This window comes from Oncorhynchus keta, chromosome 27 (genome assembly GCF_023373465.1).
Source record: "Oncorhynchus keta strain PuntledgeMale-10-30-2019 chromosome 27, Oket_V2, whole genome shotgun sequence".
In the NCBI taxonomy this organism is placed as follows: Eukaryota; Metazoa; Chordata; class Actinopteri; order Salmoniformes; family Salmonidae; genus Oncorhynchus; species Oncorhynchus keta.
The window spans coordinates 44,458,835-44,530,923 of NC_068447.1; the positions used below are offsets into that span (position 1 = coordinate 44,458,835).

Here is a 72,089-nt window from a genome sequence, read left to right on the forward strand (position 1 = left end):
GAACTAATGACAAAGGTTAGGATAATTTACCTAAAAGGTTATGAGAACTAAAATCACGAAGGATAGATGAATTTATGGAGCAGGTTGGGAAAATTCGGTTAATTTTAGAATAAGGGTTAGGGGGAAGGGTTAGCTAAAATGCTACAGTTGTTTTTAATGCTAAAAGTATCTTAAATAAAGTAGGCTATATTAATTTTGGCTACTCCGTTTTGTGTCAACATGCCATGCCTAAAAGATGAAATAATACAAAATAAATATCAGATTAAAATCTGATTATTTTTCAATTACACCTATTTAAAAAAAAATGAAGACAGTGTTACAATTAACCCGTGAGAAATACCAGAGGGACATTTCACTTCCACCACTTTCGGTGTCATAGAAACTTCGTCACAACGTGTAGGCCTAATGGTAGCTAAAATATGTAGCCTATGTTGTTTGTATACACATATTATGAATGTAACACAAATATTATTTACATAATAAGTAAAAGCCTAAAACTGTTACTTTGATCCCCGGTCATCCCTATGTATAATACATCTTGGAAGTGCGTAGATATACGTAATGTCGGCGTCGGTCTATGTTTCGTATGTCTCTGAGGCAAAGCTGTGGTGTCAGCAGTCACTGTTACAAAGCATTAAGGTTGGGTGTGACGTCAAGGCACAAGTGCCGCCGACCATTTTTCTGGGAATTTTAAGGTTGACAAAATTGAGGAAACAACAACTGTTGAATGATCGGAGAACTCTGATAAAACAATTCTATCATCTGGGGTTGTCAGAACATGTTTGCGATGAGACATTTCAGCGGAGCAGAAAATATTGATTTAAAAATGTCATAATTTATCGGAACACACCAACAAAGACAACCGACATTCTGTTGCACATTCCAATATTTTCGCGGCTGTTTATTTATTGTTGGATATTCATAGCCATAGGCGAATAGACTTAATTGCTAAAGAGGCTGACCTAACGGTGCCACTTCCAACTTTTTCCGCATGAAGGTCCGTTCTTTCCCTTCTTTCGCAAAGCTGTATCAGACGAGCTGCCTCGCATGAGCCACCTCGGGGCGAGTGTTCTGCTCTGCCTGCTCGGGGAATCAGGATGAGAAAACCCAAAGTTGGACGAATGTTTCTGGCGACATGCGTTGGGTCACTTTTTATGGTCATATTGTACTTTCAGAACATCACAAGGCCAGGTAAGTTTCGAGCATCACCACACATCAGGGTGCTATGAGATGGTGCCCTATGCTGTTCTTATAGGGCGACGTTTTGGTGTATTACATACACTGAGTGTAGGCTGTTTTTCATTAGGCTAGTCCCACTCACTTATTAAATATTATATTCAATAAATCGTTTATCACAAGCATCATGTCAAACTGAAATTAACTACCATGACTGTTGCTCAATTTCTCTCTAAATTAGCATGTGTTGAGTTGAGACACAATGGAGGGGTAAAGTCGCGGGGCATGAGTAAGAGCATTATGAGTGTGAACCATGGAATGTTTTGGTAGCCCCCTCTGAGAGACCCTTAAGCATTCCTGGGCCTTTTTGGACTCGTTTCCTCAGCTCTCCTGTGCTCCCCTGTGCTAGGGCAGAGGAAGAAGAAACGTATACCCTTAAGGGATTGAGTGATACTGAGGGACAGAGAAAGATAGGAGGGAAGATAACCTAAACTAGCCTCACTCCCAGGTTATGTCTGAAGTTTTAACAATGGAGAGAATTAAAAATAAACCATATATTTCAATTCCACAGTATGCTGTTGTTATACCACATATATGGGGAAAGAACTACTATGTAATAAGTCCAGGTTCCTCATGTTACAGAGCCTCCAAGAGTAAGTGAGCAACTAAGGAAGGGACACTATTACTATGCGTCTCCCCCCCCACGCTCCAAGCGAGTGCACAACATTTCTTAATGGGGTTTAGAGTAAAGATGTAATTTCATTGTAAATATGTATGACCTTTCAATGTGCTATTAAAACAGCTTAGTCATGATGTTTTCATCTGATCATCAAACAAATCACTTTGTTTGAAAAAAAAGTAGGTTACCTTTGCACGTTCATCCAAAATAATTCCGGCATCCTGACAGTGCACTGTGCACCCTCCAACTTTCCTTCACTTCACTTCACAAGTGGCTGAAACTATCTTACCAGAAAAAACATCCGAGTGAGTGAAATAGCCCCCCTCTGTCCGACAACACTGTATGTAGTCCATGTACAGTATGTGATGCTGTCTGGCCAAAAAAGAGTATGACTTGGCATACTCTTTTTGTCCAGACATCATCAGATATATGGGCTACACATCCATGTCCTCTGCCTCGACAACGATGGCAGTATTATCAGCAGCACCTGTCTTTACTAAGGAAATGCGTATTGTATACTCCTACAGTCTAAGGGCCCGGGGCTGGGTGCCCCCAAATACAATGTTTTTAGTTTTCAAACTATTTAGGACTAACGCATTTCTTGCCACAAAATCTGAAACTGACTGCACCTCTTTTTGTTAAGAGTTGCAGGGTAGTAGCTGATATGTATTGTTTGAGTCACCTGCATACATAGACACACTGGCTTAGACTAGACAGCTGCCTAGACGGCTGCCCTGGGGAATGCCTGATTCTACCTGGATTATGTCGGCGAGGCTTCAATTAAAGAACACCCTCTGTGTTCTGTTAGACAGGTAACTCTAACAGGGGTGGCAGGTAGCCTAGTGGTTAGAGCATTGGGCCAGTAACCAAAAGGTTGCTAGATTGAATCCCCGAGCTGACAAGGTAAAAATCTGTTGTTCTGCCCCTGAACAAGGCAGTTAACCAACTGTTCCTAGGCCATCATTGTAAATAGGAATTTGTTATTAACTGACTTGCCTAGTTAAATAAACACTTTGTGTAAGTGCCATGCATGTTGAATGCTCTTCCCTATAAGCTTGCTGAAATTCTGTTGTCAATTTGTTTACTGTAAAATAGCATTGTATCTGGTCAACAGTGTGTGAGGATGGTCGGAAATCACAGATTAAAACCCCATAAACATATGTTGATGTATTTTGAATATTGTCTACAAATCAAATCAAATGTTACACATATTTTACAGATGTTATCGTGGGTGTAGTGAAATACTTATGTTCCTAGCTCCAACAGTGCAGTAATACCTACTAACAATACAAAACAATTACAACAAGAAAAGGAATGTAGAAATATAGAACTTTTAGAAAGAGCAATGTCAAAGTCCAGAATATAAATAAATATGTACAGTATTCCACATTTTGTTGCGTTACAGCCTGCATTCAACATTTATTAAAGTAAAACATGTTTTTAGACATTTTAGCAAATTTATTGAAAATGAAATACAGAAATATCTCATCTACATTCTGTGAGTATTCACATCCCTGAGTCAATACTTTGTTGAAGCACCTCTGGCAGCGATTACACCCACTCAGGAACATTCACAGTTTTCTTGGACCTGAACCAGGTTTTACTCTAGGATTTTGCTTGTGCTTAGCATTCTATGTATTTATATTTTATCCCGAAAAACTCCCTAGTTTTTGCTGATTACAAGTGTACCCATAACATGATTCAGCCACCATTATGCTTAAAAATATAGAGAGTGGTACTCAGTAGTATGTTGTAATAGATTTGCCCCAAACATAACACATTGTATTCAGGACAAAAAGTGAATGTTTAAGCACATTGTTTGCAATATTACATTAGTGCCTTGTTGCAAACAGGATGCATGTTTTGGAATATTTGTATTCTGTACAGGCATCTTTCTTTTCACTCTGTCAATTAGGTTAGTATTGTAGAGTAACTACAATGTTGATCTATCCGCAGTTTTCTCCTATCACGGTCATTAAACTCTGTAACTGTTTTAAAGTCACCATTGGCCTGATTGTGAAATCCCTGATCGGTTTCCTTCCACCCCAGCATATTAGTTAGGAAGGACACCTGTATCTTTGTAGGGACTGTGTGTATTGATACAACATCCAAAGTGTAATAAATAACTTCACCATGCTCAAAGGCATGGTGTGTCGGCCAACAAAATTTGGAAAAAGTCAAGGGGTGTGAATGCTTTCTGAAGGCGTTGTGTATGATGGTGTGTAGAGACAGTATAAATAGAAAAGCTGTGTACAGCAATAGTTATATAGGATGAGCCTTGACTAGAATACAGTATATACATTTGAAGTGGGCCAAACAGTATGTAAACATTATTAAAGTGGCCAGTGTTCAATAACTATGTATGTACTGTTGAAGTCGGAAGTTTACATACACTTGGAGTCATTAAAACTCGTTTTTCAACCACTCCGCAAAGTTCTTGTTAACAAACTATAGTTTGACAAGTCGGTTAGGACATCTACTTTGTGCATGACACAAGTCATTTTTCCAACAATTGTTTACAGACAGATTATTTCACTTATAATTCACTGTATCACAATTCCAGTGGGTCAGAAGTTTACATACACATACACAAGTTGACTGTCTTTAAACAGCTTGGAAAATTCCAGAAAATTATGTCATGGACACTTCTGATAGGCTAATTTACATAATTTGAGTCAATTGGAGGTGTACCTTTGGATGTATTTCAAGGTCTACCTTCAAACTCAGTGCCTCTTTGCTTGACATCATGGGAAAATCAAAAGAAATCAGCCAAGACATCAGAAAAACTATTGTAGACCTCCACAAGTCTGGTTCATCACTTGGGAGCAATTTCCAAACTCCTGAAGGTACCACGTTCATCTGTAGAAATTATAGTACGCAAGTAAACACCATGGGACCACGCAGCCGTCATACCGCTCAGGAAGGAGACGCGTTCTGTCTCCTAGAGATAAACGTACTTTGGTGCGAAAAGTGCAAATCAACCCCAGAACAACAGCAAAGGACCTTGTGAAGATGCTGGAGGAAACAGGTACAAAAGTATCTATATCCATAGTAAAACCAGTCCTATATCGACATAACCTGAAAAGCCGCTCAGCGAGGAAGAAGCCACTGCTCCAAAACCGCCATAAAACAGCCAGACTACGGTTTGCAACTGCACATGGGGACAAAGATAGTACTTTTTGGAGAAATGTCCTCTAGTTTAATGAAACAAAAATAGAACTGTTTGGTCATAATGACCGTCTTTATGTTTGGAGGAAAAAGGGGGAGGCTTGCAAGCCGAAGACCACCATCCCAACCGTGAAGCACGGGGGTGGCAGCATCATGTTGTGGGGGTGCTTTGCTGCAGGAGGGACTGGTGCACTTCACAAAATAGATGGCATCATGAGCATCATAAGGAAAATGATGTGGATATATTGAAGCAACATCTCAAGACATCAGTCAGGTAGTTAAAGCTTGGTCGCAAATGGGTCTTCCAAATGGACAATGACCTCAATCATACTTCCAAAGTTGTGGCAAAATGGCTTAAGGACAACAAAGTCAAGGTATTGGAGTGGCCATCACAAAGCCCTGACCTCAATCTTATGGAAAATGTGTGGGCAGAACTGAAAAAGTGTGTGCGAGCAAGGAGACCTACAAACCTGACTCAGTTACATTAGCTCAGCTCTGTCAGGAGGAATGGGCCAAAATTTACCCAACTTATTGCGGGAAGCTTGTGGAAGGCTACCCTAAACGTTTGACCCAAGATAAACAATTTAAAGGAGATGCTACCAAATACTAATTGAGTGTATGCAAACTTCGAACCCCCTGGGAATGTGATGAAAGATATTAAAGCTTAAATATATCATTCTCTCTACTATTATTCTGACATTTAACATTCTTAAAATAAAATGGTGATCCTAACTGACCTAAGACAGGGAATTTTTACTAGGATTAAAATGTCAGGAATTGTGAAAAGCTGAGTTTAAATGTATTTGGCTAAGGTGTATGTAAACTTCCGACTTCAACTGTAAATAGGGCAGCAGTCTCTAAGGTGCAGGGTAGAGAACCAGGTGGTAACTTGCTAGTAACAGTGACTAAGTTCAGGTCAGGGTACTAGGCGGATGCCGGCTAGTGGTAATTATTTAACAGTCTGATGGCCTGGCTATAGAAGCAGTTGTTCAGTCTCTCGGTCCCAACTTGATGCACCTGTACCTTCTCCGCCTTCTAGATGATAGCTCGGTGAGCAGGCCGGGGGTTGGGTATATTTATCTGTAACCACGGTACCATCCACAGTTTTTATGCGAGTACAGTCATACTGTACCATATAAAAAAATATCACAACAGTTGTGATGGAAAAAGGAAGTTTCTGTACAATTTTATGAATGCTAACAGATAAATCTTTCGTTCAACATAATGGGATCGGTTTGTGTCGGTAAAATGTATTATGTGAGAAATGGCGGTGGTAAGGCCTTTATGCGCAAATATTAATATAGTAACCATTATATCGAAGTAAACTTGGAGTCACACGATGATATGTTGTCTGGAACTCACACTACGACTAGGGAAATGCAGTTTATTAGGCGACACATGAAATAAGTTATGATGAACTTCACAGGGTGGTGAAAGTGCACAGGGATCTTGATGCCCCTTTCCAATAAGTATTGAGGGTCGGATTCTGGGGACACGATGATCGATTATTGATGCTCCTTTCAAATAAATATTGAGGGTCTGATTCTGTTGACATGATGATTGACTGTCGTTTGACAAATACAAATATTCTTGCTCCTATCCATAATAATCACATCATGTAGACTACCAGTATCTGCGAGCTGTTTGCTTGAGTGCATGTCCCAAGACCAGAGACCATTTTCTTTTTTATTCGGTATATGAAAACTTAAGCGAAAAAAGTACAGTTTTTATCTGCAACAAGATAAACATCAGTGCTTGATGACATAGTGCACACAAAAAGGTGGAAACTAACTTGTTTCGGAATAAACATATCTGTGTATTTCCCTATAGTGAGTGTCTCTCCTCTGTGGGCAGAAGGATTCACACCTCGGACTTAGCAGTACTATGTCCAGTCTGAGAAAGAGCTGACTAAACGTGTGGGTGGGTGTACACACTTGTCAGTTACTGAAAGGTGCTAGATGCGCCAAGCCTGATTTTACAAGTCAGCTCAATGTGACATGTAAAATGTGAAAAAAAAATGCACGTGAAAATAGTTCATGTCTACTTTTCAAACAGGACCTTTGATCCTTCAGATAATATTCAGTTTGTCTATACTCTCTCCTGACATCCTTTTAGGTTGAGCATGTCGTGAGCCCTGTACCACGGACTTAAACGCACATGATGATCCAAGGTCTGCTAGAGCAGACTTTCTCAACTCTTCGACATTTAGATTTTTCTGGTCTTGTTCGAAACCTCAAATACTTCACTGTCAGATATCATTTATATTCTAAATTCTTCTTCTCCTGTGAAAAGCTGACATCAGCGTAACTGAGTTACTGAAGTTACAACAGAAAGCAATTTCAAGCAGCAATGTATTCCTTATGAGATAATGATGTTGAACATACTTTCATTACTATGCTCTTTTTACCATCACACACAAGCAACATCTTCCTACGTTGGCATCATGTGGGTCTTGTCTAGTCAACAAACAAGGCTGGCATATGTCCCAATCCTGCCACATGCCCATGGCACCATAGAAAGCTGAATCAGTCGAAAGTCACACCTGCTGGGTGTTTGTTCTTGCTGAATAAGCAATTGGAAGACGTTAAAAGTAAATTGCTCACTATTTTAACACAAGTATGGCCTGTTTATTCCATTTCTGGGGTGCTTTTGCTATGCAGCTGTGGTCTATCTGTATAGAAACAGCTATGGTCTATACAGCTATGGTCTATACAGCTAGTCTATACAGTTATGGTCTATCTGTATAGATACAGCTATTCTATGTAGCTATGGTCTATATACAGTGCCTTCGGAAAGTATTCAGACCCCTTTAAAAAAAAGATTTAAAATCAACAATCGACACACAATACCAAAAACAGGTTAATAAAACATTTTTAAAAAAAATTAAATTAGAAAAACATAACTTATTTACATAATGTTCAGACCCTTTGCTATGAGACTCTAAATTGAGCTCAAGTGCATCCTGTTTCCATTGATCATCATTGAGATGTTTATACGACCTGATTGGAGTCCACCTGTGGTAAATTCAATTGATTGGACATGATTTGGAAAGGCAAATATAAGGTCTATCTATATTAGGTCCCACAGTTGAAAAAAAACTGTGTGAAAAAACAACAACCCATGAGATCAACGGAATTGTCAGTAGAGCTCCGAGACATGATTTTTGTAGAGGCACAGATCTGGAGAAGAGTACCAAAACATTTCTGGAGCATTGAAGGTCCCAAGAACACTGTGAGGAACCACTAAGACCCTTCCTAGAGCTGGCCATCCGGCCAAACTGAGCAATCGGGAGAGAAGGGCCTTGGTCAGGGAGGTGACCAAGGACCCGATGGTCGCTCTGACAGAGCACTAGAGTTCCTCTGTGGAGATGGGAGAACCTTCCAGCAGCACTCTACCAATCAGGCCTTTATGGTAAAGTGGCCAGATGGAAGCCACTCCTCAGTAAAAGGCACATGACAGCCCGCTTGGAGTTTGCCAAAGGGCACCGAAAGACTCTCAGACCATGAGAAACAAGATTCTTTGGTTTGATGAAACCAAGATTAAACTCTTTGGCCTGAATGTCAAGCGTCACATCTGGAGGAAATCTGGCACCATCCCTACGGTGAGGCATGGTGGTGGCAGCATCATGCTGTGGGGGTGTTTTTCAGTGACAGGGACTGGGAGACTAGTCAGGATCGAGGCAAAGATTTATTTATTTTTATTTATTTTTATTTAACCAGGTAGGCCAGTTGAGAACAAGTTCTCATTTACAACTGCGACCTGGCCAAGATAAAGCAAAGCAGTGCGACAAAAACAACAACACAGAGTTACACATAAACAAACATACAGTCAATAACACAAAATAAAATAAAAATAGAAAAATCTATGTACAATGTGTGAAAATGTAGAAGAGTAGGGAGGTAGGCAATAAATAGGGCCTAGAGGTGAAAATAATTACAATTTAGCATTAATAGGGAGGGAGGTAGGCAATAAATAGGCCATAGAGGCGAAAATAATTACAATTTAGCATTAATACTGGAGTGATAGGTGTGCAGATGATAATGTGCAAGTAGAGACACTGGGGTGCAAAAGAGCAAGAGGGTAAGTAATAATATGGGGATGAGGTAGTCGGGTGTGCTATTTACAGATTGGCTGTGTACAGGTACAGTGATCGATAAGCTGCTCAGACAGCTGATGCTTAAAGTTAGAAAGGGAGATATACGACTCCAGCTTCAGAGATGTTTGCAATTCGCTCCAGTCATTTGCAGCAGAGAACTGGAATGAAAGGCGGCCAAAGGAAGTGTTGGCTTTGGGTATGACCAATGCAATGTACCTGCTGGAGCGCGTACTATGGGTGGGTGTTGCTATGGTGACCAGTGAGCTGAGATAAGGCGGGGCTTTACCTAGCAAAGAATTATAGATGACCTGGAGCCAGTGTGTTTGGCGACGGATATGTAGTGAGGGCCAGCCAACGAGAGCATACAGGTCACAGTGGTGGGTAGTATATGGGGCTTTGGTGACGAAACGGATGGCACTGTAATAGACTACGTCCAGTTTGCTGAGTAGAGTGTTGTAGGCTATTTTGTAAATGACATCGCCGAAGTCAAGGATCGGTAGGATAGTCAGTTTTGCGAGGGTATGTTGGGCGGCATGAGTGCAGGAGGCCTTGTTGCGAAATAGGAAGCCGATTCTAGATTTAATTTTGGATTGGAGATGCTTAATGTGAGTCTGGAAGGAGAGTTTACAGTCTAACCAGGCACCTAGGTATATGTAGTTGTCCACATATTCTAATTCAGAACCGTCCAGAGTAGTGATGCTAGTCGGGCGAGAGGGTGCTGGCAGCAATCGGTTGAAGAGCATGTACTTAGTTTTACTAGCATTTAAAAGCAGTTGGAGGCCACGGGAGTGTTGTATGGCGTTGAAGCTTGTTTGGAGGTTTGTTAGCACAGTGTCCAAAGAAGGGCAAGATGAAAGATGAACTAAGCAAAGTACATTGAGATCCTTGGTGAAAACCTGCTCCACAGTGCTCAGGACCTCTGACTGGGCTGAAGGTTCACCTTCCAACAGCACAACAACCCTAAGCACACAGCCAAGACAATGCAGGAGTGGATTCGGTACAATTCTCTGAATGTCCGTGAGTAGCCCAGCCAGAGCCCGGACTTGAACCCAATCGAACATCTCTGGAGAGACCTGAAAATAGCTGTGCATTGACGCTCCCCATCCAACCTGAAAGAGCTTGAGAGGATCTACAGAGAAGAATGGGAGAAACTCCCCAAATACAGGTGTGCCAAGCTTGTAGCGTCATACCCAAGAAGACTCGGGGCTGTAATCGCTGCCAAAGGTGCTTCAACAATGTACTGAGTAAAGGGTCTGAATACTTATGTAAATGTAATGTTACCGTTCATTTAATTTTTTTGCAAAATATGAAGAAAAAACGTTTTTGTCAAGGGGTGTGAATACTTTCCGAAGGCACTGTAGCTATGGTCTATCCTGTGATCTCCACATATCCATTGATAGGAGAAGCTAAAAGATGATCTTTTCAAAAATAAAAATCTTCTGATTTATCTTTGGACTAATGTATAGAGTAGTGATATACTACTGGGCACAGTTTAATTCAACATCTATTCCATGTTGGTTCAATTGTAATTTCATTGAAATGACGTGGAAACAACGTTGATTCAACCAGCGTGTACCCAGTGGGTAGGGTTTAATTTGGTATCTTGACGTTGTTTCGCAACACTGAATCTCCCACTTCTCTGAATCTCCCACGGTGCATGTGGCTTCCACAAAAGCAGAAGTCATAATCAGTGACGCAGGCTGATGTGTAGAGCAGATGAAATGACAGCGATGTAGAGGGGGAAGTGTGTTTTTATCAGATCAGGAGTCACATGCAAAGTCACATGCTTGTCACAAAAAATACTTAGTCTGTGACACCTTTCCACATTTTGTGTTTTGAGTCAAATGTTTTGAGTCAATAGGTATTCAACCTCTTTGTTATGGCAAGCATAAGTAAGTTCAGGAGTAAACATTTGTTTAACAATTCACATTAGTGTCATGGACTCTGTGTGCAATAATAGTGTTTAGCATGATTTTTGAACAACTACCTCATCTCTGTACCCCACAAATACAATTAGCTGTAAGGTCTCACAGTCAAGATGTACATTTCAAACACAGATTCAACCATAAAAACCAGGGAGGTTTTCTAATGCCTCGCAAAGAAGGGCACCTATTGGTAGATAAAAATATTTAAAACATGTACACATTGCATATATCCCTTTGAACATGGTGAAGTTATTAAGTACACTTTGGATGGTGTATCGATACATGTAGTCACTACAAAGATACAGGCGTTCTTCCTAACTCAGTTGCCGGAGAGGAAGGAAACCACTCAGGGATTTCACCACGAGGCCAATAGTGACTTTAAAACAATTACAGAGTTTTATGGCTGTGATAGGAGAAAACTGAGAATGGGTCAACAACATTGTAGTTACTCCACAATACTAACCTAATTGACAGAGTGAAAAGAAGGAAGCCTGTATAGAATACAGATATTCCAAAACATGCATCTTGTTTGCAACAAGGCACTAACGTAATACTACAAAAAATGTGGCAAAGCAATTCACTTTTTGTGCTGAATACAAAAGTGTTACTGTATGTTTGGGGCAAATCCAATACAACACATGAGTACCACTCTCCATATTTTTAAGCATAGTGGTGGCTGCATCATTGTCACGTTCTGACCTTTATTTCCTTTCTTTTGTCTTTATTTAGTATGGTCAGGGCGTGAGTTGGGGTGGGCAGTCTATGTTTGTGTTTCTATGTTTGGTTTATGTTTGGGCCTAGTATGGTTCTCAATCAGAGGCAGGTGTCGTTAGTTGTCTCTGATTGAGAATCATACTTAGGTAGCCTGGGTTTCACTGTTGGTTGGTGGGTGTTTGTTTCCTGTGTCAGTGTTTGTGCCACACGGGACTGTTTTGTTTATATTCACTTTGTTATTTTGTATTGTGGCATGTTCAGTTTATACTATTAAAACATGGACACTTACCACACTAAGTATTGGTCCGATCCTTGCTACTCCTCTTCAGACGAAGAGGACGATATCCGTTACAATCATGGTATGGGTATGCTTGTAATCATTAAGAACTGGGTAGTTTTTCAGGATAAAAAACAGAAATGGAATGGAGTTAAGCACAGGCAAAATTCTAGAGGAAAACCTGGTTCAGTCTTCTTTCCATCAGACACTGGTAGATGAATTCACATTTCAGCAGGACAATAACCTAAAACAGAAGGCCAAATCTACACTGGAGTAGCTTACCAAGAAGACAGTGAATGTTCCTGAAAATGTATGGCAATACCTGCACATCTTTGTCTAGCAATGATCAACAACCAAGTTGACAGAACTTGAATAATTGTTTTAAAGAATAATGGGTAATGGGTGTGGAAAGCTCTTAAACATTTACCCAGAAAGACACACAGATGTAAATGCAGCTGAAGGTGATTCTACAAAGTATTGACTCAACGGTGTGAATACTTATGTGAATGATCAATTGAATCCATTTTGAATTCAGGCTGTAACACAACAAAATGCGTCAAGGGGTATGAATAATTTCTGAAGGCACTGTATACCAAGTCAATGTTCAGGGGTACGAGGTAGCTTTTTATTTTATTTAGCCTTTTTTTAAAAACTAGGCAAGTCAATTAATAACAGCAGGGTCGGGGGCTGGGATACAAAACAAATGTGAAGTAGGAAAAAACACATCACGACAATAGAGACACCATAACAGTACATAAAGAGAGACCTAAGACAACAACATAGTATGGCAGCAACACATTACAACAGAGCATGGTAGCAACTCAACATGGTCCAAACATTGTTAGGCACAGACAACTGAACAAAGGGCAAAAAGGTAGAGACAACGTGAAGCAGCCACAAGTATCAGTAAGAGTGTCCGTGATTGAGTCTTTGAATGTAATTGATGGAGATAAAACTGTCCAGTTTGAGTGTTTTTAATTCTTGTTCCAGTCGCTAGCTGCGAACTGAAAAGAGGAGCGACCCAGGTTTATGTGTGCTTTGGGGACCGTTAACAGAATGTGACTGGCAGAACGGGTGTTTTATGTGGAGGATGAGGGATTCAGTAGGTTACTAAGATAAGGGGGAGTGAGGCCTAAGAAGGTTTTATAAATAAGCATCAAACAGTGGGTCTATTGTCCGGGATTAAGAAATGGACAGTTTACAGAGAAGTATAGAGTGCAATGATGTGTCCTATAGGGAGCATTGGTGAAAAGTCTGATGGCTGAATGGTAAAGAACATCTAGCCGTTCGAGAGAGCCCTTACCAGCTGACCTATCAATTATGTTTCTGTATTCTAGCATGGGTAGAATGGTCATCTGAATCAGGGTTAGTTTGTCAGCTGGGGTGAAAAAGGAATGATTACTATAGAATAAGGTTAAGGGCAGAGAGCTTGTTGGACACTAAGAAAGCTTTGTTGTAGAGCATTCAACAGAAAATCCGGGGAGCGGCCAGCTGACTGTATAATCTACATATAAATGGATGACAGAGCACTCTACTGCCTGAGCTATGTTGTTGATGTAAATTGAAGTGTGTGGGGCCTAGGATCGAGCCTTGGGGTACTTCCTTGGTGACAGGCAGTGGCTGAGACAGCAGATGTTCTGACTTTACACACTGCACTCTTTGAGAGAGGTAGTTAGCAAACGAGGCCAAATACCCCTCAGAGACACTGACACGGAACCCAAATGCGCGCGTGCGCCATCATGCATACATTTATTTTGCCCCCCCCCACACCAAACGCGATCACGACACGCAGGTTAAATTAAAATATCAAAACAAACCAATGACATTCATTTGGGGACAGGTCGAAAATCATTAAACATGTATGGCAATTTAGCTAGTTAGCGTGCACTTGCTAGCTAACGTTAATTTGTCCTATTTAGCTAGCTTGCTGTTGCTAGCTAATTTGTCCTGGGATATAAACATTGAGTTGTTATTTTACCTGAAATGCACAAGGACATCTACTTCGACAATTAATCCACACATTTAAACGGCCAACCGAATTGTTTCTCGTCATCTCTCCTCCTTCCAGGCTTTTTCATTGTTTAATTTATATGGTGATCGCATCTAAACTATCATTGTATTACCATGACTACCGGCAAAACAGTTCGTCTTTCTGTCACCCACGTGGGTATAACCAATGAGGAGATGGCACGTGGGTACCTGCTTCTATAAACCAATGAGGAGATGGGAGAGGCAGGACTTTCAGCGCGATCTGCGTCAGAAATAGGAATGACTTGTTGGTGTGCGCGAGCAGTGTGGGTGCAATAATTGAATAACATGGATTTCTACATTTATTTTGCGATGCTCGCACACGCGATGTGTCCGGTCTGGTCAGCATGTACTACTTTGGAAGATCTGTCTTGTTGAAAAAGGTTCAAACCAGAAAGGTAAACATCAGTGTTCAGAACACTCTTTCTTAACCATGTCTCAGTAATGACCAACACATCTGGATTGGAGCTGTGAACCCACACCTTCAATTGATACATTTTAGGTAATAAGCTTCTAGTGTTAATGTGCTGAAAACCCAGGCTTTTATGAGAGCAGAAATCAGAATTGCACTCACTTAGATTTTACTATGACATCAGATGGCAACAAGATCATATTGTACAGCAATTTCGTCAGTTAACATGAGATCACAGCCGGCGAGAGGGGGTTAGGTCCGTGTAACCGATAGAGAGTCAGGGTCGCGAGTGTGGAATCAAGCATTGTCTGTCCCAGGATCAGGTAAGCAAGCAAGTTCATAGTCAACAAAGCATGTTGGAGTCATGGAGCAAATAGCACAAAGCACAAGAAAAAAATTGTTCAGGAGCTTTTTGGTCCTTGTCCTGGCGCTCCGGTACCGCTTGCCATGCGGTAGCAGAGAGAACCGTCAATGACTTGGGTGGTTGGAGTCTTTGACAATCTTTAGGGCATTCCTCTGATACCACCTGGTATAGAGGTCCTGGATGCAGGGAGCTCAGCCTCAGTGGTGTACTGGGCCATACGCACTACCCTCTGTTAGCAATTTGCCAAGCAGTTGCCATATCAGGTGGTGATGCAGCCAGTCAAGATGTTCTCAATGGTGCAACTGTAGAACTTTTTGAGGATCTGAGGGCCCATGCCAAATCTTTTCAGCCTCCTGAGGGGGAGAGGCAGGAGACGTTGTCATACCCTCTTCATGACTGTGTTGGTGTGTTTGGACCATGATAGGTCCATAGTGATGTGAACACCAAGGAGCTTGAAGCTCTTGGCCCGCTCCACTACAGCCCCTTCGATGTGAATAGGGGCATGCTCGGCCCTCCGTTTCCTGTTTTCTACGATCAGCTCCTTTGTCTTGCTGATGTTGAGGGAGAGATTGTTGTCCTGGCACCACACTTCCAGGTCTCTGACCTTCTCTCTATAGGCTATCTCTTCGTTGTTGGTGATCAGGTCTACCACCGCCGTGTCATCGGCAAACTTAATGATGGTGTTGAAGTCATGCGCGGCCACGCAGTCGTGGGTGAACAGGAAGTACAGGAGGGGACTAAGCACACACCCCTGTGGGGCCCCTGTGTTGAGGTTCATCATGGCTGATGTGTTGTTGCCTACCTTCACCACCATGGGGCGGCCTGTCAGGATGTCCAGGATCCAGTCGTCAGTTACCTTGACTTTGTTGTCCTTAAGCCATTTTGCCACAACTTTGGAAGTATGCTTGGGGTGCTTGTGCATTTGGAAGGCCCATTTGCGACCAAGCTTTAACTTCCTGACGGATATCTTGAGATGTTGCTTCAATATATCCACGTAATTTTCCTTATGATGCCCATGAAGCCATCTATTTTATGAAGTGCACCAGTCCCTCCTGCAGCAAAGCACCCCCACAACATGATGCTGTCACCCCCGTGCTTCACGGTTGGGATGGTGGTCTTCGGCTTGCAAGCCTCCCCCTTTTTCCTCCAAATATAGCGATGTTCATTATGGCCAAACAGTTCTATTTTTGTTTCATCAGACTCGAGGACATTTCTCCAAAAAGTACTATCTTTGTCCCCATGTGCAGTTGCAAACCATCGTCTGGCTGTTTTACGGCGGTTTTGGAGCAGTGGCTTCTTCCTCGCTGAACGGCCTTTCAGGTTATGCCGATATAGGACTGGTTTTACTGTGGATATAGATAATTTTGTACCTGTTTCCTCCAGCATCTTCACAAGGTCCTTTGCTGTTGTTCTGAGATTGATTTGCACTTTTCGCACCAAAGTACGTTCATCTCGCATCTCCTTCTTGAGCGGTATGTCGGTTGCGTGGTCGTATGGTGTTTACACTCGCTTACACTTGTTTGTAAAAAATGTAATTCTGAGGTCTTGGCTGATTTCTTTTGATTTTCCCATGATGTCAAGCAAAAAGGCACTGAGTTTGAAGGTAGGCTTTGAAATACATCCACAGGTACACCTCCAATTGACTCAAATGATGTCAATTAGCCTATCAGAAGCTTCTAAAGCCATGACATAATTTTCTGGAATTTTCCAAGCTGTTTAAAGGCACAGTCAACTTAGTGTATGTAAACTTCTGACACACTGGAATTGTGATACAGTGAATTACAAGTTAAATAATCTGTCTGTAAACAGTTGCTGTAAAAATGACTTGTGTCATGCACAAAGTAGATGTCCTAACCGACTTGCCAAAGCTATAGTTTGTTACCAAGAAATTTGTGGAGTGGTAGAAAAACGAATTTGAATGATTCCAACCTAAGTGTATGTAAACTTCCGACTTCAACTGTAAACAGGCTACCTTGGCGTTCTTGGGCACGGGGACTGTGGAGGTCTGCTTGATACATGTACATATTACAGACTTGGTCAGGGAGAGGTTGAATATGTCAGTGAAGACATGTTATGAATACACGTCCTGGTAATCCATCTTTCCCTGCGGCCTTGTGAATGTTAAGCTGTTTAAAGGGCTGACTCATATTGGCTACGGAGAGTGTGATCACACAGTCACTTGCCAGGTTGACGAGATTTCATCAAGACACGATCCTCTCACACATAATTTTCGAGTTTTTGTTGTGTTGAATCTATGTGATAAGACCTCTTGACCCACTTTCTCATTTCCTTCTATGGTTTCTTTCTTTCTCTCTCTCTCTCTTTCTCTCTATTTCTCACTCTGTCCCTCCTTCCCTCCCTGTGAGATGTAAAGCAATCCTCTGCATTCAACTGGCACATGTGCAAATCCAATCCGTTTCCTCTCACTAGTGAGGAGGGCCCCAACACTGACATGCCTCCAGCCCTGAGGTGCTGGGGCTCATGTGAGATCACATGAGGTAAAACATATTGAAATTAGAACTCAATGGGCTACTGTACTACAGTGTGCTATAGCAGCACTGGCCACAGTCAGATTTGCTTGACAAGGTGAGGGTGATAGAGTTGGATACTGTTCAGGACAGCTCAACCAGTAAAGAATATGATGTCTTTTTGTATTCCAGAAGGATGCTCAGTGAGGCCAAAGTTCCTTGAACATCGAGTACCCGTCACTAATCACTAAAGAAAACAGACAATAATGCCCTTTTCAGATGATTCATCTGTTCTCCCTCTCTGTCTTTGTGCCTATAGCTGTGGAGCAGTCTGGGGGGAAGGGCATCGCCCCAGGGAAGACCAGGAGAAGTCCACTACAGACCCTCTACAACGGAGACCAGGTGACTAGCTTTAGAATGGCCCCATTCTATCATGCCTTGAATGCGTGTGAACACTCGCGGTTATGTACTGTTTAGTCACCTGATATTGGTCTGTAATTGTTTCCAGATTTCCAGAATTTGACAAAGCAATGATCTTGGAGAACCACTTTGACACATTTGATTTCCCAACAAATGGGTAGCCTTTGGTCTCTGAACTGAACTATTGCTGCTATACATTAAATATTGTTACATCATACTACATACCAACCACCTTTTTTCTTGAACTTTCCTCAGAGGTAATGGCTGAAGCGTTACTGCTTGACTGAGTTGAGTTCATTTGATTTGACTTAGAAGTTGTGACTCAGGTCCTTAGTGGTTACTATAAAAACAGTACCCCCTCTTCCTCCGAGAGACAAAGCTCTCTTTTTCAGCTCCAATATCCAATATCCAAAATCTCAGGAATCCAGTGGATGCTGAGTGATACTGCATCTCTCTCTCTCTCTCTCTCTCTCTCTCTCTCTCTCTCTCGCTCTCTCTCTCTCTCTCTCTCTCTCTCTCTCTCTCTCTCTCTCTCTCTCTCTCTCTCTCTCTCTCTCTCTCTCTCTCTCTCTCTCTCTCTCTCTCTCGCTTTCTCTCTCTCTCTCTCTCTCTCTCTCTCTCTCTCTCTCTCTCTCTCTCTCTCTCTCTCTCTCTCTCTCTCTCTCTCTCTCTCTCTCTCTCGCTTTCTCTCTCTCTCTCTCTCTCTCTCTCTCTCTCTCTCTCTCTCTCTCGCTTTCTCTCTCTCGCTCTCTCTCTCTCTCTCTCTCTCTCTCTCTCTCGCTCTCTCTCTCGCTCTCTCTCTCTCTATTTTGCTCTCTCTCACACAGAGAGCAGTTCATTTGGTGCTGCTGATGCAACTAATCTTATCTGTTGTGTAATTTTTCTCTTGGACTCTGTCCACCTGGCAACCCCTCTATCTTCTGTTCATTATTCACAGTGGGTCAGCAACACAAAGCAACATGCCCATCCTTGATCCTTCTATTGCTTCCTCATTGCTAAAATCAAGCCACATCGTTTTCTTCTCTTTATTATAACGTTAAACACTTTGTCTATTGCATGTGACTAGTGCCACAGGCTGTCTACTGGGAAACACAGTGGATGGCCTTGATGTTGCAATGCCAATTCCAGTTCATTTTACTAATCCGACAAGATAGATTAAAACATTGTTGTTGTTTCTCTGTTTTAGTCAGAGAATGTGACTACATGAAGATGTTATCACTTGGAGAGATCTAATATTTCATCACTTTTAAGTGTTTAATTCTAAATGTGAGTGTTGACCTTGTATGTCCCCTCCTCTTTCTGTGGCCGTAGTTGGATTTGTCTGCAGTGCAGACGTCTCTGCGTGATCGGCGGGAGCTGCTGGAGCAGGCGTGTCTCACCCACACCAAGAAGCGACGGGTGTTGACCCCAGACGACCTCCGCCACCTCATCGTGGACGATAAGCATGGCCTGCTGTACTGCTACGTCCCCAAGGTGGCCTGTACCAACTGGAAACGCGTCTTCATGGTCCTGACGGGGGACGGACGCTACCACGAGCCCCTAGCCATCCCTGCCAACGAGGCCCACGTGGCTGGCAACCTGCGCACACTGTCAGAGTACTCTACCTCTGAGATCAACCGCCGTCTGCGCAGCTACCTGAAATTCATCTTTGTGCGGGAGCCCTTCGAGAGGCTAGTGTCGGCCTACCGCAACAAGTTCACCCGCAGCTACAACACGGCCTTCCACAAGCGCTACGGCACCAAGATAATCCGCCGGCATCGGCCCCAACCCCAGCCGGATGCGCTGGAGCGGGGCAACGACGTCTCCTTCCAGGAGTTTGTGTACTACCTGGTGGATCCCCGCACACAGAGAGAGGAGCCCTTCAATGAGCACTGGGAGCGGATCCACTCACTGTGCCACCCCTGCCTCGTCCACTACGATGTGGTGGGGAAGTATGAGACTCTGGAGCAGGACTCCCGCTCTGTGCTGCGGCTGGCTGGCACTGATGGGGAGGTCCGCTTCCCTACCTCAGGCAAGAGCACCAGGACCAACGGGGACATGGCGGCTCAGTTCTTCCAAAACATCAGCCCCTTTTACCAAAAGAAGCTGTACAACCTTTACCGCATGGACTTCCTGCTCTTCAATTACTCCAACCCAGAGTACTTGAAGACTAGATGAGGGCGACTCTCTCCATGTCAGCTAGAGATTTAGTAATCAATCTGTTTGGCTCTGTAATTTGTAATTCATCTGGGTGCGTAGAGCTTGTAATTGATGTTCCAGATGTTATTTATACAGGCCTTGCCAGTAGGGTGAATCACTACATTGTCAGATGTAAGAAGTTTATGGGCATAGGTGGCTGACCTTGGAGTCGCTATATTTGCTTTAATCCTCGTCATGTGGCCTAGATAAGAGAGAAGCAGGTTCTTCTTTTACAATTGAATGTGTCGAGGGTTGTAAAGAACTTGTTGTGTGTATCACAGAATCCCTCGACTATGCCTTCTTCTTTATTTATACAATTGTAAGAGTATTTATTGAGTCATGGACAGAGCGCATTGGGTGAGGACATTCTAATTCATGCATTTCTTTCTGCTTGCCCATACAGCATGTTTCTTTGGCTCTTGGACATCTTCTGTAGCCAAAAATGTTCCTCTGGGGGACAAAGGGTGTCATAAAACTTACATAAACCACCAAACAAAAGAAAGCATAGTCCACAAATAAAAAGAACGAAAGAAAATATATATAAATAAGCAATTTACTCTCTATTGACAGAAGTATGAGGCTTGCACAGACCCAATATGAATTGAACCAGTTTAAATGGTATATCTTACATGGTAGCATCTTTAAAAAAAAAATAAACAGTGAAGTCCTCATTCATACTGTACCATGTCACAATTTTCCCACATTATAAAATGATTGCCACCTGTTCATTGATGTTACATAAGCCACGGTTGATAGTAAACGTGTTCTGATAAACAATGTATGCTGGTTATATAAAGCCTGGCAGGCAGATTGCCTGCAGATAGGGAGTTAATTACAGAAATGGCACATGCTTTGCAGAGTCACCTCTTTATTTAGCTCACGTCAGACTGAGCAAACGGTGCATAGCTGTGGTTTGGGCCAAGGCAGCCCCTCATCAGAGCACTCCTTGTTGAACTGTGGAAAGCCACCTAGGGCTAACTACCTACCTACAGGGGAACTACATGTTAAAACCAGGTAGGCCATCTGGTAAAAAGCAAATATTAAATTACATTTATAGCATGCAGTATTTTTCTTGACTATGAGAGCAGTAAATACAATTAGTTTTCATGACTGTTGATGTTATGCCACAGTGCAACCTTTTGGAACAAAGTTTGTCCATAACAACGGTATACTGTATAGTGCATTCGAAAAGTATTTAGACCACTTCACTTTTCCCACATTTTGTTACTTTACAGCGTTATTCTAAAATTGATTCAATTTTTCCTCAACAATCTACACACAATACCCCATAATGACAAAGTAAAAACAGGTTTTTAGAAAATTTAGCAAATGCATAAAAAATGATAACTGAAATATCACATTTATATAAGTATTCAGGCCCTTTACTCAGCACCTTTGGCAGTCTTGAGTCTTCTTGGGTATGAAGCCAACAAACTTAGCATACCTGTATTTGTGGAGTTTCTCCCATTAATCTCTGCAAATCCTCTTAAGCTCTGTCAGGTTGGATGGGGAGCATCGCTGTACAGATATTTTCAGGTCTCTAGAGATATTAGATCGGGCTCATGTCTGGGCTCTGGCTGGGCCACTCAAGGACATTCAGATACTTGTCCGAAGCCTCTCCTGCGTTGTCTTGATTGTGTGCTTAGGGGCATTGGCCTGTTGGAAGGTGAGGTCCTGAGTCCTCTGGAGCAGGTTTTCATCAAGGATCTCTCTGTACTTGGCTCTATTCATCTTTCCCTCGATCCTGACTAGTCTCCCAGTCCCTGCCAGTGAAAAACAGCCCCACAGCATGATGCTGCCACCACCATGCTTCACTGTAGGGATGGTGCCAGGTTTCTTCCAGACATGATGCTTGGCATTCAGGCCAAAGAGTTCAATATTGGTTTCATCAGACCAGAGAATCTTGTTTCTCATGGTCTGAGAGTCTTTAGATGCCTTTTGTCAAACTCCCAGTGGGCTGTCATGTGCCTTTTACTGAGGAATGGCTTCCGTCTGGCCACTCTACCATAAAGGCCTGATTGGTGGAGTGCTGCAGAGATGGTTGTTCTTCTGGAAGGTTCTATCAGAGTGACCATCGGGTTCTTGGTCACCTCCCTGACCAAGGCCCTTCTCCCTTGATTGCTCAGTTTGGCCGGGAGGCCAACTCTAGGAAGAGTCTTGGTTGCTCCAAACTTCTTCTGTTTAAGTATGATGGAGGTCACTGTGTCCTTGGGGACCTTCAATGCTGCAGAAATGTGTTGGTACCCATCCCCAGATCTGTGCTTCGGCACAATCCTGTACAGATAATTGCTTGGTTTTTGCTCTGACATGCATTGTCAACTGTGGGACCTTATCTAGACAGGGTGTGTGCCTTTCCAAATCATGTCCAATCAATTGAATTTACCACAGGTGGACTCCAATCAAGTTGTAGAAACTTCTCAAGGATGAACAATGCAAACAGGATGCATCTGATCTCAATTTAGAGTCTCATAGCAAAGGGTTTGAATACTTATGTAAATAAGGTATATATTTTTTGTTGTTGTTACTCCCCTTCCCCCTTTTCTTTCAATCTCCCCAACGGGAGTGGGACGTGAAGGTCGAGTCATGTGTCCCCCGAAACATGACCCGCCAAATCGTGCTTCTTAACACCTGCCCGCTAAACCCTGAAGCCAATTGCATCAATGTGTATTAGGAAACACCGTTAAACTGAAGACCGAGGTCAGCCTGTAGGCGCCTGGCCCACCACAAGGAGTCGCTAGAGAGCGATGAGCCAAGTGGGGTGTGCCCTTAGACTCTTTTTAATACAGTGGCAAAAAACAACAACTGTTTTTGCTTTGTCATTATCGGGTATGGTGTGTAGATTTGGTAACATTTAAAAAAAAATCAATGTTAGGTCTGTAACTTAATAAAATTTGGAACAAGTCAAGGGGTCTGAATACTTGCACTGCATTTATTTGCTGACTTGAAATAGAAATAGCCTCTCCTAAGAGTTTCAAGTTTTAAAGTGTATTTGTCACTTGCAATAGGAAAAGGCAGGTGTAAAACAGTACAGTTAAATGCTTACTTGTATGTAAGCTCTTTCCCAACAATGCAGTATTCAGTATGAAGGTGAGTGGAAATAATATAAAGGAATAATATACCGTATAAATATAAAGTAAGAAAACTCATGAGAAGTATGGAAAAACTACATAAAAAAAAACATGAGAATGCAAGTCATATACAGGTTCAGTGCTAGTACCGTAATGACAATGTGCAGGAGTACTAGAGTAATTGAGGTACATGTAAACAGCGGTAAAAAGGTGACTGATGGCAGGATAAATAATAATCAATATAGCAGCAGTGTAAGGGGTGATATGTGTGGCGATATGTGTGGCGTCTGTGAGCGTGTGTATGCGTCATGGAGTGCATGTCCGTGACTTATAGACAATGACACTGAAACAAAAGACTATTGGAGAAAGACTATTGTATCTTCAAGGTATAGCCAAGAACCCTGAAACAAGACTATTGTATCTTCAAGGTATAGCCAAGAACCCTGAAACAAAAGACTATTGTGTCTTCAAGGTATAGCCAAGAACCCTGAAACAAAAGACTATTGTATCTTCAAGGTATAGCCAAGAACCCTGAAACAAGACTATTGTATCTTCAAGGTATAGCCAAGAACCCTGAAACAAAATATAATATGTTGGGTAGAGTTGCGCATTCCGCAAGAGAGTTGTGCATTCCGCAAGAGATTTGTGCATTCCTCAAGAGAGTTGTGCATACCGCAAGAGAGTTGCGCATTCCGCAAGAGAGTTGCGCATTCCGCAAGAGAGTTGCGCATTCCGCAAGAGAGTTGTGCATTCCGCAAGAGAGTTGTGCATTCCGTTTGACAAAAACTTTGACATGAGGCGCTAAAGTCGAGTGTTTGTTGTGTACGCCAGTTACTAAAACAATGTAACTTGTTAGCTATGTTTCTACTGTGTATAAAGCCCCCCATTTAAACGAACATGCTCTAGCAATGTGAAATATATTTTTCGAATAGCGATCGAAGTGTTTGTTTGTTTCCTTGTTGAAGTGCTGGTGTGCATTACACATTTCTCAAATTAGTCTACTAGTCTTCTTTTTTTATTGGTTGACGGGAATAAGCAGCCATGGAACAAGTTATTGAAGTGTGTGTTTATGTAAAACTGTTGTTTACGCGTTTATGGTAGAAATGTGTTTTGGGGCTATCATGATGGAACATTCCTAGCAGGAGGGAGTTCCTGGAAGGAGTACTTAGGTGCTCAGTTGGCCTTTGCCTGGGGGAGAGCAGGCTGGGCAGGTAACAGGTTGGCTAGAGTAGATCCATACTTGAGTTTGGTTACAAGCAAAGAGTTGTTGCCAGAATAGTTTACACTGAGAATATCTTAGATTTATTCAAGTTTTTGTTAACCTCCTGTTTGTTATTTTCTGTACAAAGTTTATTGGCCAATTAGTCCTTCACCTGTTACTATTGTAAATAAAAGCCTCTAAGAGAGGGGAGCACCAGAACATCCTGTCTGTCTCCTCACTGTCTGATCTGGTTTCTGCTTCACATATGGTGGGATCCCATGTCATGGACAGTGAAGAACTGACCACAACGCTACCAAACTGGTGCGACAAGAAGGAGGCCAACTACCTGTGGGGGTGGCTACACAATCAACACTACTGGGACGACGCCACTCTTCTGGTAGAGTAACTACAAGGCTGTTTCCCTGACGACTGGCAAAGGTGGGCGAAGCTGTATCCAGCAAAGACCCTGGAAGAAGGGTTCTTCAGAGCCCAACGGTTTTTGCTGACGCTGTTGAAGTTTGACCTTCCAGTTGATGAGCCCTGCAGCTGTCATCTCCAGTGCATCACTACTGAAATTACTGCCTGCAGACTGACTACAACTGGGCCAGCTGGCCGAAGGCATGACCTTTCTACATGTGTGTTCCATCAGATGTGGGCTGAGACAGAGAGTCCATGATCCAGATGCAGGCCGAGCCCATCACAGAGCTACTGGAGACTGGGGCTGGAGCCCTGGGTGGTCCTGTTCCATCTGAGGGGATGCCGGCTACTGATATCGCTACTGCTGCCGTAGGTACAGAGGAGCTGCCCGTTGGTGAAGTGGCACTGGAGGAATCTGGCCTATCAGGATCGGAGCCTGAGTCACCAGAGCAGTTTTCCAAATCTGAGGTCACAATGTTTCCTGATGCATATCCTGTGTGTTGGACACCTCTCCAGTGTTTTCTGGCCCTGAGATATGGCCTACTACACCGCTGCCTGCTGAGAGCTGTGCTGCTGCAACACATCTGGCCGAACCTTCCATGCCCCATGCTACCCTTACCCCTGAGCCCATACAGCAGACTGGGTACATTGTCGTGTATCACCTGCCACTGTGAGTGGTGCTATTTCCCTATGAAGATGGCCAACCTTTTCCCCTGTTCTTGATGCTGGTTCCCCTAAGGTTGCTGGTCATTTAAAGGGGGTGGAACTGACTACTACTGTACTTACTGTACCTGCTTAAGACACTTGGTGATGTCCTTTCCCCGAATGACGCACCTTGTGAAGATGGAAGGTATGTCATGGAGCGCATGTCTGTGACACTGAAATAACAATGACACTGAAATGACAATGACACTGAAATAAATGATTGGTTGGTTGGAGAAAGACTCTTTGTTGTATCTCTTCAAGGTATAGCCAATAATCCTCAACATTCCTAGTGGAAGGGGGTTCCTGGAAAGAGTACTTAGGTGCTCAGTTGTGTGTATGTTTGTGTGTGTGCGCGCGGGAAAGGGAGGACAGCTGTTGTTTAGCTATTCAATCGTCTTATTGCTTGGGGAAAGAAGCTTTCTTGGACCCTGTTGGTCAGAGACCTGATGCTCCGGTACCGCCTGCCGGTGGCAGAGAGATCAGTCCATGGCTGGTGTGACTGATGTCTTTGGCAATGTTTTGTGCCTTCCTCAGTACCACCTGGTTTGAATGTCCTGAATGGCTGGAAGCTCACCCCCAGTGATGTGCTGGGCTGTCCGCACCACCCTTTGTAGGGCCTTGCGGTTGAGGGCGGTGCAGTTGCCATACCAGGCGGTGATGCAACCAGTCAAAATGCGCTCCGATGGTGCACCTGTAAAAGTTCTTCAGGATCTGAAGGGCCATGCCAAATCTCTTCAGCCCACCCCCTTTCCTGTAGTCCATGATCAGCTTCTTAGTCTTGCTGACGTTGAGGGAAGAGATTGTTGTGCTGGCACCACATTGCCAGGTCTCTGACGTCCTCTCTGTAGGCTGTCTCATCACCTTCGGGGGTCAGGCCCACCACTGTCGTGTCGTCAGCAAACTTGATGATGGCGTTGGAGTCGTGCGTGGCCATGCAGTCGTGGGTAAACGGCGTACAGGAGGGGGCTAAACACACACCCCTGACGGGGCCCGTCATGTTGAGGGTCAGCGTGGCGGAGGTGTTGTTGCCTTCCCTAACCACCTGGGGTCGGCCTGTCAAGAAGCCCAGGATCCAATTACAGAGGAAGGTGTTCAGTCCAAGGGGTCCCAATCTTAGGGACGAGTTTGGAGTGGACTATGGTATTGAACACTGAGCTGTAGGCAATGAACAGCATTCTCACATAGGTATTCATCTTGTCTAGGTGTGAGAGGGCTGTGTGGAGTGCAATTGAGTTTGTGTCATCCGTGGATCTGTCGAGGTGGTATGCACGTTTTAGTGGGTCCAAGGTGTCTGGAATGATGGGGTTGATGTGTGCCATGACCAGCCTTTCAAAGCACTTCATGATTACAGATGTGAGTGCGACAGTCATTGAGGCAGGTTACTTTAGAATGAATTTGCGAAGCTCCCTGAGTGTTAAGGAGCCACCATCAAGTTATGTACAGACAGCCTGTTTCAGACAAACACCCGTAGCCTGTGAATAATGTCTGGAGAGAACAGAGGTCGCACTCAGTAGAGTTGCATCATTCATGAACTCCTCAGCTGGGAAATGACACAGCATTTGACTGTTGTTGACAAGTGGTCTGTAAAACCTGGTATTTTCTGCTACCAATTTAGCCTACAGAGAAACGAGCAGGTAGTTACACTATTTATTATCCCAGTATTACACAGTTGTCTTGCTGTTTTACTGTACATGTTGTCTAATGTTAGAGCCCTCTATGTTCACTTTGCAAGTGGCAAATTGTATTTTATAGTAACAATATCCACCATTCAATATAAATTATACTTTCACACACTAATTTCTCAACATCCAAGCACACAGTAGTAGAAAGTGATGACATCTTATATTGTCATTACCGGTTATCAACCATCATAGGGCCATCATAGGATCAACCATCATAGGGCCATCATAGGATCAACCATCATAGGGCCATCATAGGATCAACCATCATAGGGCCATCATAGGATCAACCATCATAGGGCCATCATAGGATCAACCATCATAGGGCCATCATAGGATCAACCATCATAGGATCAACCATCATAGGATACCCTTTTCCATGTCCTTATTTTCCATTATGAAATACTGTTGTTCTGTGACAGAAATATATTTTGTGGCTATGAAACTATTGTGAAGGAATGAAAGTTTTCTCCACTTTTGAAAAGTCCAAAAACCCAATCTGCAATTTCGGCATGACTCATTCATTGGAGAATATTTTTGCACAGGCTTTAAAAACAACTTTATGTGCTCATTGTGTGTTACCAACAAACTGTGAATTTAATACCAATGTACACTAACTGATACAGACCAGTGGTCAGTTGTGTTAAACCAATGGGACTGACTGACTGGAGCACAGGGAGAGCTGAGAGAGAAAGATTACAGGTTATGCGGTCACATACTGTTCAGCGTTTTTTATTACAATGCGACTGACCAGAGCCACAGACCACAGAAAACATATTGATGCTTGTTGTACATTTATGAAGTATTTGATACCATAATTTCAAATGTCTATGAAAGGTAATTTAAATAATATGATGGTTCTGCAATTGTGCAGAAAAAGGCATGTTAAGGCCAGGCACCACACCCTATCACAATCAACTTTTTCCAGTTACGTGTAGACACAAATATAATACTTTTTTGTATTACAATATTTCTGAAATATTGTCTAAAACATGCAAATGTTGTGTTCTCATTAAATTTGCACATATTTTCATAAACCACAAAATCAAACATTTTCTGGATGAAGTCAGCCCAAATATTTTGGTTTCATTTTGTTAAGACACTCCAGGACCGGATTTACTTAGACCAGATTAAAGATAAATAATGTTTTCATCTTTCTGTCTGTAAAATATTAAAGACATGTACAGGTAACTGCCAAAATAAATTAAACATCAACATAAAATGTCTTAATAGGGCGTTGGGCCACTACGAGCCAGAACAGCTTCAATGCACCTTGATTCTACAAATGTCTGGAACATTCAAGTGAATCATGGCATAATGGGTGGACTGGCAGCCATTGCGAGTGTAGCCATAAGAGCAAAGAATGAAGTAAAAGCAGGAAGTCCAACCATCAGTCTGTGCTGTGATTTGTTGATTCAATTCAAATGACATTTAAAAAGTGAATTCCATTCCATGAGCCAGTTAGCATCATCTGAATTAACATTATACATTACCATGGAAATGACTACATCACAAATGCCAGGGTTAAGAGGTTCCAAGCCCGTTCTATTCATTCTCATTTCTATGTGGAAAACGCTGTCTCAAGAGCTGCTCCAGAATCGCCCATAAGTGTGCAAGTGGGTTGAGATCAGAGTGGTATACATTACAAAGTAAGCTAGATCTACTCAGGCATTTTTAAAGCTATCCAGCTTCAGTTAGCTTCACATTCCAGCTCAGGCTTCATCCGTACTATGACTGTGGATATTGCTCATCTGCATGCCGCTAACTCTAGCAGGCTTGTAACTATGCATGGCTAGTCAAATGCGTGACTATTCATTGAGCCAATGCTTAAACATCAATCCATGGGCGTGTCAGTGCCACATTTACATTTCTGCCGAAATCAACACGAAAGAAAAGTTATCTTGGCAATTCAGCAGGCTCTGCTGTGAAATGGGCTATTACAAGTGCCATTTTTATGTTATTACGTGCTTATCAATGCACAGGCACCTTTTCCCCCATCTATCGATAAAATAATTTTATAAAGTCCTACAAAAGTTTTACTGTGCATGAACTTTCAAATGCATCCTGTCGTTACTAAATGTGTAATGTGATGTGTATTTTAATATTACAACTTTTAAAACATTTGATTAATGAAATATTATCAGTCATCTTCCTCAAATTAAGGGGATGATGATGCAATATTTGCAACAGGGAGGGAAGCTGATTTCGTTGGTTCTCAACTCGTGGCTCAGTCACTTCATTTAGGGTAAGTATGGACCTGGGCTAAGCTAAGGACCCTGGGACTAAACACCTCTTTCTGCAACTGGATCCTGGTAGCCAACAACACATCTGCCACACTGATCCTCAACATGGGGTCCCACAGGGGTGCGTGCTTAGTCTCCTCCTGTACTCCCTGTTCACCCACGACTGCATGGCCAAGCGCGCCTCCAACACCATCATTAAGTTTGCTGACGACACAACGGTGGTAGGCCTTATCACCGACAATGATGAGACAGCCTATAGGGAGGTCAGAGACCTGGCAGTGTGGTGCCAGGACAACAACCTCTCCCTCAACGTGAGCAAGACAAAGGAGATGATCGTGGACAGGAAAAGGAGGGCCGAACATGCCCCCATTCACATCGACGTGGCTGTAGTGAAGTGGGTCAAGAGTTTCTAGTTCCTTTTGTGTCCACATCACCAACAAACTATCAAACACACCAAGAAAGTTGTGAAGAGGGCACAACTTTCTTGACAAAAGACTTTCCCCCTCAGGAGACTGAAAAGATTTGGCATGGGTCCCCAGATCCTCAAAATGTTCTACAGCTGCACTATTGAGAGCATCCTGACCGGTTGCATCAACTGCTCGGCATCCAACCGTAAGGCGCTACAGAGGGTAGTGCGTACAGCCCTGTACATCACTGGGGCAAAGCTTCCTGCCATCCAGGACCTATATACTAGGCGGTGTCAGAGGAAGGCCCAAAAAATGACTCCAGTCACCCAAGTCATAGACTGTTCTCTCTGCTACCACACAAGCGGTACCAAGTCTATGTCCGAAAGGCTCCTCAACAAGCCATAAGACTGCTGAACAATTAATCCAATGGCAACCTGGACTATTTGCTGCTACTCACTGTTTATTATCTATGCATAGTCACTTTACCCCAACCTACATGAACAAATTACCTCGACTAACCTGTACCCCGCACATTGACTCAGTACCGGTACACCCTGTATATAGCCTCATTAATGTTATTTTATTGTTACTTAATTTTTTTACTCTAGTATATTCATAAATATTGTCTTAACTTTAGTTTCTTAAAAATGCATTGTTGGTTAAGGGCTTGTAAGTAAGCATTTCACGGTGAGGTCTACCTACACCTGTTTTTTTAATTTGACCTTTATTTAACCAGGCAAGTCAGTTAAGAACAAATTCTTATTTTCAATGATGGCCTAGGAACAGTGGGTTAAATGCCTGTTCAGGGGCAGAACGACAGATTTGTACCTTGTCAGCTAGGGCGTTTGAACTTGCAACCTTCCGGTTACTAGTCCAACGCTCTAACCACTAGGCTACCCTGCCGCCCCTGTTGTATTCGGCCATGGCATATGGTTTTACAGTGTTTTCATGCTCATCAAACCATTCAGGGACCAACGTGCCCTGTGGATGGGGGCATTGTCATCCTATGGGGAATAGCCATGGTAGCCAAAATAAGGAAACTAAGCATAAGGACCCACACCTGTGTGGAAGCATCTGCTTTCCATATACTTTGTATCCCTCATTTACTCGTTTCCAATATTTTGGCAGATACTTGTACATAAAAAGCGTTTTTGGAAAATTTGTAATGTAGTCTATAATAAATATGTGACAAATCAACAATTCCCTCTGAGTAATTCCGGAGAATATATCTAAGGATAACCACACACACTTTGGTGAATTTAGATGCTTCTGAAGCTGAGAAAAATGAGTTGGACAGTGACATCTGTCCAGTCTGACATTCGGGAAATGGCAGTTAAAAGACAAGTACACTGAATTTTGCAAATGGCTATTTTGACCCAACGACCATCTCTTCAAAGTAAGTTACTAGATACAGTATAGTCCAGATTGTAATATTCTCTATGAAATGAGCTTTAAAATGTGTGATTCAATGTAGTGAAATTATGGATGCATGTACATTTTAAAGTGATTCAAATTCATAAAATGTTTATGACGGTAGGATAAACAAAATAAAGAATACATTTACATTAGTTTTTGTTTCATTTTTATGTTCAAGCCCCTTAACCATGTGTGAGGGCACTACAGTTGTAACGTACAGAAGGCATGTGAATGGGGACATTGCAATGTTTTAAATAAAGCTACCTTCTCTTTAAATAGACATTTGTGATTATACAAAACACACCCGACATGTAACATTCATGATACACGGACTTGACAGATACTGTGTACTTTAAGGTTTTGTTTTTGCATTTAAGATTGCTGCTGAACATTAAGAAGTGACAAACATTCGTAACACTTTATCAGGCACTTTGCTATGATACCGTTTCCCGTCCTGTCATATGTGATAAGACGCCTAACACCTTGAACCAGATTTGAGAACAGTTTCAATGTTTTGCCCTTACCCCATCTCACATTACTGACGACATGCCAACGGTAACTTAACTCTGGTTTAAGAAGTGCCTCCCTTAAAAGTTTAATTTGCAGATATTTAACTTAACACTGTGACAGTAAGCTGCTCATAGAAAAATCACAAAATAATACTGATTGCCTTCAAATATGTTCGATCCTTGATACATTCACAGGTCCATTCCATTCACACCCTAGTTGCAATTTCAATGGGTGCAGTAGTTTCAAGCTACGCATTGGTGGCGATGTATGAAGATGATTCTACTTCGATCTACAACAGAATGTTCCTGTAGTTACCAGTCAAGTAAGGTTTTTTGAGTTATGTCTATAATGAAAGGGATGTTGCCAAGCCCCACTCTGCATTCTACATCCAGAAATACTGTAAACAAGTTAAAATTCATTTTCATACACCAACATACAATGCACCCATTATCGATCAATAACCGTTCCCTAATTTCAGAAAAAGTTCAATTTTAGTGTGTTGATTTTTCCATTGTCTCACATTCACAAGTGACATGCGGGGTGTGTGAAATAGGACCTGGATGAGTTTGCAGTGTGTCCCATCAACCCATACTTTCTGAGGTTTGAAATGACCCACACCTCCTGATGAACTGTAAGCTGAGTGAGTGAGTGAGAGAGTGTGCGTGCAGTCAGTCAGTCACACTGCCATCCCCACGCCCAGCAGAGTAACTCCCTCCAGTGGTGAAGGCAGAGGAGAGGCAGGGCAGGGAGATGATACAGACCCCTGATCTGGGAAGGCACAGCACAGAGAGGCCTGTAAGCAGACCGATGACCTTCATCCCTTTCAGAGTCCCAGCCCCTCCATGAGTGAGACGGAGCGGAAGACCAAAGCCAGGAAGCCGGTCCCCAGCAGGTCTCCCAGGGCTGTCAGGTAGGGGATGGAAAAGTTGTCTGGGTCCAGACTCCTCCTCCACATCAGACGGACTATCAGGTCAGCCACATAGAGGAGGATACCCACCTGGAGGAACATCCCATACAGACAGACAATCCATCAAAAAGCAGATCTGAATGAGAAATCCATAAGTCCTTATACTTCAATAACTGTATAATGAAAAGTCCTTACAAGTCTGTATGAGACTTTACCAAACTCCATCAGTGTACCAGTGACTGAGGGGTAGCAGGCGAGGGGATAGGGCGTACCTGGAGAAGGGCAGCACACAGGTAGCAGACGGTGAAAGTGACAGTGAGGGCAGTGTGGCCGCCTTGGAGCAGAGAGATGGTATAGAGGAACACCAGGTGGCCCGGAACCACCAATAGGAACAACACCCTCGCTGACTTGGAGTTCACACCTGGAGAGACAAAGGCAACTAATGAATACTGTAGGTAGTTTTCTTATCTTGTTTAGTTACTGTGGCAGCACTGTCTGAAATGTAAATCTGTACAAATACTATGACAAAGAGAGGATAAATATAACAGGAATGGCAAGAGAGGGGTTCCAAATAGTAAAGTTCATATTTGCTAAATCACAAACAGAGAGGATGTAACTGGCATATATTCTCCTTATTTTCTTTTTGTTACAGACATATCTATATGCAATCTATGACCCTCTATAGAAAGACAGAGTGGAGGAGCCTTTCCTGAGGTGAAGAAGGTAGTAAAGGGGCTGGGCCAGTGCTGTCTCATCTTATAGGGCAAGACTCCAGGCATGCTCCAGAAGTGAAGGTAGGTTGAGATCCGACTGGCCTGGATGGCCACCAAGTTTCCTCCGACACCTGAGGGGAAGCACCGAGCATGGAAAGAATATCAACCACACAAGTCTCCTATTATACAGTCACCTGCTTTTCCATTGAAATATGACTCTCTATATGTAAAACACATGTTGCCCACCACATGCTTTTGACATAAAAAATTCCCGAGTATATCCTCATGATTTATTTAATTTCTTATTTGATTCATCAATTCCACATTGACAGATCCTTGCTTGTAGAGGTCTGCAAGGGACTGATGTCTTCATCCTGCAGCTTTTCATACCGCACCTGCCCGCTCCCGCTGGCTTTCTGTCGGACTCTCTTCTGCTCCCTGGTCTTGAACCCAACCGCAGTCCTGAAATGTTATTTCAGGCAGCTCGCTTGACAGCCATGGTTCCAGCAAGTGTGCGCCCTATACTATAGGTAATATCAAAACGCTCTAAAATAACCTAAGAAATAGGTTAGGTTAAATGACCAGAGATTTTCACGTAGCCCGTTATATTAGGCGATCGGTATGACTGGGCTATATCGGCCAATATGCTAGACTAGACGTAGTTTGAAGAGAGCAGAGTTGGAGAAAGAGAGCGGACACTTGCACATTCTCTTCAGCTACGTTTAGCATAGGCCTAATAGCCTACCTTTCAGGAGAGGGACACATTCCAGACGGACACAAATACGGGTGATCAATATTTATTTCTAGGCGATGTAGTAAACTATTCTGATTAGGCTATAGTTTACTACATTGCCTAGAAATAAATATTGATTGTGTCCGTCTGAAATTCGCCCCTCTCCTGAAAGGTAGGCTAAACGTAGCTGAAGAGAAAGTGCAAGTGTCCGCTCTCTCTCTCCAACTCTGCTCTCTTCAAACTACGTTATTTAGGAAGTTAATTTCCCGGGAAAGATATCTACCCGTGCTTCTGCATAGGATATAGCCTCATAATCTATTTAATTGAGACCACAAGCACGCCTGATATTGCACGCCCAACTAAGAGAGGTATCGCTACTGCACTTGAAGCTGCAAGATTAATGAGACCGGACACTTGCACTTTCTCACGAGCTATGTTTTGCATATAGGATATAGCCTACCTTTTAAGAGCAGTTCATTTGTAGACCGACTCGTTGGTTGAGGGCCCTCCACTTCTTTCCATTATCAATATTTATCTACCAACACTGTAAACTATGTAGCCTAATCATATTTAAGTTAATTTACAATACATCACCAAAAGTATGTGGACACCCCTTGAAATGAGTGGATTCGGCTATTTCAGCCACATCCGTTGTTGACAGGTGTATAAAATCGGGCATTGGCAGTAGAATGGCCTTACTGAAGATGTCAGTGACTTAAAGGATGCCACCTTTCCAACAAGTCAGTTGTCAAATTCCTGCTCTGCTAGAGCTGCCCCGGTCAACTGTAAGTGCTGTTATTTTGAAGTGGAAATGTCAGGGAGCAATAAGTGGTAGGCCACACAAGCTCACAGAACGGGACTGCAGAGTACCCAAGCGCGTAGAAATCGTCTGTCCTCGGTTGGAACACTCACTACAGAGTTCCAAACTGCCTCTGGAAGCAACATCAGCACAAGAACTGTTCGTCGGGAGCTTCATGAAATGAGTTTCCATGGCCGAGCAGCTGCACAAAAGCCTAAGATCACCGTGTGCAATGCCAAGCGTCGGCTGGAGTGGTGTAAAGCTCGCCGCCATTGGACTCTAGAGCAGTGGAAACGCGTTCTCTAGATAGACAAATCTTGGTTTCGCAGATGCCAGGATAACACTACCTGCCCCAATGCATAGTGCCAACTGTAAAGTTTGGTGGAGGAGTAATAATGGTCCGGGGCTGTTTTTCATGGTTCGGGCTAGGCCCCTTAGTTCCAGTGAAGAGAAATCTTAACGTACAACATACATTCTGTGCTTCCAACTTTGTGGCAACAGTTTGGGAAAGGCCCTTCCTTGCCTCAGTCAATGTCCCTGTGTACAGGTCCATACAGAAATGGTTTGTCGAGATCAGTGTGGAAGAACTCGACTGGCCTGCACAGAGGCCTTACCTCAACCTATGGGATGAATTGGAATGCCGACTGCAAGCCAGGCCTAATCGCCCAACATCAGTGCTGCGACCTCACTAATGCTCGTGGCTGAATGGAAGCAAGTCCCCGCAGCAATGATCGAACATCTAGTGGAAAGCCTTCCCAGAAGAGTGGAGGCTGTTATAGCAGCAAAGGTGGACCAACTTCATATTAATGCCCATGATTTTGAGATGTTCGACAAGCAGGTGTCCACGTACTTTGGTCATGCAGTGTAACTGCCACACTTTTCTCCGCCCATGCATAGGCAGTCTTCTCTATTTTATTGAGACCACACATATTGTAGCAATCTTTGATATATGATCCATGTTACAATTTCCACCAAGAGGTTTAACCCTATTGGTGCAATGTGTAGGATGTTTGCCTTTCATGCCAGAGACTGGGGTTTGCTTCCTGCCCCCTTAAGTTTGCTACACTGGTGTCAGAAGTGGGATAGTGGCTGTGAGGCCATCAGAACGCACGGGTGAAGTGTGAAGGGTCTTGAAAGAACACATAAGTGCTTGTAATATGCCTACAATAGGTAGGCACATGCATACGATGCAGAAAGACGACGGGTTGCAAATAATCTGCGGGACAAAAACCCTTTTCATCCCAAAGTTGTCTGTCTGGATCCAAAGGTGCAGCCCTCTTCCTGCTTGAGGTCTTGCCACTGTTGCCACCAAGTGGAGAAACAAATTGCTATTGATACATTTGTCTTACTTATTTTGATGTAAAAAATATTACCTTTATTTAACCAGGCAAGTCAATTAAGGACAAATAATTCATTACAATGACGGCCTGGCAATCCTGTGTGGACAGGGGCTACTGTTAACAGCACAAATGCAACAGCAAACAAACAGTAGTTGTGTGTTTGTGTGCGTACAGGCATGTGTGTGGTGTGTGACGTGATTCTATGGTAACATCTACCAAAATACTGTTTTTGTCATATACTAATCAAACACCAATACAGATCTGTATCTCAGACTTGACGAGACTTGAGGGGACATTGGTCAAACACAAAGTGCCGGGTAATAGTCATAGTACCAGAGGTCCAAAGGCTATCCAATGCTCAGCGTCAGGCAGCCAATATCAGCCTGGGACACTGCCATTTGTGGGTAAGAACATCTGACCATGTGCTCTTAAACACTCTCATTTGAAAGGATTTCCCAGCATGTGTCATTTATAGACAGTTAACTGACTGAGCCAGGCACATGAATGTCCCATGGTCATTAATAACTCAACTCTCCCCTTTCCATCCTTGTATAATGTGTTCAGAGACCACTTTCTAGTTTCATTTAACCAAGATGAGTCCACTCACCATTTATGACGGGTGTAAAGACGGCCATCCCCTCAAAGTTAGGGTCGCTAACAGTCTTGTCCAATATGAGTCCCCCAAAACTGAAAAAGGTCACAATGAAAAACATCAGTCAAACATCTACTGATCAGATACATGTTTTTAATAATATATAATACAAAGAATAATAATATATGCCATTTATCAGACACTTTTATCCAAAGCGACATACAGTCATGCGTTTTACATATGGGGGGCCCCGGGATTCGAACCCACTATCTTGGCATTGCAAGCTCTATCAACGGAGTCTTACAGGACCATATGATAAGGTTATGATAAGAATGATAAGGTGTCATGTGTGTCTTACCTGCTGATAGACATGGCTACGAGGACAGGCTGCCAGCCAGAGACGAGGACCTCCTTGATTTGAGGGCTCTTCCGGGCCACCACCACCCACAGAGGGATCAGAGCCAGGAAGAACACACACAACAGGGGAGACAGGTACCAGACGTCTACACAACAGAGAAAACACGTTAGAATAGTGTCCACAATGCACTGTTTACCACTCTCCCACACAAATAGAACACAATTCATCTGACATAAGAACACCTCCAAAATTGTTATAAATGTTCTGATATTTAAACATTAAAGCCATTTTACTTTGACATGTTTAAATTGGGCTTTGTAAAAGTAGCTAACTGTATAGTTCGTGCAGACCACAGGCAAGAGATGAGTGGGAACTTACACTGAACAAAGGAATTAATGCAACAAGGTACAATTTAAACGATTTTACTGAGTTATAGTTCATATAAGGAAATCAGTGAATTAAAAATAAATTCACTAGACCCCAATTTATGGATTTCACATGACTGTGAATACAGATATGCATCTGTTGGTCAGATACTTTTTAGAAAAAAGTAGGGTCGTGGATCAGAAAACCAGTCCGTATCTGGTGTGACCTCCATTCGCCTCATGCAGCACCACACATCTCCTTTGAATAGAGTTGATCAGCCTGTTGATTGTGGCCTGTGGAATGTTGTCCCACTCTTCTTCAATGGCTGTGCAAAGTTGCTTATTGGCTGTAACTGGAACATGCAGTCGTACACATCGATTCAGAGCATCCCAAACATGCTCAATGGGTGACATGACTGGTGACTATGCAGGCCATGGAAGAACTGGGACATTTTCAGCTTCCAGGAATTGTGTACAGATCCTTGCGACATTATAATGCTGAAACATGAGATGAAGGCAGTGGATGAATGGCACGACAATGGGCCTCAGTACCTCATCACGTTATCTCTGTGCACTCAAATTGCCATCGTAGCTTATGTCTGCCCATACCATAACCCCACCATGGGGCACTCTGTTCCCAACGTTGTCATCAGCAAATCGCTCGCCCACGCCACGCCCTACATGCCGTCTGTCATCTGCCCAGTACAGCTGAAACCGGGATTCATATGTGAAGAGCACACTTCTCCAGCGTGCCAGTGACCATCGAAGGTGAGCATTTGCCCACTGAAGTCATTTACAATGCCGAACTGCAATCAGGTCAAGACCCTGGTGAGTACGACGAGCACGCAGATGAGCTTCCCTGAGACAGTTTCTGACAGTTTGTGCAGAAATTCTTTGGTTGTGCAAACCCACCCTCATCAGCTGTTTGGGTGGCTGGTCTCATGATCCTGCAGGTGCAGCAGCCAGATGTGGAGGTCCTGGGCTGGCGTGGTTACACGTGGTCTGCGGTTTCGAGGCAGGTTGGACGTACTGCCAAATTCTCTAAAACTACGTTGAAGGCGGCTTTTGGTAGAGAACTTAACATTCAATTCTCTGGCCTTCGTCCTCTGTTCTGGCTCCATTATCGGTGGCTTCTAACTTGGTTTCAGATCTTCAGAACCCCCCCCACATAAGAGCGTGAGGGTGTCTGAGACCCCATCAGGCCCCTCCATCAGCCACTATGGATTCTACAGTTGGCTATGGTCCATCGGGCCTCTCTGCCCATCAATCCTTGGGGGGTCTGCGAGGCCACTCGAGATGAAAGAGCAGTCGCACCTCCTCAGCCTTTGCACCAGCTGTGGTCCTTGGTACCCGGGGCAAAACATATTGGTCCCCGGAGGGAAGAAAACCCTGTGCTAACGAGTACTGGACATTACAAGACAACTTCCTACCGTTCTACAACAGATGTCGGGGGCTGACACTGTCGTAGTCCATGTGCGGGTCAAACGACGTTATGAGGGCTAGCTCGGAACTGCTGAAAATTGATTTTAAAGAACTGATCCTAGCTCGGAAAGCAGACAATTATTTCAGGCCCAGTACCATCGTTGGGCCGCAGCTGTGAGCGATTCAGCAGGCTACTGGCATTACATATCTGGCTAAAATATTACTGTAGCTCTGTTGGCATAACTTTTATCGATAACTTTGACACCTTCTGGAAACAAAAGATGCTCTACAGGAATGACGTGGTCCATCCAAATCATCTTGTCCACGCATTTCAAGGCTGCGTTGAGACAATTACTTATCAATGACACAAGCCCTGCTCAGATAATCCCTACCATTGTGTCGCTGAGTTGTCATAGTGCTGCAGTAAATGTAAATTGTCCCAGGAGTGTTGAAAGTCATAATGTAAGTAACCTAATTTACAGTGTATCCTGAAAATATTCAGACCCCTTCCCCTTTTCCACATTATTACGTTACAGCCTTATTCTAAAATGGATTAAAGAAATAAAAATTCTCAAACAACACACAATACCCCGATAATGACAAAGCAAAAGACAGGTTTTCAGAAAGTTTGGTAAGATTATTAAAAATTTAAAATAGAAATATCTTATTTAGATAAGAATTCAGACCCTTTGCTATGAGACTCAAAATTTAGCTCAGCTGATTGGACATGATTTGGAAAGGTCCCACAGTTGACAGTGCATGTCAGAGCAAAGCAAAACCATGAGGTTGAAGGAATTGTCCGTAGAGCTCAGAGACAGGATTGTGTCGACGCACAGATCTGGGGAACGGTACCAAAAATGTCTGCAGCATTCAAGGTCCCCAAGAACACAGTGGCCTCCATCATTCTTAAAATGGAAGAAGTTTGGAGTCAGCAACTCTTCCTAGAGCTAGCTGCCCGGCCAAACTGAGTAATCGGGGGAGAAGGGCCTTGGTCAGGGAGGTGGCCAAGAACCCGATGAAGATGTGAGACCCTGTGAAGATGGGAGACCCTTCCAGAAGGACAACGATCTCTGCAGCACTCCACCAATCAGGCCTATGGTAGAGTGGCCAGACGGAAGCCACTCCTCAGTAAAAGCGTGGCCAGACGGAAGCCACTCCTCAGTAAAAGCGTGGCCAGACGGAAGCCACTCCTCAGTAAAAGCGTGACCAGACGGAAGCCACTCCTCAGTAAAAGGCACATGACAGCCCACTGGGAGTTTGCCAAAAGGCACCTAAAGGTCTCTGACCATGTGAAACAAGATTCTCTGGTCTGATGAAACGAAGATTGAACTCTTTGGCCTGAATGCCAAGCGTCATGTCTGGAGGAAACCTGGCACCATCCCTACGGTGAAGCATGGTGGTGGCAGAATCATGCTGTTGGGATGTTTTTCAGCAGCAGGGACTGGGAGACTAGTCAGGATCGAGGGAAAGATGATCGGAGCAAAGTACAGAGAGATCCTTGATGAAAATCTGCTCCAGAGCACTCAGGACGTCAGACTGGGACGAAGATTCACCTTCCAATAGGACCATAAGCACACTGCCAAAACAATGCAGGTGTGGCTTCGGGACAAGTCTCTGAATGTCCTTGAGTGGCCCAGCCAGAGTCTGGACTTGAACCCAATCGAAAATCTCTGGAGAGATCTGAAAATAGCTGTGCATCATTGCTCCCCATCAAACCTGACAGAGCTTGAGAGGATCTGCAGAGAAGAATGTGAGAAATTTCCAAATACAGGTGTGCCAAGTTTCTAGCATCATACCCAAGAAGACTCGAGGCTGTAATCACTGCCAAAGGTGCTTCAACAAAGTACTGAGAAAAGGGGTCTAAATACTTATGTAAATGTGATATTTCAGTTAATTATAAAATGCACAACAATTGACAAAAAACTGTTTTTGCTTTGTCATTATGGGGTGTAGATTGATGAGGGGGGAAAAAACATTTAAAATGTAGGAAGTTGCTATAGACCACCAACTGCTAAAAGTCAGAATCTGGATAATATGTGTGAAATGCTTGATAATGTGTGTGATGTCAACAGATATATATAACAGTATATTTTCTGGGTGACCTAAATATTGACTGGCTTTCATCAAGCTGCCCACTCAAGAAAAAGCTTCAAACTGTAACCAGTACCTGCAACCTGGTTCAGGTTATCAATCAAGCTAACAGGGTATTTACAAACAGCACAGGAATGAAATCCACATGTATTGATCACATAGTTACTAATGCTACAGAACTCTCCTGTAAAGCAGTAGCCACATCCATTGGATAGAGTTATCACAATTATGGTAGCCATGGAAATCCAAAGTTCCAAATTCTGGACCTAATATTGTGTATAAGAGTTCCTACAATTAGGTTTTGTAGTGATTCCTAAATTGATGATGTAAAGAATATTTGCTGGTCTGTGGTGTGTAATGAGGAGCTTTCAGACCCTTCACATGACACATTTATGAAATTGCTTACTCCAGTTACTAAATGGCATGCACCCATTAAGAAAATAACTATACAAACTGTTAAATCCCCATGGATTAATGAGGAATTTAAAAATGTTATGGTTGAGAGGGATGAGGCAAAAGGAGTGGCAAATAAGTCTGGCTGCATAACCGATTGGCAAATGTACTGCAAAACTATACTATGAAACAAAGATATATAAAGGATTATAGTAAAAAGCTTTGGAGCACCTTAATTAAATAAAATGTTGGGCAAAAAGGCAAACTCATTCACTGAATCAGATGGCTCATTCATCACAAAACCCTCTGATACTGCCAACAACTTCAAAACATTTTTCATTGGCAAGATTAGCAAATTTAGGCATGCAGCAACAAACGCCGAACCTACGCATCCAAGTATCCATCCAAAATTGACCAAATTATGAAAGACAAGCACTGTAATTTGAAATTCCATAAAGTAAGTGTGGAAGAGGTGAAAAAAATATTGTTGTCAACCAACAATGACAAGCCACTTGGGTCTGACAACTTGGATCGAAAATTACTGAGGATGATATTTCCACTCCTATTTGCCATCTCCTCAATCTAAGTTTACAAAAAAGTGTGTGCCCTCAGGCCTGGAGGAAACAAAAGTAATTCCGCTACCCAAGAATAGTAAAGCACCCTTTACTGGCTCAAATAGCCAACCAATCAGCCTGTTACCAACCCATAGTAAACTGTTAGTTTAGTAAACAGATACAATGCTATTTCACTGTAAACAAACAAAGTATAGACTTTCAGCACTCTTGTAGGGGAGGACATTCAACAAGCACAGCACTTGACAAATGACTGATGATTGGGTGAGAGAAATTGATGATAAAAATATTGTGGGAGTTGTTTTGTTAGAGTTCAGTGCGGCTTTTGACGTTATTGATCATAGTCTGCTGGTGGAAAAACATGTGTTATGGCTTTACACCCCTCGCTATAATGTGGATAAAGAGTTACCTGTCTTAAAGAACACCCTCAGTGTTCTGTTATGGTAGCCTCTCCAACATAACTGCGGTAAAATCAGGCATTCCACAGGGAAGCTGTCTAGGCCCCTTACTTTTTTCAATATTTACTAATGCCCCGCCACTGGGTCTGAGTAAAGCCTGTGTGTCTATGTATGCGGATGACTCAACACTATACACGTCAGCTACTACAGTGAGTGAAATCACTGCAACACTTCACAAAGAGTAACAGTCAGTTTCAGAATGGGTGGCAAGAAATCAGCTAGTCCTAGCATTGTATCTGGGACAAATTATTCACTAAACCCTAAACCTCAACTAAATATTGTAATGAATAATGTGGAAATTGAGCAAATTGAGGAGACTAAACTGCTTTGAGTAACGTTGGATTGTAAACTGTTATGGTCAAAACATATTGATGCAACAGTAGCTAAAAATAGGAGAGGTCTGTCCATAATAAAGTGCTGCTCTGCCTTCTTAACAACAATATCAACAAGGCAAGTTCTACAGGCCCTAGTTTTGTCACACCTGTATTTACTGCCCAGTCTTGTTGTCAGGTGCCACAAAGAGGGACTTGGGAAAATTACAACTGGCCCAAAACACTGCAGCACGGCTGATCCTTTAATGTACACGTAGAGCTAACATGAATAATATGCATGTCAATCTCTCATGGCTCAAAGTAGAGGAGAGAGTGACTTCATCACTACTTGTTTTTGTAAGAAGTATTGACATGTTGAATGCACCGAGCTGTCTGTTTAAACTACTAGCACACAGCTCGGACACCCATGCATAACGCCACAAGACATGCCACCAGAGGTCTCTTCACAGTCCCCAAGTCCAGAACAGGCGCATAGTACTACATAGAGCCATGGATACATGGAAATCTATTCTACATCAAGTAACTCAAGCAAGCGGTAAAATCTGATTTAAATAACAGATAAATGGAACAGCGAGGACTATGAAGAGTCACACACAGGTACAAACACACGCATACAAAAACACACATAACATGCACAATATACACACATGTACATCTGGATTGTGAGTTATAGTATTAACTTGTGGCCGGAGGGCACACACTTAATGTATTGTGAAATCTGTTGTAAAAATGTATTTTAATGTTTAAAAATGGTAATATAATGTATATTACTGCCTTCATTTTTGCTGGACTCCAGGAAGAGTAGCTGCTGCCTTGGCAGATCCATAATAAATACAAATACAATTACAAACTGCTCTGGTGGACATTCCCGCACTCAGCATGCCAATTGCACGCTCCCTCAAAACGTGAGACATCTGTGGCATTGTGTTGTGTGACAAAACTGTCCTTCTATTGTCCCCAGCACAAGGTGCACCTGTGTAATGATCATGCTGTGTAATCAGCTTCTTGATATGCCACACCTGTCAGGGGGATGGATTATCTAGGCAGAGGAGAAATGCTCACTAACAGGGATATAAACAAATATGCATAACATTTCAGATAAATAATATTTTTGAGCATATGAAAAAATGTCTGGGATCTTTTATTTTAGCTTATGAAACATGGAACCAACACTTAACATGTTACATTTATATGTTTGTTCAGTGTAACTTCTGACCTCTGCCGGTTCTGAATAATACTACCACAATGTGGAGGTCTTAATTTGCTTAAATAGTTATTTACCCAGATACATGCACTCTACTGACTCTATTAATTGTTTAATTACTGCCATCTTTTTTTAGTGTATTGTTTTTGTCATTTTTACCCCCATTTTGTGATTACAATCTTCTTTCATCGCTGCAACTACCCAACGGCTCAGGAGAGGCGAAGGTCGAGACATGCGCCCTCCGAAACATGACCCGCCAAACCGAGCTTCTTAACACCCACTCGCTTAACCCTGAAGCCAGCTGCACCAGTGTCGGCGGAAACACCGTTCAACTGATGACCTTAGTCAGCCTGCAGGCACCCGCCCCACCACAAGTAGTCACTAGAGTGTGACGAGCCAAGTAAAGCCCCCCCGGCCAAACCGTCCCCTAACCCTGGACGACGCTGGGCCAATTGTACCTGGGATCGATCCCCAGGCTGTAGTGACGCTGCAACACTGCGATGCAGTACCTTAGACCGCTGCACCACTCGGGAGGCCCTAATTACTGATTTCTAATTAAAAGTTGAATTAAACCCATCATCCATTATTATAAAGCCATACCTCGGTACTGGTAGAGTATAGTACTGACTCCAGCCAGCAGAGACAGTGTGATTAGATCTCCCAGACTGGCAGCGATGGGTGTGGCCACATTGTCTGGGTTGATGCCCACTTTCCTGGCGCCAATGATCACCCCAATCATTACTAGACCTATGGAGGGAGGGAGAGAGAGGGATGGAGGGAAGGAAGGAGAGAGGGAAGGGAGGTAGAGCGAGGGATGGAGAAGTGAGAGAGGGGGTGACTGTGAGCACAACCGTTAACAGATACTACGGTCAAGACATTTGGAATCTCCATCAAATAAAGACACACTGAGGGTGAACGCACCTAGAGACAGTGCTGCCACGAATGCAGTGATGATGCTGCTGGCACAGAGCACAGCAGCTTGGTCCAGCTCCACCCCACCTCTAGACATGGCCCCCAGTAATATGGCTGCCACGGCAGCCAGGAAGCCCACCACCGTGGCCTGAACCTGTGGAGAGAATAAATCTTCATATCCCCTGGGTCCATCCATCACATCTAATGTACCTTATGGGCTTAGGCTACCTTCATTATTATGCCTTGGATAATGTGTGACCAAGCGCTATCTTGACCTCTTCCTAACCTTGGACGAGTCTAACACAGCTGTTTTTATGGTGATCCTGTTGATCCTCGAGGTCAAGTTAGGCACTGTAACTGTAGCCCAAGGTTGTCTTTCAGATTTGGATATTAAAGGCCAAGTAGTGCCGTGGAAGACTTATGTTCATCTTCCTGTCTGCCTGTCTCCCAATAAATCAATTGGAGATTACCTGAATGAGAGCCAGGTTGCTGCACACCATCGTCCACTGATGCTTGGGGTCATCCATCTGTCCAGTGTTAGCCTAAACAAGAGAGCTCATCATTAGTACAGCATACACCAACATCAAACTTTGGCTTTTCAACAAGAGCGTTGCATTTGATTATGTGTGGGGAAATGTGTGTTTATTTACACTTTGACACTAGCCCCTAGGAGTTAGCAAGAGAGCATAGAGAGACCAGGTCACTTTGCCGTCCTACTTGGGCTAATACTACGTACTATATACAATAGTATGCGGTCCTATGTAGCTCAGTAGCGGGTAGAGCATGGTGCTTTGAACGCCAGGAAAGTGGGTTCGTACATAAAATGTATGCAAGTATGACTATTAGGATTAAAGCATATTCTAAATGGTATACAGTATATTGTTATATTTATATTAGGATGCTGAAGATGTTGACCTCATCCCGTCAGTAGAGGATGCCTGTTTATTCTTTAAAAGTGCCTTCCTCACCATCTTAAATAAGCATGCTCCATTCCAAAAACAATTACAACCAGGAATACATTTACATTACATTTAAGTCATTTAGCAGACGCTCTTATCCAGAGCGACTTACAAATTGGTGCATTCACCTTATGACATCCAGATAGATAGATATAGCCCTTGGTTCACTCTAGACCTGTTTGCCCTTGACCAGCACAAAAACATCCTGTGGCGTTCTGCATTAGCATCGAATAGCCCCTGTGATATGCAACTTTTCAGGGAAGTTAGGAATGGTAAGGCCAGCTTTTTCAAACAGAAATGTGCATCCTGTAGTACAAACTCAAAAAAGTTCTGGGACACTGTAAAGTCCATGGAGAATAAGAGCACCCCCTCCCAGCTGCCATCTGCACTGAGGCTAGGAAACACTGTCAATACCGATAAATCATCTATAATTGAGAATTTCAATAAGCATTTCTCTACGGCTGGCCATGCTTTCCACCTGGCTACCCCTATCCCGGTCAACTGCCCGGCACCCTCCACAGCAACCCGCCCAAGCCCCCACCATTTCTCCTTCACCCAAATCCAGATAGCTGATGTTCTGAAAGAGCTGCAAAATCTGGACCCCTACAAATCAGCCGGGCTAGACAATCTGGACCCTCTCTTTCTAAAATGATCTGCCAAAATTGTTGCAACCCCTATTACTAGCCTGTTCAACATCTCTTTTGTATCGTCTGAGATTCCCAAATATTTTGGGAAACTGATGCGGTCATCCCCCTCTTCAAAGGGGAGACACTCTAGACCCAAACTGCTACAGACCTATATCTATCCTACCCTGCCTTTCTAAGGTCTTCGAAAGCCAAACTAACAAAGAGATTACCGACCATTTCGAATCCCACTGTACCTTCTCTACTATGCAATCTGGTTTCAGAGCTGGTCATGGGTGCACCTCAGCCACGCTCAAGGTCCTAAACGATATCATAACTGCCATCGATAAGAGTCATTACTGTTCCGCCGTGTTCATCGACCTGGCCAAGGCTTTCGACTCTGTCAATCACCACATTCTTATCGGCAGACTAAACAGCCTTGGTTTCTCAAATGACCGCCTCACCTGGTTCACCATCTACTTCTCTGACAGAGTTCAGTGTGTCAAATCGGAGGGCCTGTTGTCCGGACCTCTGGCAGTCTCTATGGGGGTGCCACAGGGTTCAATTCTCGGGCCGACTCTCTCTCTCTCTGTATACATCAATGATGTCGCTCTTGCTGCTGGTGATTCTCTGATCCACCTCTACGCAGGTGACACCATTCTGTATACATCTGGCCCTTCTTTGGACATTGTGTTAACTAACCTCCAGACTAGCTTCAATACCATTACAACTCTCCTTCCGTGGCCTCCAACTGCTCTTAAATGCAAGTAAAACCAAATGCATGCTCTTCAACTGATCGCTGCCCACACCTGCCCGCCCGCCCAGCATCACTACTCTGGACGGTTCTGACTTAGAATATGTGGACAACTACAAATACCTAGGTGTCTCGTTAGACTGTAAACTCTCCTTCCTGACTCACATTAAGCATCTCCAATCCAAAATTAAATCTAGAAATGTCTTCCTATTTCACAACAAAGCATCCTTCACTCATGCTGCCAAACATACCCTCGTAAAACTGACCATCCTACCAATCCTCGACTTTGGTGATGCCATCTATAAAATAGCCTCCATCACTCTACTCAACAAATTGGATGCAGACTATCACAGTGCCATCCATTTTGTTACCAAAGCCCCATACACTACCCACCACTGCGACCTGTACGCTCACGTGGTACTCTCTTGTCACCAAACCCACTGGCTACAGGTTATCTACAAGTCTCTGCTAGGTAAATCTCAGCTGACTGGTTACCATAGCAGCACCCACTCGTAGCACACGCTCCAGCACGTAGTTGTCACTGGTCACCCCCAAAGCCAATTCTTCCTTTGGCCGCCTCTCCTTCCAGTTCTCTGCTGCCAATGACTGGAACAAACTGCAAAAATCACTGACGCTGGAGACTCATATCTCCCTCACTAACTTTAAGCACCAGCTGTCAGAGCAGCTCACAGATCACTGCACCTGTACATAGCCCATCTGTAAACAGCCCATCTTTCTATCTCAGTTGAATTGAATTGCTATATTGTAATTACTTCGCCACCATGGCCTATTTATTGCCTTAACTCCCTTATCTTACCTCATTTGCACTCACTGTATATAGACTTTTTTCTTTTTTTCTACTGTATTATTGACTGAATGTTTTGTTTATTCCATGTGTAACTCTGTGTTGTTGTATGTGTCGAACTGCTTTGCTTTATTCTTGGCCAGGTCGCAGTTGTAAATGTGGACTTGTTCTCAACTTGCCAACCTGGCTAAATAAAGGTGAAAAAAAATAAAAAATGTTTAAATGTGGACTCACTGCAGTGGAGAGGCGAGCAGCCAGGGTCATCTCCAGGTTGCCCTTCAGTCCCACCAGAGCTGGAACCAGGATGAAAATCTCTGTGATGACCTTAAATACCTCCCAGTGCTGAAACACACAGAAATCATCATCAAATTTATCCTTTCAGCCAGACCCCGACAGGGATAAACACTTATATTGTCCTTAAATACAACCATCATCCAAACACAAAAAAAATCATCCAACACCAGCAGCCCTTCTTTCAATTGTAAACTGTGATCTTCAAAATGAAATATTAGTCTCAAATTCACTGAGTCTAATCTCAGTGATATATTGGCAACTATTTTGTCAGATAGACTTTGTCAGACAGAAAATTAAAATAGCTTAATTGAGTGTCGAAGAGTTCCTCTTGACAACGTGTCTACAAACCCCCTACTGAAGATCTAAAAATAGAGGCATGTATAAATAAACAGATAAGTCAGCTTTGCCAGGATGGGGGTAGGTTATTTTTAAACGCCGCTCTCAAGTTCTTCTCAAATGTCGACTAAAGGCTGTCACATTCGGGCCCTATCTTGGGAAGCGTCCCAGTTCATTTTGCCTCCACTGGTCGGCGGTCCAGAGCCCTAGCTCCAGCTCAGAGCTCCGACTCTGTGACCAAATTGGCACCCTAGCCCTTATATAATGCACTACATAGGGAATAGGGTGCCATTTTTGGATGCAAACCTCTGTCTCTCTCACTCCCAGTCTGATTCTCTTCAGTGGGTCATATGAATGAGTGTAGTCTGGCCCAGGAGTGGGAAGGTGAACGGAAAGGCTCTGGAGCAACAAACCGCCCTTGCTGTCTCTGCCTGGCCGGTTCCCCTCTTTCCACTGGGATTCTCTGCCTCTAACCCTATTACAGGGGCTGAGTCACTGGCTTATGGGGCTCTTTCATACCGTCCCTAGGAGGGGTGCGTCACTTGAGTGACTTCCTGTCTGGGTTGGCGCCCCCCCTTGGGTTGTGCCGTGGCGGAGATCTTTGTGGGCTATACTCGGCCTTGTCTCAGGATGGTAATTTGGTGGTTGAAGTTATCCCTCTAGTGGTGTGGGGGCTGTGCTTTGGCAAAGTGGGTGGGGTTATATCCTTCCTGTTTGGCCCTGTCCGGGGGTGTCCTCGGATGGGGCCACAGTGTCTCCTGACCCCTCCTGTCTCAGCCTCCAGTATTTATGCTGCAGTAGTTTATGTGTCTGGGGGCTAGGGTCAGTTTGTTATATCTGGAGTACTTCTCCTGTCCTATTCGGTGTCGTGTGTGAATTCAAGTGTGCTCTCTCTAATTCTCTCTTTCTCTCACTCTCTCTCTCTCGGAGGACCTGAACCCTAGGACCATGCCTCAGGACTACCTGACATGATGACTCCTTGCTGTCCTCAGTCCACCTGGCCGTGCTGCTGCTCCAGTTTCAACGGTTCTGCCTTATTATTATTTGACCATGCTGGTCATTTATGAACATTTGAACATCTTGGCCATGTTCTGTTATAATCTCCACCCGGCACAGCCAGAAGAGGACTGGCCACCCCACATAGCCTGGTTCCTCTCTAGGATTCTTCCTAGGTTTTGGCCTTTCTAGGGAGTTTTTTAGCCACTGTGCTTCTACACCTGCATTGCTTGCTGTTTGGGGTTTTTGGCTGGGTTTCTGTACAGCACTTTGAGATATCAGCTGATGTACGAAGGGCTATATAAATACATTTGATTTGATTTTGATTCATCAGTCCTCCCTCTGTCAGCCAACCGCCCACTCTCTCTCTATACAATGAAAGCCTCCCCAGACCAACCTTTCCCACCTCCAAATCTGATTTGTATGGCAATGGAAGGTGGAGAAAGAGTTCAAAACTGATATCCAAAATAGAGAGAGGATATAAACAGAAACCCAGTTTGGATTATCATGAAAAACTGATAAGCAAATCATAGGCATGATGACTCCTCTGTTTTAAGTCATTGTCCATCTTTCCAGTGACTAAAATGCATTGCTATTTCCCAGAGGGGTTACAACAGGAGGGAAACCATTCTCAAAACAATTCTCTCAGATGTTCTAAAATACAGTGCTGTAAGAGGTCCTGTCCCTGCTGGCCTTTAATGATCTGACCATTTTGATTCCTAACAAACTACATAAAAATAGGACTATAATAGGTTACGCTCGCTCGCTCACACACACACACACACACACACACACACACACACACACACACACACACACACACACACACACACACACACACACACACACACACACACACACACACACACACACACACACACACACACACACACACACACACACACACACACACACTTATACAGAAGTAGGAGGAGATAGGAAGCCCATCACATAGATCCATACTTGAACAATATCCATGATGATGCCAGCGGAGACCATTCCCAGTCCAGCCACCAGGTATGGCAGCAGCACCTGGGCTGCGATCTGCCACGAGCTCTCAGGCAGGAAGCCATGGGCAGAGCGGGTCAGCTTACAGGTGAAGCCACGCAACTTCTTCCCCTGGTAGCACAGCTCCAGTTCCAGCCGAGTCACCACCATGATTGTACACACTTACCCCATTACTCAAACCCTTGACTGGTAAGGATAATGGGCCGGGTGGTGGACAGTGACAGCCTGAGATCCACAGACAAGTACTTGGTTCTTTCGCCAGTAAGCACCACAAGCTAGTGTCTCTGCCGCTTACCTCACAGGTGGGAGCTTGACTTCACTGCAATGTTGCTTTCTGTGATTCATGAAAGGTCATTACAACAAAAGCTGGTGACTATGAAGTAGTAACAATGGACCCTGAAAAGTGGGTGAACTTGATTAAAGTCCTCTTAAAGTTAGACGTTGTTCTTCTTCTGTCCTCGCCATGCCCTTGACCTTAGAATACTCCTTTACCCCAGAAGAAATGAGAGTGAATGGAACAAACTCAGAAAACCCCAACAGTCTAGTCCTTTGATGCGTCCGTCCTGGTGAGGGGTCCAGATGTCACTAGAGTGATCACTCTCTCCATCATATGATACACCAACAGCTTGCAGGCTCCATCTTACTACCTCACAAACAAACAATTAACCTTCACCAAGAGGCTTTCACTCAATCGCCGGTCCTTGAGAGAGAAGAGAAAGAGGCAGCAGGTGCAGTTGATCCTTCTTCCCCATTAGATGCTCCTGTTCCATTTGTTTGACTTTTCGATGGTCCTTTGCTGGCTCTCTGACAGGAGAAGTGTTCTCTGTGTCCTCTGAGAAAACGGCAACGCAGTAGGTTCCTGGAGACTCATTCACCATCAAGGGAGGCCTCTGCAGGGGGAGGGCTGTCTGTCTGCGCCACAGTCATTCAGGAGGATGACCGGCTTACAGACTGAGACACACTCTCTCTATTCCTCCCTCTCTCTCTCTAGTATCGTGACTCACTCACTCCATGCTCCCTCTCCCTCTTAAACGCACAGTTTATCCCCCCCTCCGACTTTCCTCTCGTTATTCTAGCACACAGAGTCTCTTTCCTCTTCGGTTGTAGTAAAAGGTTCAAGTCCTGTCAGAAACATATGTCAGGTACCTGCTCTTTACTCTAACTGGTGGGCTGGCTTTGCTCCTCTCTGGGTGTAGTGTCACCCCATTTCATGTGACCACTTGGTATCTGCCCCTCTCGTATCCTCCCTCAGTCCTTATTTTCATGCCCCTCTGTTCAGGCTGCCTCTGTCTATCCCTCTGCATGCTGTGACTGTCTCTTTATGTTAGGGCATCCTACCACTTCCCTCTCTGCCGTCAGCAGTATGCGTAGAGCTGATCTCACCACTGTGTTTCCACCTAAACCACATGCACGATGCGGAGGGACGGAAAGAGAAGGCGAGACAGAGAGGGAGAGAGAGGAAGCGAGAGCCAGCATCTGATTACTCACCGGTGGGTAAGCCGGCTGCCAAATGCCAGGGACGACGGGCAGAGTAGAGGACAAAGCCAGCGCCATGCAGCATCAGAGCAGTGATTCAGCGAAAGAGACATGCAATGAGCCATACTTCAGCAGCATACCAACCCTCTGCTGTTGACACTTCTCTTTACTCTTCTAATCCAATAATGTTGAAATCATGGAATGCTGCAATCTAATAAAATATGCATCACATTCACAACCACCCTGAATATTAGATATATTGCCCAGCCCAACTTTAAGGACACAATGCATAACCTAAACCTAAAGTATGCCAACTTCTTGCATACTAACATTATGCCTAACATACTAACATGTCCCTGAATCCCATTTATTTCTAAACAACACCTAGCCCATGTTGATTTCTTCTTGATTCACTGCACTGCCACTGACTGTCATTCACTTTTGAGCTTTAGGGCACTAGATGGTAGCCTCGTACAAACCATCCTGATCTCGCAAGCTTACCGTCTGTTTCGCTAGCGAACATATATGTAAGCTCGCGAGATCAGACGGCTTTGCCAGTCTAACTAGATGACACAATTGGGGTGGACATCTTGAACCTTTGAATAAATTAGTTGAAAATGTATTTCCCCAAAGGTAGCAAGGAATTCGAAAAATGATTTGAAACTAAAGCTGTAACCAGCTGGTTGTCATCCAAACACTGTCAAAAACTGTCAAAAACCTAATGCATATTTAGCAAGGTCTTGAAGGGTTAAACACATTTCGAGCTGGATCTACTTTGGACTGATGAAAGCATTATAGCAAAACAAATGACATGTTTTAACCAATCTGAGTGGCATGTTGTTTTAAGGTAATTTATGTTTTAAGAATCAATATTGAAGTGTTAATACACTTTTATTCCTTTGGAAGTATGATTTATGTCCTCAAATACTGATGAGATTAGACACACCAAGATGTTAGCATTATTACTTGATAGATCATCCAACAGCGTAAGCGTAAGTGACTGCCTACTGTATATACTTCATAGTCATGTGATGCATTCACTCGAACATGAGAAGGCTGGATATCGGGGTTCAAGACAACATGGAGCACTCACCTGGACACTGTCCAGCACCATCCCAGCCATCACCATCCCCATCCCAGCCAGCAGGTAGGGAAACAGCACCTGGAGACCGATGAAAATGGACGACTCTTCTTCCACCTTGGCCACGGCCACCTTCTCCTCCACAGCCTTCTTGACGGGCTGGATGGGGGGCAATAATGGCAGCTCATCTTGCCCATCTAAGGTTCCTACCTTGGGGCTGGCACTGCCACCTTGGCCTTTCCCCTTGCCCTTTGACTTGGACTTCTTGGACCTCCCCTTCCTCTGGTGTACCTCCCCTTCTGGCATGGTGGTGGTGGATGTGATGTCTTACACTGAAGAGAGATAACACGTTCCACACAAAGGTAATCAATAGTCTCATGCACCAAACCTGCTTGCTAGATACAGTGACATAGGGCAAATTGTAATATGTCTTGCATTGGCACTGGCAAGCTCCAGCATGATGGCAACATTGCAGAAACATCCCAGTAAGCAAACTCATGATGAAAATACCTATTTTAGACATCTTTTCCTGCCATTGACGTCATGTGCATTTTAGTGGCTGAAAGAAAGGTGAAAATAAAGACTTTTCTGGATGTCGAATATATATATTATCTGAACATCAAAAATATGTATTTTCCGGGCTATAAATAAATATGCATTTTTAGAACATTGAAAAGATGTCCATTTCGGATGTTGAAGAAACGTATTTTCGGGACGTTCAAAATACGTAATTTACAGATGAAAATATGTCATTTCGGTCATTGATTTTTATGGCCAAATTTCAATTGCACATAATTAGTAAGCATTATATCACAATAATATTTTTTTCAAGCCTCTTAATATAGGAAAGACGAGCCAACTGAAGAAAGCACCAAAATATTTATTATTGCTCCCATCTACCACATGCACTTACACTACCGTAAGTTTGGGGTCACTTAGAAATGTCCTTGTTTTTGAAAGAAAAGCTGTTTTTTTGTCCAGTAAAATAACATCAAATTGATCAGAAATATGTAGACATTGTTAATGTTGTAAATGTCTACTGTAGCTGGAAACAGCAGATTGAAAAAAAAAGGAATATAGGCGTACAGAGGCCCATTACCAGCAACCATCACTCCTGTGTTCCAATGGCACCTTGTGTTATCTAATCCAAGTTTATCATTTTAAAAAGGCTAATTGATCATTAGAAAACCATTTTGCAATTATGTTAGCACAGGTGAAAACTGTTGGTCTGATTAAAGAAGCAATAAAACTGTCCTTCTTTAGATTAGTTGAGTATCTGGAGCATCAGCATTTGTGGGTTCGTTTACAGGTTCAAGAAACTGAAGATCTGGTACAACGCTGTGTACTACTACTCCCTTCACAGGACAGCGCAAACTGCCTCTAACCAGAATAGAAAGAGGAGTGGGAGGGATGCTGGCCTTCTAGGCAGAGTTCCTCTGTCCAGTGTCTGTGTTCTTTGCCCATCTTAATCTTTTCTTTTTACCGGCCAGTCTGAGATATGGCTTTTTCTTTGCAATGCTGCCTATTATAAATCAAAAAAATTAACAAGCTATACGTGCCATGCCCCACTCTTGTAAAAAAAACAAGAGCAGCAGCATTAATTATACAATTTCTCTCCACTGCAGCAATCGTGTTCGGATCTGTATGGGCCCTACCGGACAAGACAATTCAAATTACACATACCCCAGACTCAGACCCTTTAAGTCTATCAAACGTGTGCCAGTTTGAGCATGTGTCCATTAGGCTTATGGATTTTTTTTTTTTTTTTTTAAATCAGCATGAATTAATTTGAGCAAAATAAAGCTTCACTTTTATTCCATAGGCTGGGATCCACACTATGCAGCTGTTGCAAGGGGCATTTTTCACTTGGTGTGTCATCATAGTGGTGTCTGATTTATGGTCAGACTCGCTTACGTTGAATACATTTAAACTTGCTGCGTTTTTCAATGCTGATTTGAATGTCATTGAGAAAACATAACTATCAAATATTTTTTTTCGCAAACATCCCTTCTGAATTTAAAACTAAACCTCGAAGTAATTATCTAGTTTTTCAAAAGTATCTAATCTGATTACAATATATTTGCCTGTAACGGACTACAGTTACCGTTTTTGTAATCCTTTACATGTAACGGATTTGACAATGTAGTGGAGGCTCTTTAGTAGAAAGTACGCCAAGACCTTGCCAACGATTACATGTAATCCTTTACTCCCCAACCACGCTCCTAACTTTTGACACACACAGAGGCTCTATGAATGTAGCCTACTCCCGTTTTGATGACTCGTGATTGGCCAACAACAAGCTACACGTGCCACGCTCCACTCTCGTAAAAAACAAGAGCAGCAGCATTAATTATACAATTTCTCTCCACTGCAGCAATCGTGTTCGGATCTGTATGGACCCTGCCGGACAACACAATTCAAATGACACATACCCCAGACAATCATATCATATCTGACCCAGACCCATGACATTAGCTGCAATTATCGGGTATTCAGGTGCTGGTGGATCCGTGAAATTGTCGTCCAGAACCTGACAAAATCTGAACCAAACATCAACGACGTTGAAAATAAAAGCCAGTCTGGACTGCACCAAAAAATACTTAGTGGGATAAAACCTGACCCCTTGCCTTTTTGACAATGTAGTGGAGGCTCTTTAGTAGAAAGTACGCCAAGACCTTGCCAACGAATTATGATACGTGATTTATGTTTGATAGCATGCATAAACAAAAACGGTTGGTTGATGACAACCATAGATTTATGCATGACAATGACCCACTACTCCTGCCTTGAACCATTCATTATACTGTCAACAACGTCACCACCTGGGGTGTAAGCATTACCCTAAACAGTTGCAAAACGTTCTGTTTTACTACGAAAACCAGTGTTTCTATTGGACATAATTAGGTAGGTACCGCCCTGTTTACTAAAGCTGTCCAATAGAAACGCTTGTTTTCGTTGCAATTTTTTGAGTATTGATTACTTACACCCCTGATTCAACAGACAGCTATGTAGCAATCAAATCCGATTACCCCACTGCTCTGACGTTATGTCCAGGTATTCCCGCGGACTCGTTTCCTTCATTTTCCCTTTGATAAAGCAAATCCCGATTATGAAGACGAAACCTCTGAAAGCTTGTTAAAATAAATTCATAAAGTAGTAAGAAGCTTTAGCCTAGCGAAAATGTTGACGTGTAGTTGTAGAGAATACCATTGTACAGGAAGCTGACGTGCACATCCCATAATGCTTGTGCATTGGTAACCAATGGTTACACCAGCAAAAGAGTCTGATTGGATCGGAATTGGAGTAGTGGAGTAGAGTAATGTATAACCCCGCCCATTAGAGAAAGTGAACAGTGGTGTGTGATGGTGTGACGGAAAGTGAAATTAAATTCCATCCATATTGTAGCTCTGGAAGCAACGACGACAGCAGTAGCCTAAGGCATTATATATGTATCCATTAAAAACAAGATAGGCATATATCATTGATGACTGATGAATTAATTGAGGAACATACTATATTCTATTATAGTCTTCAATTTCATTTAATAATAAGCAAAACAATAACTTGTAACATCAGAACTATAATTAATCTATTACATTCCAATGAATGTACTTTGTAATTTGTTCTTTACATTAGCAAGTTCATACATTTTCTCATTATCTGACCTGTTGTTTCAATGCTGTGGATCCTGATGCAGTCATTCTAAACACAACACTCCTATGCAACGGTCATATTCAATGTTCTTACCTGTTGTTGCAGAAGCTCTTAAAGAAGAGCATATGAGGCCGAGATAGTGCTCCAGAAAAATATGGTCACAAAGTTCAGGGGACACCAAGAATAACTGATCTATGGAGTGGGGGCTCCAGAACTGGTGGCTTAAAGAGGGGGTCGTCTTAAATTTCAGCCCGGTTGGCAAATTAGGATACCACCCGCCTGCCTGACCTCATCTGCCTTAGAGGATGGCGACAGCAGCAGCCAGCAAGCACTTTCAAACACTCAAATCACTACATTTGTTTGTGTGTAAACTACAAGTACGTATGTAAGCAACTTGACTGAACAGAAATTCAAATTGCAATGGGTGCACCCACATCAGAGGAATTTGTTTGAGTTTACCCAGCATCAGTGCCAAGTCATTTACTCAAGTGCTCCTATGGTCAGTGGCAACTATTTTTTTTAAAGACCTAGTGCAGTCGAAAATGAGATTTGCTTGTATTTTATATATATTTTTGCCTTATGAGGTTGGAATAATACTGTTAAATTGTGTAAATGCTGATAATGCCCTTTTAGGTTAAGAGCTGTTTGAAATGGCCACCTGAAATTTCAACCTGTTTTGTTGGGATGGAGCTATGGCCTGCCTGGTGACCAATAAGAAAGAGATGTCCAATCCTCTCTGCCAATAACAGCTAGTTTTCCCCTTCCAACTCAGACCATTCTCAGACAGTCCTAGCAAAAGTCTTGCTTGATAAATTGATCTTTGCCAAGAAACTATTTTTGTTTCTTTCTGACCATATTGAAACAATCATATTAAGGTACTTAATTGTTACCCAGAAATGATTTGATATTGAGATAAAAACAGCTGCATTGGACCTTTAAAGTTGAGTGATATCCAACTCTTTTCACATTTTATTGAGCTTTGGGATTTCAAACACTGTAGCCTGCACTGTACCTATATGCTTAGTGTAAGGAGTGTTGAAACTCAACTACACAGAGGCATATAGTGACATCACATTTAAGACACTTTGAAATGTCACACACTGAACCAGCCCAATCAGAAATGGATCAAGGTAAGAAACCAGTGCTGTAGTGGTGCCTGGAGAAGTGGGTATACTTGTCACGTCCTGACCATAGAAAGCCTTTATTTTCTATGGGAGAGTAGGTCAGGGTGTGACTAGGGGTTTAGTCTAGTTTATATTTTCTATGTGGGGTTCTAGTTAGTTTTTTCTATGTTGGTGTTTTAGTATGATTCCCAATTAGAGGCAGCTGGCTATCCTTGTCTCTAATTGGGGATCATACTTAAAGTAGAATTTTTCCACCTGTGTTTTATGGAATATTATTTTGAGTTAGTGCACTTAGCGTGTCTGTAGTCACGGTTCGTTGTTAGTTTATTTATTGTTGTGTTTTTTATTGTTGTCTTTGTTAAGATTCACTTTATCATTAAAATGATGTGGAACTCAACATACGCTGTGCCTTGGTCCGATATTCCTTCCAGCGAACATGACAATACTCTAATATAGCAACAACAACAAACAATCCCAAATGGCCTGCCTGGCGAAGTAAAGCTGCCCTATGAGAAACAGTGACAAGTACTCTGAACGAATTAAAATGATAAATGCCATGTTGGTTTTTCTGTCAGGCCAACCCAAGCTGTACTAATACATTGAGGCTGTCAACTAAGTTAGAAATTCAACATTTTCAGGTTGTCGCTCTCAAAGGCACACTTTTTAAATAGAAAAACAACACATTTGGACATTCTAAATCCACAACAATGCCACATCAGGAGATCACTTTCAAGGTCTGGAGAATTTCGTTTTTGTTGTTGTTTAGTTACCCTTTAATTCAAGCAAGCCGGCACCAGACACTGTTTTTTTTGGTTAGCCATGTTTCTTACGAGATAGTTTGCAAATTAAATGGCAACTGGATTGATGCAAATAATCATTCTTCCGGGTAGGTATAGGCTAGTTTGTAGCTAACATTTATTAATTTCCTTCTATTCATCCTCATATATTTTTACACTTCCTTAATTAATTGTTTTACTTCATGTTATGAGGCATGTTATGAGGCATGTCAAAATTCGACAAATAGAAATGTTGATGGAAATATTTTATAAACATATGTGCTCTCCTGTTCTATTGGTTTGCAAATCAACTTTTATTGTCTAGCAGGCAAACACATTATCGTAGTCATATTAGCAACCCATGATAGTTGTTGCATCTTTAGATCTCATCTCTTTCTAAATTTCTAATGGATATTTCCATCTCTTTCCATGAAACTGCTTTCATGTGCAGTGCTCATTTTAGAAAAGTGTTTTCCCACAAAATGCATTTTGTAACATTCATGCCTAGGCCTACAGTGCACATTGCTGCACTTCAAATGTGAAGATATAGTTTATCAACATTTTAAGCTAAACATTCTGATCTGTTCCATCAGCCTTATTAATGTATATGGCGTATACCTCCAGTAAACTACCTTTATACACATCAGTGGGGATTAAAACCTCTTAAATGTAACTAAATGTAATCTACATAATCCCCAAAAGTAATTATCATGAGAAGGCCATAAACAATAACTAGTAATGCTGCGTACTCCAATAAAGGCTCAAATATCACCTTTCTGGTAAGAAATAGTTATACATTGCTGAGGTGTAGTCACTTTTGAGGACACAAGCTCAAGTACACAGTAAAAATATGAAAATATAAATATTTTACAAAAGTAGTGCACTGGGCCTTTACTAGTCCTGTATTAGTGGACCGATGTAGCCATCTGTAGCGCAGGCTAATGTTTTATTTATTAATTTGTTATTATTTTTTAACAAAAGTAGTGCACATGATTGGTAAAGGCCCAGTGCATTACTTTTGTGAAAAAAATCTAAATAAGAAAACATTTGCCTGCGCGACAGACTGCTATAACAGTCCGTTAATACAGGACTAGTAATTTAATTTTTTAAAATTTTTATTTCACCTTTATTTAACCAGGTAGGCTAGTTGAGAACAAGTTCTCATTTGCAACTGCGACCTGGCCAAGATAAAGCATAGCAGTGTGAACAGACAACACAGAGTTACACATGGAGTAAACAATTAACAAGTCAATAACACAGTATAAAAAAAGGGGAGTCTATATACAATGTGTGCAAAAGGCATGAGGAGGTAGGCGAATAATTACAATATTGCAGATTAACACTGGAGTGATAAATTATCAGATGATCATGTACAGGTAGAGATATTGGTGTGCAAAAGAGCAGAAAAGTAAATAAATAAAAACTATGAGGATGAGGTAGGTGAAAATGGGTGGGCTATTTACCAATAGATTATGTACAGCTGCAAGGATCGGTTAGCTGCTCAGATAGCTGATGTTTGAAGTTGGTGAGGGAGATAAACGTCTCCAACTTCAGCGATTTTTGCAATTCGTTCCAGTCACAGGCAGCAGAGTACTGGAACGAAAGGCGGCCGAATGAGGTGTTGGCTTTAGGGATGATCAGTGAGATACACCTGCTGGAGCGCGTGCTACGGATGGGTGTTGCCATCGTGACCAGTGAACTGAGATAAGGCGGAGCTTTACCTAGCATGGCCTTGTAGATGACCTGGAGCCAGTGGGTCTGGCGACGAATATGTAGCGAGGGCCAGCCAACTAGAGCATACAAGTCGCAGTGGTGGGTAGTATAAGGTGCTTTAGTGACAAAACGGATGGCACTGTGATAAACTGCATCCAGTTTGCTGAGTAGTGTTGGAAGCGATTTTGTAGATGACATTGCCGAAGTCGAGGATCGGTAGGATAGTCAGTTTTACTAGGGTAAGCTTGGCAGCGTGAGTGAAGGAGGCTTTGTTGCGGAATAGAAAGCCGACTCTTGATTTGATTTTCGATTGGAGATGTTTGGAGATGGCCAAGTGTACTACTTTTGTGAGAAAAAAAAAAATACAAATTAAAAAAAGAAACATTAGCCTGCTCTACAGACGGCTGTATCGGTCCGCTAATAGAGGACTAGTAATCAGTGGCGTGTATTCATGAATGCCAAGAGAAGCCAGGCTCTCCCAAAAAATGTACCAATAAAAAAAAAAATGATAACATAAAATTATTTATCTTTCGTCTCTCTGTGTTTCATAATTTTCCTTAAATTCGGAAGAGGCGGAATGTATCTCACAGGAGAAAGCTTCCGAGCGAGCGAAACAGCCCCCCTCTGTCTCTCTACGTGTAGCCATCTATATGATTCTATCTGATCCAAATGATCACAGTATGACATTGTTCCCGCCCGTAGAGAATAGGGAAGGAAGCCAGCGAGCATCTGTCCTCCCTTGACAAAAAAGTATACATTTTTGCCAATCAGCCTTGAGCTAAACTTTGTGTGGAAAGCCAGCTTGGATTTGGCATCACTCCTATCAAATCACATTAAGAGCATACGTCATTGACAGAAAAACTTGCATTGATTTATCTCGTTGTGTTGTTGTCCTCTGGTGGCTAGCTAGCCAGCTAGCTAAAGTTGCCCCTTTCCTAAATTAGCAATGTATGGAGATAGGGATTTGGACTTGTGGTTTTACTTAATTCTCCGTACTGGCCAATGATTATAACGACGATTCTGATCCAACCATTAATTTATATATTGTTGTGCCGCTGGCCTGAGAGGATGGAAGTTCAATATGTAGCTAGATGTAGAAGGCTAATGTTAACTAGCTAACGTTGTCCATAAATGGAAGTTAGGCCAGCGAGCAAGCTTTTGAGACAGGTAGCTTAGGACAACAAAAAATAAAAGCATGTACTGTATGACAGTGATAGACTGTTTCGTCAACATGAAAAAGAGGGAGGATGGCATTGGCGTTTCTCTACAAGTAGGGTGAGTTTTTCTACTTGCATAAATGCGCACACACCCACACGCCCGCACGCACAGAAATAAGAACCATGGACAGTCACATCATATTAAGCTTACGTTGATTGGACTAAATTGTTTTTGGTATCTTTTAGTTATCACTGTATTAGACTAAGCAGAGGTGATTTGATGATGTTGAAATGTTGAAGTTGCTGGAATTAGTGGAGGCAGCTCCTGTTTTCTTTGCGATTTGAGGTAACTCTGTGGTTCTAAATCAATAGTTGTTTAGTCGGAAACATTAACTTGCTTGATCATGCTGTAGGTAATGTAACTGTCTGTTTCTGTACATGCAATATGATTTGTGGGCTTCACTGGACAAAGGTTGCTGTCCGGTTTTGTGATAAAACAAAGGTGTGGTTGAATTTATTCTGCCATTGTGTCTCCTTGTTATTGTCTCTGCCTTTAGGCCTATATATCACAGTCACAAGGTATATGAATTAACACGATTTATAGAACAAACAACACAATTATCACAACACAAGGTTCTAATATGGCTTTTTTTAATCAGGGGGGGCTTGGCTTCCCATGCACCGCTACTGATAGTAAATGGCCCAGTGCCCCGATACTTTCCGTGGCTATGGGAGGGACATCCCAGCTTCAAGTGGTGTCAGATTTCACATCCTGCTTCAAATAGGCAGAAGAGACATACGGTGCATTCGGAAAGTATTCAGACCCCTTGATTATTTCCACATTTTGTTACGCTACAGCCTTATTCTAAAATGGATTAAATAAAATTCTCATCAATCTACACACAACACCCCTTAATGCCAAAGCCAAAACAGGTTTAGTCATTTTTGCAAATGTATTACAAATAAAAAACAGAAATACCTTATTTACATAAGTATTCAGACCTTTTGCTTTGAGACTCAAAATTGAGCTCACGTTCATCCTGTTTCCATTGATCATCCATTGATTCTCTTCGAATTCTCTTCGATTATAATCACAGCCGCATATATACCCCCCCAAGCAGACACATCGATGGCCCTGAATAAACTTTATTTGACTCTATGTAAACTGGAAACCACATATCCTGAGGCTGCATTCATTGTAGCTGGGGATTTAAACAAGGCTAATCTGAAAACAAGACTCCCTAAATTCTATCAGCATATCGATTGTGCTACCAGAGCTGATAAAACCCTGGATCATTGTTATTATAACTTCCGCGACGTATATAAGGCCCTCCTTCGCCCTCCTTTCAGAAAAGCTGACCACGACTCCATTTGGTTGCTTTCAGCCTATAGACAGAAACTAAAACAGCAAGCTCCCGCTCTCAGGTCTGTTCAATGCTGGTCCGACCAATCTGATTTCACGCTTCAAGATTGCTTCGATCACGTGGATTGGGATATGTTCCGCATTGCGTCAAACAACAACATTGACCTATACGCTGATTCGGTGAGCGAGTTCATTAGCAAGTGCATTGGCGATGTCGTACCCAGAGCAACTATTAAAACATTCCCCAACCAGAAACCGTGGATTGATGGCAGCATTCGTGGGAAACTGAAAGCGCGAACCACTGCTTTTAACCAGGGCAAGGTGACCGGAAACATGACTGAATACAAACAGTGTAGCTATTCCCTCCGCAAGGCAATCAAACAAGCTAAGCGTCAGTATAGAGACAAAGTAGAGTCGCAATTCAATGGCTCAGACACAAGAGGTATGTGGCAGGGTCTACAGTCAATCATGGATTACAAAAAGAAAACCAGCCCCATCGCGGACCAGGATGTCTTGCTCCCAGACAGACTAAACAACTTCTTTGCTCGCTTTGAGGACAATACAGTGCCACTGACACGGCCCGCTACTAAAACCTGTGGACTCTCCTTCACTGCAGCCGACGTGAGTAAAACATTTAAACGAGTTAACTCTCGCAAGGCTGCAGGCCCAGACGGCATCCCCAGCCACGTCCTCAGAGCATGCGCAGACCAGCTGGCTGGTGAGTTTACGGACATATTCAATCAATCCTTATCCCGGTCTGCTTTTCCCAAATGCTTCAAGAGGGCAACCATTGTTCCTGTTCCCAAGAAAGCTAAGGTAACTGAGCTAAATGACTACTGCCCCGTCATCATGAAGTGCTTTGAGAGACTAGTCAAGGACCATATCACCTCCACCCTACCTGACACCCTAGACCCACTCCAATTTGCTTTCCGCCCCAATAGGTCCACAGACGATGCAATCGCAACCACACTGCACACTGCCCTAACCCATCTGGACAAGAGGGATACCTATTTGAGAATGCTGTTCATCGACTACAGCTCAGCATTTAACACCATAGTACCCTCCAAACTCGTCATCAAGCTGGGTCTCGACCCCGCTCTGTGCAACTGGGTCCTGGACTTCCTGACGGGCCGCCCCCAGGTGGTGAGGGTAGGTAACAACATCTCCACAGCGCTGATCCTCAACACTGAGGCCCCACAAGGGTGTGTTCTGAGCCCTCTCCTGTACTCCCTGTTCACCCATGACTGTGTGGCCATGCACGCCTCCAACTCAATCATCAAGTTTGCAGACAACACTACAGTGGTAGGCTTGATTACCAACAACGACGAGATGGCCTACAGGGAGGAGGTGAGGGCCCTCGGAGTGTGGTGTCAGGAAAATAACAAAACAAAGGAGATGATCGTGGACTTCAGGAAACAGCAGAGGGCACCCCCCTATCCACATCGACGGGACAGTAGTGGAGAAGGTAGAAAGTTTTAAGTTCCTTTGTGTACACATCACGGACAAACTGAATTGGTCCACCCACACAGACAGTGTGGCGAAGAAGGCGCAGCAGCGCCTCTTCAACCTCAGAATGGCTGAAGCAATTTGGCTCCAAAAGCACTCAAACTTTTACAGATGCACAATCGAGAGCATTACCGCCTCGTGCGACAACTGCTCTGCACACAACCGTAAGGCTCTCCAGAGGGTAGTGAGGTCTGCACAACACATCACCGTGGGCAAACTACCTGCCCTCCAGGACACCTACACCACCCGATGTCACAGGAAGGCCATAAAGATCAGAAAATCCAGGAAATCACATTGTAGGATTTTTTATGAATTTATTTGCAAATTATGGTGGAAAATAAGTGACTGACTAAATACTTTTTTTGCCCCACTGTATATACTGTACACTATACCACCTATAAGGTAGCTGTTGTGAAATTGTTAGGTTAGATTACTCGTTGGTTATTACTGCATTGTCGGAACTAGAGAAGCACAAGCATTTTGCTACACTCGCATTAACATATGCAGTCTGTTGCATCTGATTTCTTGTCCGAATCCTGGCTCAACCATAACCCTAATCCTGGCTCAACCATAACCCTAATCCTGGCTCAACCATAACCCTAGCATCAACCCTACCCTAACCAGAAACCCTACTGTAGCTTTATTTTCCCATCCCAGCTCAGCCCTAACTCTAACCTCAACCCTAACCCTAACTTCATGTCCATAGATTAATGCTCAATCCTAACCGTTCCACAGGGCTCTGAGATGTTTCCCTCTGTCACCTTTTACCAAACCTTCCCATTGCAGAGTGGTGTGGTCCTCCACTAGGTGGTGGTATGGAATAACGAATCAAACAGAACATACTGTAAAGTGAAAACCTAAATGTCTTTATTATTCCTCAGTCAGCCATGCAGGTAAAAATGTATTTGTATCACTCACCACATTATAGCGGGAATCCTTCACTGATAGTTGGCTGTGGATTGCAACAGAGTTGCTGATGTCTAACAGCAGACAGCAGTGCTGTTTTACAGGAGCCACATACTGAAATGTACAATGGCATGTGGATCCATTTGAAAGAATGGTTTCTAAACATATTTCCATTCCTGTCAAAACAACATGGTAGTAATGGTAGTAAGGACACAATGAATGGTTGTATTGTTTGTAGAAGTAGTAGTAGCAGTCGTATTGTTCTCATCATCTTTGTTGTAGTTATAGAGTTGAATGTAAGCCCCCTCTGAGAGGTGGAAATGTATTTGGTATTTTATTAGGATCCCCATTAGCTGTTACTCTTTCTGGGGCCCACACAAAACACAAAACATAATGACATAATACAGGACATCAATAGACAAGAACAGCTCAAGGACAGAACTACATACAACAAATGTAAAGGCTCACGTAGCCTACATATCCAGGAGATAGATGAATGGGATCTGGTTGACGGTCCACTGATATTTATTTTAACGTCATATTAAATCGAAACCAGTGAGGTGCAAATACTACCTTTATGTCTGTTTTCCCTTTATTCATTTTTTACAACTTTTTTGTTGCATTAGGATTTTTGGCAGTGAATCCGCCGTCAGCATGAACTGTGATGTTTTCATCACTTCATTAACACCTCCATGCCGAAATCATACATACAGTTCAATATGGACTCCACACGTGCACTCCACAGGAGGGCCTCAGGGGTCGTCACTGTGGACTCTGGAGCTGTCGAAAAGGCATGCGGATGCCTTAAAGGCATCCCACCCAAAACAGTTTGGAACTGTTTGTGCATATATTATATGGACATTTTGGGATGTTTTTGTTAGTTTTGGTCTTCGGCAAGTGTTTTCTTTCAGCTGTTCATGCACAATAAATGTTTCCTCAAGACAAGCCGAAGTTGGTAGCTGAAGTCTATGCCCTTTCATCTGTGACTGGCCAATAAAGTGTTTGCTGTCATTCCACAAGAGATGAATTGCTTTCATGTACATTTTTTCACTTGAGAATACTGCACCAAACATCTTAGTTAGATGCAAAATTGTGTGACAAAGATCTCCTCTAGTTGTGCGACAAAGATTTCTTGAGATATCTTGGATTAATTCAGACCATTTTTTTCAGACTACGGCGTCTCAAGATGGACAAACAATACTATTTCTGCTTTAATCACGTTTTTGAAGAGGGGTTTTAAGGGAGTATGCGAGCACACTTGTTCTCCTAGCCGAGTTCAACTAGGCGCCAGCTGAACCGAAGCATGCTGATGCCTTAAGGGGAAACAGTCCCCTCTAGCTAAAGCTGCTAAAGCTGCTAAATCTGTGACTTGAGAATCAAACAGTTCTGCTGTTCACTGGTGAAGTTTTATTGCAATTTCCTGTCTTATAAATGTTTGGTATTTGTCATTTGGAGTATGAGACGGTTATATCAATGGTGGTGTGGATCATTGAATTGAGTATTTTGAGTTAGTGTCTGAACTCAACAGAAGGGGACTGTCCTAGCTTCTCTGAACCCGAGGATAGGTATTTCCAGACCCTCTGGCCAGCATGGTGGAAACTCAGGGCTAAAAATACATGTCCCTGGGCCTGGGCTGTCTGTCTCTGGACACCTGTTGCCAGCCCAACAACCAACAGCTGTTAGCCTCAATGCTACTTTCACTTTTCTCTTCTCCAACACTCCTGCAGCACCTCTGTGTGTGATCTCTGACACTGTCACCATAGGCACAACCCATGAGAAGAGAAAATGGGCTGACTGGTTGTATGCCAATGAAATCATGTGGGTGTCGTGTCACTCAAGGACTTCCATTGAAACAGAAGTGTAATTTATGATATTGTTGCAGGCATTTATTTATTCTCCCACACCATTCTCATACATTTTCTATCCTACACTTTTAGCATGACTTGCATTCCTTTTACTCTGCCAAGTGTACATTTTATATATTTACACAATGACTTGTGGTGAAAATTCATTGCCCAACACAATACTCCGGAAGTATATCTACAGTGCATTCGGAAATTCTTCAGACCCCTTCCCTTTTCCCACATGTTCTTATGTTACAGCCTTATTCGAAAATGTATTAAATAAATAAAAAAAATCTCACGAATCTACACACAATACTCCATAATGACAAAGCCATTTTTGCAAATGAATAAAAAATATAAAACACATATCTTATTTACATAAGTATTCAGACCCTTTGCTATGAGACTTGAAATTGAGCTCAGGTGCATCCTGTTTCCATTGATCATCCTTGAGATGTTTCTACAACTATACCTGTGGTAAATTCAATTGATTGGCCATGATTTGGAAAGGCACACCTGTCTATATAAGGTCCCAGTGCCTCGGACAGTGCATGTCCGAGGAAAAACCAAGCCATGAGGTTGAAGGAATTGCCCTTAGAGCTCCGAGACAGGATTGTGTTCGAGGCACAGATCTGGGGAAGGGTAGCAAAAAATGTCTGTAGCATTGAAGGTCCCAAAGAACACAGTGGCCTCCATCATATCATTCTTAAATGGAAGAAGTTTGGAACCACCAAGACTCTTCCTAGAGCTGGCCTCCCGGCCAAAGTGAGCAATCGAGGTAGAAGAGCCTTGGTCAGGGAGGTGACCAAGAAACCTATGGTTACTCTGATAGAGCTCCAGAGTTCCTGTGTGGATATGGGAGAACCTTCCAGAAGGACAACCATCTCGGCAGCACTCCACCAACCAGGCCTTTACGTTAGCGGGCAGACAGAAGTCACTTCTCAGTAAAAGGCACATGACAGCCCACTTGGAGTTTGTCAAAAAGCACCCAAAGGACTCTCAGACCATGAGAAACAAGATTCTCTGGTCTGATGAAACCAAGATTGAACTCTTTGGCCTGAATGCCAAGCGTCACATCTGTAGGAAACCTGGCACCATCTCTATGGTGAAGAACGGAACATCTCTGGAGAAACCTGAAAAGTAGCTATGCAGCAACCTGACAGAGCTTGAGAGGATCTGCAGAGAAAAATGGGAAACACTCCCTAAATACAGGAGTGCCAAGCTTGTAGAGTCATACCTAAGAAGACTCAAGGCTGCAATTGCTGCCAAAGGTGCTTCAACAATGTACTGAGTAAAGGGTCTGAATACTTATGTAAATGTAGTATTACATTTGCAAAAAGTTCTTAAAACCTGTTTTTGCTTTGTCATTGTGGGGTATTGTGTGTAGATTGATTAGGGAAAACAGCTATTTAATAATTTTTAGAATAAGGCTGTAATGGAATATATATGGAAAAAGTCAAGGAGTCTGAATACTTTCCAAATGCACTGTATGCCAACAAAAGAAATGTTGCTTGAAAAACTGAATGCAGGTCTATTTATGGTAATTTACTTTATGTACAGATGTAGGATCTTGATCTTATCTTGATCAAACTTTTGTTGCTGAGAATTTTCTGCACAGTTGGAAATTTGTAGTGTATTCAAGGTTTAAAAAGGCTTCTGAAGTTAGTAATTTCCACTTTAAAATGTCAGTCTTGATTTGCCCTAATAAAAAATGTATCAACCCCTACAAAAAAAATGCCATTATGTTATAATCCACATAATAATTCACATTTCCTGTTTCTGCAGGACTGCTGTAGCAAATGGACTCAAATTAAAATCCTACATCTATTTGTATCTATTAAATCTAGTCGTAGGAACCAAATCCACTGTGAACACTTGTCATCACGTTTACATATGCCCAGATAAATTGTCACTTCCCCTGATAAGATCCTCAAAGCCTAATCTCACAAGGCGCTAGTGTTCATTCACACCACTATCACTGAAGCTCGTCTTGAGCACTGTCTGCCCTTCAGCTGCTTGGGATACCTGTAGTAATAAAACCAAATTAAATAATATCCTAAGATGCAGTGGAGGCTGCTGAGTGGAGGACTGCTCATAATTAATGGCTGAAAAGATGCGAATCGAATGGCATCAAACACATGGGAAATCATATGTCTGACGTATTTGATACCATTCCACTTCTTCCGCTCCAGCCATTACCACGAGCCTGTCCTCCTCAATTAAGGTGCCACCAACCTCCTGTGCTTAGATGTGGCCCTCAGTGCTGCCACCTGGGAGCCGTATGTGGAAGCTGATCTTGTTAAGCAGACGGTGGGTATAGTATTCATCAAGCTCTCACATGTATGGGGACACTCCAATCGTTGAGGAGTTTCCTATGTGTTTCTGTAAAGCAGTGGCAGTCATTCAAAGGGCTTGTTTGATATGAAGGACTTCCTCTCGTGCATTAGGTCATGACTCCTCCAGCCTGGTCCAAACAAAGGCTCCATCTGTTTCCCCGTGCTGAGTTGTGGATGAAGTCCCGACCAACCTAAATGTCATAGATGTGAAGTAGATCTTTGTCCAGAGGGAGTAAACTGCACACCTAATAATTATTTAGTACATGGCTTATTTTACCCTTTGTCTGATGGCAATAACATTTACTGCTGAAGCCAGCCTTTGCACGACCCTATCAGAAGAAAACACGTGTGGGTGCAATGCATGTGTGTGTGTTTGAGCAGACACATATCCGCACCATGACTGAATGTGTTCAGATCCACCATCTGTTATTACGCCGCCTTCTGACCCTTTCATAAAAAAATATATTACATAATCGTACTGAACTTGATTGACGATGGCTTCGGCTTACAGTTGCGCTGTGCCAATACTTTCTTCTCTGCTTGTATTCTCAACCTTCCTTTTCTTCCCAGTCTTATCAAATTATAACACATAGGGAACCCGATATGTTGATTTTAGAGAGGAAGGGCAAAATATATTTACTTTTTTTCTCCTACCTTTATTTAACGAGGCAAGTCAGTTAAGAACAAATTCTTATTTCCAATGACGGCCTACACCGGCCAAACCCAGACGACGCTGGCCCAATTGTGTGCTGCCCTATGGGACTCCCAATAACGGAATCGAACCAGGCTGTATCAAATGAAACCCTGAACCGTTTTCTTTTTTTGTTCAAATTGACATTGGATAAGATTAGAGTGGGTCCGCAGTGGTCAAGTTAGGGTCTAATGCTGGGCGGAGCAGTGTCAGCATGTTGGTTTGAGGCCGACTTTCTGACAGATGCTGCCAGCAGGAAATCAACCCTACTGTCCATTTGCATTCCTCTAGCCTCCTCAGTTTCACACCGTCCTCTGCTTTTGCACATGCTCTCCCCAGAATAACAGCAGGTGTTAACAACCCTTCCCCCTTTCACACACACTCACTTAGGCACACTTTCACACACACACATGTACTCCTGAGCCCTGACACCCCTGACCCTTACGGGAAAGGGGAATAGATACCTATGATCAAACTTGAATTACAGTAGGTGATTGAAGTTGTAGTGATTGAAGGCTGGTGATTTAATATCTGCCTTACTAATTGCTGATAAATGTCCTTGATGAAAATTAGGCTAGTTTTGTTCTATGTGTTTGTTCTGCAGGGTTTATTTGATGAATCTCACAGCACCGTGGCAAGCTGTGAGCTGAAGAGATCAAAAGAACCTGGAAAGTAGCATGCTGGCAAGCATAATATATTTTCAAGATTGACCCTGGAAGCTGAGGTTATTGCTTCATGTATTGCTGACGTGTTCAAATCAAATAACAAGGCTGGATCTCTCTGGATTCCTGGCTCTCTCATTCCCCTCTCGCACTATGTAGACTAGTGTTTGACTATGTTCATGTCAAATTGGCAGATATACTTCAAGAATTTCCCAGGTCTATGTTCTGATCTCAAATAGCTCTATTTATTTTGGGGGAATGGAGTGTCACATAACAATTTATTTACAATCTAAACATGTAATGACATAATAATGTATAATATATTTATTCAGCGAGCTCGGTGTTCCTCCCTGCACAATGGACTAGTGTTCCTCCACAGACATACACACATGCATAATGATGTGTTCAACGATGACAATCTTTCAATACATATAACTCTGACTAATTAAAGATCAGTTTGGGAAGCTGAGATAGGAAACTATTAAACACGGCCTTACAATCTTGACTCTGATTTCCTTACCCTTAAAGTATTGGGTGAAAAGATAATACCATTGGCCTTTTCCGTATTGTGAAGAGAACTAGCCATGGGAGCTTTGCAGTTGATTACACTAAATCATATACATTAGCATGATTATGAGTACAGGCTATGCACTATAAATATAAATTAATTCAATTATTCACACCCAAGGGAATTTCAGATAGTGCACAGGAAAAAGATAGGCCCCTACTTTACTTATTCTCAGCGGTTAGAATGGTTGCAGGGCTGTGGTGGAGAAGCATTTACCCTGAACAAAATGTTTTTGTCCAGTCTACCGTGCACCTGGCAGGCTACACACCAGGAAACATGATGTTTTGGTGGAAAAACGGGCCCAAGGGTGCTGCGACCTACGTGTGTTGGCTTTGACTGGGCTACTGTAGACAAGTACTGTGGAAAGATGTGGGTGGATGTCTGGATAGCCTGGGTATTGAGAGAAACCAGTGGTGTGTGTGTGTGTGTGTGTGTGTGTGTGTGTGTGTGTGTGTGTGTGTGTGTGTGTGTGTGTGTGTGTGTGTGTGTGTGTGTGTGTGTGTGTGTGTGTGTGTGTGTGTGTGTGTGTGTGTGTGTGCATGTGTGAGTGGGCATGTGCGTGTAGGTGCATGTTTGTCAATTTTACTTTTGTCTTGTGTCTTTCAGCTCCTAAATCTTCCAATAGAAAGTAGCAGAGGAGGCTGGTAGGAGTAGCTATAGGAGGATTGCCTCATTGTAGTGGCTAAATGGAATGGTATTAAACACATGAACCAAA

The 72,089-nt window shown here is 42.9% G+C and overlaps 2 protein-coding genes across 8 annotated transcripts; one reads left to right on the forward strand and one right to left on the reverse strand.

The window, feature by feature from the left end:
* The first annotated feature begins 638 nt into the window (after positions 1-638).
* LOC118360166 (carbohydrate sulfotransferase 11-like) lies at positions 639-20,489 on the forward strand. 2 transcript variants are annotated; one of them, XM_052482535.1, is made up of 3 exons: positions 639-1,191; positions 17,627-17,709; positions 19,039-20,489. In XM_052482535.1, the coding sequence occupies exons 1-3, from the start codon at positions 1,098-1,100 to the stop codon at positions 19,882-19,884; spliced, it is 1,023 nt and encodes a 340-aa protein (XP_052338495.1). In that variant the 5' UTR covers positions 639-1,097; the 3' UTR covers positions 19,885-20,489. The 2 variants fall into 2 exon arrangements, with proteins under 2 accessions (XP_052338495.1, XP_035595281.2); XM_035739388.2 differs by lacking the exon at positions 639-1,191 and adding an exon at positions 11,942-12,117.
* A 65-nt stretch (positions 20,490-20,554) lies between these two features.
* Positions 20,555-56,956, reverse strand: LOC118360168 (solute carrier family 41 member 1). 6 transcript variants are annotated; one of them, XM_052482529.1, is made up of 11 exons: positions 56,822-56,956; positions 53,087-53,406; positions 48,118-48,225; positions 45,213-45,284; positions 44,752-44,896; positions 44,431-44,577; positions 36,994-37,138; positions 36,651-36,730; positions 33,167-33,302; positions 32,731-32,878; positions 20,555-32,548 (listed from the first exon to the last, which is right to left on the reverse strand). In XM_052482529.1, exons 2-11 carry the CDS (start codon positions 53,378-53,380, stop codon positions 32,375-32,377), a joined length of 1,449 nt encoding a protein of 482 aa, XP_052338489.1. In that variant the 5' UTR covers positions 53,381-53,406; positions 56,822-56,956; the 3' UTR covers positions 20,555-32,374. The 6 variants fall into 6 exon arrangements, with proteins under 6 accessions (XP_052338489.1, XP_052338492.1, XP_052338490.1 ...); XM_052482532.1 differs by lacking the exon at positions 56,822-56,956 and adding an exon at positions 56,740-56,797; XM_052482530.1 differs by lacking the exon at positions 56,822-56,956 and adding an exon at positions 56,104-56,274.
* Positions 56,957-72,089: the final 15,133 nt, after the last annotated feature.

Coding starts and splice junctions, on each gene's coding strand:
- LOC118360168 (XM_052482529.1), bottom strand. CDS start 53,380: ATGCCAGAAGGGGAGGTACACCAGAGGAAGGGGAGGTCCAAGAAGTCC. Junction 33,303..36,650: donor CTTTACACCCGTCATAAATG/GTGAGTGGACTC, acceptor GCTTCCCCTCAG/GTGTCGGAGGAAACTTGGTG. Junction 32,549..32,730: donor TGTGTGCTGCCCTTCTCCAG/GTACGCCCTATC, acceptor ATGTTCCTCCAG/GTGGGTATCCTCCTCTATGT.
- LOC118360166 (XM_052482535.1), top strand. CDS start 1,098: ATGAGAAAACCCAAAGTTGGACGAATGTTTCTGGCGACATGCGTTGGG. Junction 1,192..17,626: donor TCAGAACATCACAAGGCCAG/GTAAGTTTCGAG, acceptor TTGTGCCTATAG/CTGTGGAGCAGTCTGGGGGG. Junction 17,710..19,038: donor CCCTCTACAACGGAGACCAG/GTGACTAGCTTT, acceptor CTGTGGCCGTAG/TTGGATTTGTCTGCAGTGCA.